Consider the following 72089-nt stretch of genomic DNA (forward strand, 5'->3'; position numbering starts at 1 on the left):
AATATATTTTAACATTTTTTTTCTTCAGTTAGCTACATAAATAATTCTTGCAGTCAATTTTATAAATGAATGTCTTAAGGATTCTTTTTAAAAGAAATATAAAGGAAGATAAAATGCTGACATTTCTATAGGATTAAAAACAAGTGGTCTATATTTATACCCATAGTTATGTATTTGTGTTATTGTGTGAAAGTATAACATATGCTATATATTTATGAGAGAGAAATAACAAATAGACAAGAAAAGATCATAAGCCTTAAAGAAAAATGGTGGAGCAGGTTTGCAAAACTAAAATAGAAATGAAATAAAAACTCCCTATGTTAACTTCCTCTGGGAGCTGCTGAAACACTAAAGCTCGACCGTGGTATTCTCCTTCAGAACAGAATCGGTCTCACAGTTAAACTTCGAAACGCACTGCTCTGGGGTCACAATAAAGACAAACTCACTCTTGAACACAACTGGCTGCTACAGCACAGCCTGACAAGACCTGCAGATGTATTATTCCCAAGTTTCTTCTTGCTTTATAACTTGGTAAATGCCACATTTGTTCCAGTTCCTTTAAAATCGTCAAACACCACTCCCCAGGCAAGTCGGGGGTCTTAGATGTGGGCTTCACACAATCATAATAAAGTTTCCCTTTGAGTTTTCATCTCAGACTCCAAGTTTTTGAAAGATGTGTATTGTATGCATGTGTTTGTGTGTGTGTGTGTACTCACTCACAGTTTTAAAACAATCAAAATTGAGAAATATTGGGTCTCCCTCACAAATGTAGTCTTTTTCACAAAAAATGCAAATGTCAAAAAGCAAACCAAACCTTAAGCTGAAATATAAAACTGAAAGAGCTGTTATAACCTATGAGATAAATTCTGCTCAAGTATATGAAGTCTTATAACAGTCTGTACAAACCTTCTTCATCCCCAACCTTAACCAAGCAGAGGAGCGGAGAAAGACATACAGTGAGAACAACGCTTCTTCCTTTTCTGCAATAGCAGTTTAATCCTCTTAACAACGAGTTTCCATCACATCTGCTGGATTAATATTGTCCTAAACAGACGGGACTGCCACCGAAGAAAGCTGATGTGCCAGAGCCATGCAATGCTTCAAGACGCAAAGTTGACAGATCTTTAAAAAACTGAAAAGTGTCCGTTGTAGTACTTTGTTTTCATGCTGTGATCAGCCCTCGTGATCTTTTTCTACAGATGACGCACTTTCACTCCTGGTAAATTGAATGGTTTTCTCAAAAAAACCAATTAAGTTTCAGTGCATTACAATTATCAGTAGCCAAACACAATGCTAGGAGGTCAGATTATACAGCTGCATCCAACAAGCTTCTCATTTAGCAGAGCAAGAGACAGGAGAAAACAGAAATGATAAGTAAGGGATAGTTACATAATGCAAAGAGCGAGGACACAAATAACTGGTTGTGTCAGCCAGTGAGTGGGCGCACTGGGAGGTGACAGCCTGAAGGTGGATAAGGATCCTCTCCCACACTCGGGCAGCCTGGTTGACAATAGCGGACTCTCCTTTCATTTGAGTAAACTTGGAGAAGTTCACTGTTTCTGTGGAGCCTGCATTCTAGCCAGGATTTACACAGAATCAAACAGTGAGTAATAAATAAGGAAATAATGAAGATTTCAGAAGAAAGAGATGTGGAATAAAGGGCAGGGAATGTCAAGGTTGAGAGGCTAGTTGCAAATATAAAGAAAGTACATGCCCTACTGAGGTCCCCAGTCACGCGGAACACATTGAATCAGCCCACTGCAGAGAGGCAGCCACCTGGTTCCACGTTACAAAGACGCAGGGGACACCAGACCACCAGACCAAGGTACTGAGTTGTGCTGCTCCTGGCCCAGAGGTAAGGGCTTCTAAGCTGCCCTCCCACTGCTCCTGGTCCAGAGGGAGGGGATTCCCGGTCACCATCCTTCCCACTGCTCCCAGCCCAGAGGAAAGGGCTTTTGGGCCACCATCCCTACTGCTGCTCCCACCCCCTGTCCCACCTCTCCCAGCGCAGAGGAGGTAATCTGTGCAGGTGCTAACAGCTGCCCACCCCAGTCAAAATGAGAAAACATGTAAATACATCTCAAAACCAGACTTCCAGATCACCTACAGCAACCCCAAAGGGAAATGAGATGGAACACTCTGATACTCAACCACCTGGACCCACTGAACTGGCAACAAAAGGGGATCTGGAAAAAATGAAATCAGAAATAATTTCTCAGATAACAGGAGAAATTGTGCCCCTAGTTCAAGACATGATTAATAAATCTAGAGAGGAGCTCAGGAAAATGATGAAATCCCCAAATAAGAAACAAATGGAATCCATAAAACAGATACAAATAGATTTCCAGGACATGAAAAACTCCACTGAAAGTCTACACAGCAGAATGAGCCAATGTGAGGACAGAATTTCAGATATAGAAGAAAAGATTGTAATTAGTGACCGGGAAAAGAAAAATTGTTTCAAAATTATAAGAGAACATGAGAAATCAATCCAGCAGCTGCTAGATGATACAAAGAAGAATAACATAAGACTGATTGGGCTCAATGAAGAAACAGGAGAGAGTGGAGATGACATAAAAAATCTCTTCACAGAAATAATGGCAGAAAACTTCCCAAGCAGGGGAAAAGAGCTTGACATACAGATACGTGAGGCATATAGGACTCCAAATAGCCTTGATCAAAAAAAATCTACACATAGGCATATGATTGTTAAGATTCTAGAAACACAACAGAAGAACAAAGTTCTACAAGCAGAAAGAGAAAAGAAACAAATCACATACAAAGGAAATCCTATCAGAATCACAGCAGACTTCTCAACACAAACCATCAAGGCAAGAAGAGCTTGGAGTGACATATTCCAAGCCCTAAAAGAAAACAGCCTCCAACCCAGATTGATGTACCCTGCAAAACTATCTTTCAAACTGGATGGAAAAATAAGATACTTTCATGACAAAGAGCACCTTAGGAACTTCATGAATACCAAACCAGCACTCCAAAGAATTTTACACAATATCTTAGGAACAAACATTGAGGATCACAACCCCAGGAAGCAAAGCAGAATGAACCCATCTGGCATGACAAGAAATTAAATGTAAAGGGGGAGAACCCAACAAAAAGAAAAAATCATGGCAATGACAAGTCAATACATTTCAGTTATAACCATCAATGTTAATGGTCTCAATTCACCAATCAAAAGAAATAGACTCTCAGAATGGGTCAAGAAGCAAAATCCAACAATATGCTGCATACAAGAAACACACTTAATTCAAAAGGAAACTCATAGACTGAAAGTTAAGGGTGGAAAACAATACTCCATGCGATGGAAACCTGAAAAAAAGCAGGAGTAGCTATGCTCTTGGCAGATCAAGTTGATTTCAAACCAACACTGATTAAGAGAGATGAAGAAGGACACTACATCCTTGTAAAGGGAAGAATCCAAGAGGAAGAAATGACAATCACAAATATCTATGCACCAAACACTAGTGCACCCAACTATATAAAACAAATACTAACGGACATGAAAAGTCATATATGCACTAATACAATTGTAGTGGGGGACCTCAACACCCCACTGTCACAAATAGATAGATCAACTAGACTGAAACTAAGTAATGAAATACTAGAACTCAATTGAACTCTTGAACAAATGAGCATAACAGATGTTTACAGAGTCTTCCACCCCACAAAAACAGAATACACATTCTTCTCAGCTGCACATGGGTCATTCTGTAAAATAGATCACATACTCACACATAGAACATGTTTAAGTAAGTGCAAAAGAATTGAAGTTATCCCCTGTATAATATCAGACCATAGTGTGATGAAATTGGAGATCCATAGCAAAAGAAACTCAAAAAATTTCATAAACACGTGGAAATTGAACAACACACTCCTGAATAACCAATGAGTCACAGAGGAAATTAAAGAAGAAATCAGACAATTCCTTCAATGAAATGACAATGACAATACAACATATCGGAAGCTATGGGACACAACGAAAGCAGTCTTATGAGGGAAATTCATAGCAGTGAATACACATATTAAGGAAAACAGAATGAGCCAAATTAAACAACCTGATGCTGAACCTCAAGGTTCTAGAAAAAGAAGAGCAGGACAACCCCAAATCTCATACAAGGGAGGAAATTATAAAGATCAGAGGAGAAATCAATGCAATGGAGACTAAGAGAACGATACAAAAAATCAATGAAGCCAAAAGTTGGTTCTTTGAAAGAATCAACAAAATTGGCAAACCTTTAGCCAACCTTGTCAGAAAAAGGAAAGAAAAGGTCCAAATCCATGCAATTAGGAATGAAAAGGGTGAAACGACAACAGACCCAGCAGAAATCCAGAGGATCATCAATACCTACTTTCAGAACCTATTCACCAATAAGATGGAAAACACAGAAGAAATGGACAGATTCCTAGATACACATGAATTACCAAAGTTGAACAAAGAAGACCTAAAAATTCTGAACAACCCAGTATCAACCAATGAAATTGAAAATGTAATTAAAAACTAATCAACTAAGAAAAGCCCAGGCCCTGATGGCTTCACTGCCAAATTCTACAAGACATTTAGAGAGGAACTGCTGCCACTACTGTTTAAACTCTTCAATGAAATTGAAAGGGAAGCAATACTCCCAAATTCATTCCTGGAAGCAAGCATCACCTTGATCCCCAAAGCAGAGAAAGACTCAACTGAAAAAGAGAACTATAGGCCAATCTCACTAATGAACATAGCTGCAAAAATCCTTAACAAGATAATGGCAAACAGAATGCAGAAGACCATCAACAAGATCATACACCTTGATCAAGTGGGATTCATTCCAGGGATGCAGGGATGGTTCAACATATGCAAATCAATCAATGTAATACACTATATCAATAGAGCCAAGGACAAAAACTATATGATTATCTCCATAGATGCAGAAAAAGCATTTGACAAAATCCAACATGCATTTATGATAAAAACCCTACAAAACATTGGAATAGATGGTCTCTACCTCAAACTGATAGAAGCCATCTATGAAAAACCAACAGCCAATATCATACTAAATGGTCAAAAACTGAAATCCTTCACACTAAAATCAGGAACAAGACAAGGATGTCCACTGTCACCACTCTTGTTCAATATAGTTCTGGAAACATTAGCCATGGCAATTAGATAAGAGAAAGAAATAAAAGGAATAAAAATAGGTAATGAAGAAGTCAAATTGTCCTTATTTGCAGATGACATGATACTGTATATAGAAGATCCCAAGAACTCCACCAAAAGTCTCCTAGACTTAATAACCAAATTCAGTCAAGTAGCTGGATACAAGGTCAACACACAAAAATCAATAGCTTTCCTCTACACCAATGACAGACTCACTGAGAGAGAAATAGGGCAAATAATTCCTTTCACAATAGCATCAAAAAAACTGAAATACCTAGGAATCAACCTAACAAAAGAAATCAAAGAACTCTTCTCTGAAAACTATGGCCCTCTGAAAAGAGAGATTGAAGATGATATCAGAAAATGGACAGACATCCCCTGCTCCTCGCTAGGAAGGATTAATATAGTGAAAATGGCCATACTTCCAAAACTGCTACATAGATTTAATGCAATTCCAATTGAGATCCCAGCAGCATACTTCATGCACCTTGAGAAAACAATCCAAAAATTCATTTGGAACATGAAGAGACCCAGAATAGCAAAAGCAATTCTAGGTAACAGAGACATGGCAACCTGCAACTATACTACAAAGCTACTGTGATAAAAACAGCATGGTACTGGCAAAGAAACAGACTTGATGACCAGTGGAACAGATTAAAAGATGCAGAAACAACACCAGACACACTCAGCCATCTCATCTTCAATAAAGGAGCCAAACACCCTCACTGGAGGAAAGATAGCCTCTTTAATAAATGGTGCTGGAAAAATTGGGCTTCAACTTGCCAAAGATTAAAACTAGACCTGTATCTGTCACCATGCACTAAACTAAAATCAAAATGGATTAAAGATCTAAATATTAAAATAGAAACTCTGAACCAGTTGGAACGGAGGTTAGGTAGAACCCTTGAAGACACTGGTGTAGGAAAAGATTTTATGAACAAAACCTCAGTTGCCTGAGAACTAGCACAAACAATCAACAAGTGGGATCTCTTCCTATTAAAAGTCTTCTGCACAGCAAGAGAAACCACCCCCAGTGTGAAGAGACAACCCATAATGTGGGAAAAAATCTTCACCTGCTCTTCCTCAGACAAAGGTCTATTATCTTGAATCTATAAAGAACTTAAAAAGTTCAGACCTCCCAAATTTAAAGACCCAATCCAAAAATGGGCATCTAAAAAGAACAGACATTTCTCAGACAAAGAAGTAGAAATAGCAAATAAATACATGAAAAAATGTTCAACATCACTGGTCATTCAAGAGATGCAAATGAAAACAATGCTGAGATTCCACTTCACTCCAGAAAGAATGGCTGCTATCATGAAATCAATCAATAACAAATGCTGGTGGGGCTGTGGGGAAAGAGGAACCCTGTTCCACTGCTAGTGGGAGTGTAGACTGGTGCAAGCACTGTGGAAATCAGTATGGAGATACCTCAAAGAACTAGGATTGGAAGTCTCCTTTGACCCTACTATTCCACTGCTGGCGATCTTCCCCGAAGAATTAAAAGAATCATACCACAGTGATATATGTGCACCCATGTTCATAGCAGCACAGTTTGTAATAGCTAAAATTTGGAAACAGCCCAAATGCCCATCAACTGGAGACTGGATAAAGAAAATGTGTTTTTTTAATAAAATGGAGTACTACTCAGCCATAAAAAATGAGAAATTAGAGACATTTATACCTAAGTGGATGCACATTGAGGCGATACTCTTAAGCGAAATAAATAGGACACACATGTATAAATACCAAATAGTTTCTCTGGTGTGAGAAACTGAAAGTGTAAATAAGGTCTAAATGTATAATAGGTAATGTGAAATAGGAAGAAAAGGGACAAAGGGGAAAGAAGCAGGAGGGCTAGGGGAAAGGATAGAAGGGAATGGGATTAATATGAAAAATGGAAAAATAGGAACAAAATCTTTGTAAATAGGGAGGAATGGAGGGGTTGAAGGGAGGGTTGGGCAAGGGTGAAAAATAAGAACTAAGAGAGGCTATGTAAAGGTGCAAATTTCCAATGATGAATGTCATTATATTGTATACCTAAAATGCACCAATGATTAGAATGAATAATTGATAATGTAAATTAGGAAGAAAAGGTCCAAAGGGGTAGGGGTAGTGAGAGGGGCAGGGGAAAGGAAAGAAGGGAAAGGAAAAATGATGAGAAATGGAAAAAATGAAAATAAAGTCTTTGTAAATAGGGAAGGGTGGAGGGCATGAAGGGAGGGCTAGGAATGGGGAAAAAATAAGAACCAAGATGCATTATGTAAAGGTACAATTCCTAATGAGAAATGTAATTGCATTGTATACCTACAATGTACCAGTAAAAGAATTTAATAAAAAAAATAAAAATAAAGAATATAGCCAGCATTCCTGGAGAAAATACTCATTGAAAAGCTGATATTTGCACATTGCAGTAAAGCATTTCTGATTGAGGAGACAGATAGTGAATAAGCAATTTTGGTGGGAATGGCATCTATTGTTTTTAAGGAGCAACCACAGCAAATTCAGAGTAGCTAAAAAAGCTTGGCAGGTGTATTGGGATTCTAAGGTCAAAGAGTCCATGGACACTGTTTTACATGACTGTTTCAAGCGTATAAGGTCATGGGCAGTCATTGTAGGGCTTTAACCAAAAAGACATGGAACCTTTGGAGCAAAGCTGGAAGGAACTCTAATTGAATTGTCCAATAATAAAGGAAAATATTCTGATAATTCTGATTGTGTATCACCCAAGATTTTTAACATGACATTTTAAAAGGACCTGAGCATTTAATAGCATTGCTTAACTTCATACATATTCTCAATTCAAAATCATTTACCTTTAACATTTTGAAAACATTATTTTCAATTGTTTTTATTTAATATGACCACTAACAAGTCATGAAATCAGTTTTCTTATAGATTATTTATTTATTCTGTCAGAAATTTCTTCCAGTTACATTTGTCATTGATATTTTCATATTTTACCATAACGTATCTAGGTACAATTTTTTATATGTTTACTTGATATCCAATGAGACTTCTGAAGCTGAAATTTGATATCTTCATTTTAACTCTACAGAATTCTTAATAATATGCTTTTCAATAACTTTACCTTGTTTCTGTCTGAGTTTCCTACATTTGGTTATTGATGGTGACTTTTTTATTCCACATATCACAGACCTTTCTCATGTACATTTTATCCCTTTAAGTAGGAAAAACTCAATCCTCTGCCCATGCTAGCTTTTTGTCTCGTTCGAATATTCCTGATTAAATTATTTTCATTTGACATTGTCTTTTATAGTCTTATTTCTGTCTTCTGACAGTGATGAGCTTTTCTTCACCCTCATGAAGACCAAGATGGCTTTAACCACACTGGCTTTCATTTTTTCACAGGCTCACAGACACCATTTTCATTTGTGTTTCAATCTGAATCGTTGAAAAATATGAACCATACAGGGATGGGACTAACCTCAATCCAATCAATGATGAAGCACAGAGTTCAGGAAATGGATGTGGGGTAAACTAGGAACTAATTGATCTTATCTGAAAATATGGCAGCGGGGGTCAGGTAGGAAATAATTGCATGTATTAATTCAGAACTGCTCCTATTGGTAAGGAACTTGAACATCCATAACTCAGTAGAAGTATTTATTATAGATCATGCTATAACTACAGTTACATATTAAAATATTGGAGACTAGAAGAAGAGACTGTTATTTCCTTTCTCCCTTTGAATGCATATTGACATGACTCAATTCATCTGATAGTTTAATCACCCAGTTTAATTAATCACCCGGTTTAATTAATCACCCAGTTTAATTAATAGTTTAATGCCTGATTTAGAAAATGTTTTACTTCTAAAATGCAGTGATTTTAATTTTTTTATTTCACTGATACAATCCATTTACAAAATACATGTTGGCTTACTTTAAATGTGGTAAAAAGTATTTTTGAATATGACTCCTCTAAAACACAAAACTACTTTTGGCATATTAATATTAAATCTAAATAAACACTACACAGTGTGAATTTGTTTTATTTCTTGCTCTTATAGAATATTGTCTTTAAAGCCCAAAACCTATTTTATGAACATGCACATTCTAGATTCAATACATTTGATTCTTTTTGAAAATGAAGCTGAAATTCGGAAACTGTACCTTAACAATGAGCTTTTTGTTAACTCTTTCCTTGTGACTTAATCTGCTACCTGATATCATTCTCATGCTGACAAGGTCTGAGCCATTATTAACAAGAACAACAAAAGCAAAATAAACCCATCAAAACATAGATTAAATCCTCAATCCCACATGCCATAAACCTAAATGTTGAAATCCCAAAATGACAAAATTCAGTCTTAAAATCCTGAAACATCAAAATCCAAAAATTTAAATTCTGGGTAAGAAGAATTTTAAAATTAAAAGAGACTGTGGTTTGTGTCTAGATGTGCCCCCAGAGAATCTCGCAGTCTGAGATGGAGCCTTTTTTTCAGAGGTGGCTGAATCTCGACTGTGTGACCTTGGAAGTGGTTCATGGTGCAGTGCTAGGCTCAAGGGGACTAGGATTAAGAGTGCGAGTGCTACCTGCCCTAAGTAGTCTGGGTAAGATAAAGAGGGCAGAAAGATCTTGTTTTGGTTTTCTTTTTGCCTTTGCTACCTTGTGTGTGCCACGTTGTCTCTCCTCTGCAATTCCTGTCTGCCATCCACCCTGCCTTGGAGCCAGCAGACTATGGACTGAAACCTCTACAAACTGTGAGCTAAATAAACCTTTGTCTTTTTAATTTGGGTTTCAGGTATTTTGTCCCAGCAATGAGAAACATAACTAACACAAAGGACATATATATATTTTTTAAATTTTTGAGAAACGTGAAAAAATAAGAGAATACATTATAGAACAATTAACATAATGAAGTAAGCAATAAAACTTTGACATTTTTTGCAAGCATATACATTCAGTTATACTAATGATGGCTACTCAGTAGCTTAATACCCAGTATTAAAATCGAACCCAGGGCCAGGGATTTAGCTTGGTGGCTCCTCTGCCTACCTTGCAAGCAGAAGGTCCCAAGTTCGATCCCTGGTACCAAAAAAAAAAATCAAACCCAGATGCCTCCTGCTAACATTGGCACTGTTACTGTCCTCCCATGACCCATGCCCACCATTGTTCCCAGCAAGGGGACACCATAGCCCTCGATGTGTTGCTGTTTAGAAAAATCCACCATATTCCATGTTCCTGGTTCTGCTACTCTCATTGGTGGCCACACAAGGGCTAAGCATCTTTATTCTTCTGTAGACCCTACACACTTGGGATACTAGAGTGCCCACTCCCCCATGTGGCACCCAGAAACTCAAGCCTCTCTAACCTGCTACCACATATAGCACACCCCAAACCATTGATTACAGCTGCAGAAATTGTGCAGGGCACCCCACGGTGGTCAACTGCAATCAAACCAACACAGCCTGCCAAAGGGACACCAGCCACAAGATACACCTTTACAGAAAAACATTTACTACAAAGGTGCTTCAAGCAATGAAATTACCATATGCTTACAGCTCAGTGTTGAGATACAACAAATATGGAAAAAAGGTAACATGATATCTTCAAAGGAAAACACTATCTCTAAGGAAAAAGAGACCACAAAGGAAAACATATTAACAAAATGACAAATAAAAAGTTCAAAAGAATGACTAAGGTAAATCAATGAAATTCAAAAGAATACAGATAGTTTAAAAATAAGATAAAAATGTATGACAATGCTTAGAAATTTAGGTAAAACAGAGATTATGGAAAAGGAATCAATTGTCATAGAAATAAAGAATAAAGAAATAAAGTTAATTCAAAATACAGTGCAAAGCTTCAAGAATAGACTATAGAAAAGAGACAAAAGTGTATTTGAACTTGACAGATTTTGAAATATCCAAGTTAGACTATAAAAAAAATAGAAAAGAAGAAAAAGGAAAAAAAGACAAAAAATAAAGAAAAAGAAACTGAATGCAGATAGCTTTTTAAAATTTACAGGAACTTGTTAAACAAATAAATGTTTGAAGTTTTAGAATTTCAGGATATGAACAAAAGGAAAAGTTGTAGAGAACATATTCAATAAAATAATACCTGAAAATTTCTCATGTCTTGGAAACTATACAGACAACCAGTGGTAGGAGGCCCACTGCACACAGAAATACACATAAACAGAAATGATTCAATGCTTCTTTTCATTAGTATATCATAGTTAATCTGATAAATTTTCAAGATAAAGAGAGAATTCTAAAAACAGCAATAGAAACTCAACAAGTTACATTTAAAGAAATCGCATTAAAATAACATTAGATTTTAGATTTCTCAGCAGAAACCTTATAAGTAGGGAAGGAATTTTTCTTAGACAAAAACTGTTCTTAAAAAACTCCCAATCAACTATACTCTATCAACCAAAGTTAAACTTTAAAAATATAGGAGAAACAAAAACATCTCAAAGAAAGTAAAAAATAGGAATTCTTCAGCACCAGATTTTCTTGCAAAATATGCACAACAGTCCTATATCTAAAAGGAAAAGAAGACCTTCAGATAAACGTTGAAAGTATAAAACCCATTAAAATAGCAATTAATCACAAGAGGAAAACAAAAGAATCAAATCAAAACTGTGAAACATTAAAGCACAAATGTAAACAAGAGGAAGAAAAGTAAAAAATATATTCAAATCAAAGAGAAGAAAATGAACAACGTGACAAGTCTAAGTTTTATCAGTAGTAACATTTAATATAGATTTGCATGGATTATATCTAGATGTTTCCCCAAAACCTGATGCACTTATAAGTAGGGCTTGTGGGAGTGACTGGATTATGGGTGTGTGATACTGGATCATGGGTATTCTACTGACTGAATTAGCATATTTCTAGGTATGGATGATGGATTACTAAAGAGGGAAGATCCACCCTGAATGTCGGTAGCACTGACCAATAGGCTTATAACTTGGATGGAATAAAAAGGGAAAGGAAGAGAAAGTCTTGCTGTTCCTGTGTGCCATACCATAGACTGTTTCTCCTCTGCCATACCCCTCTGCCATGCCAACCTGCCTTGGAGCCAGTTGCTAAGGGACTGAAACCTCTACAAAATGTGAGACAACATAAACCTTTCCTCCTTCAATTTGTGGGTGTCAGGTATTTTGTCCTAGCAATGGAAAAGTAACTAAGATAGAGAAGACAGAGGTGGACTAAATTCCCCAACTGAAAGATACAGAAGACCCATCAAGGAAAGTTGCCTACAAGAAAATAATTTCATACTGGCTAAGTGTAAAATGATTGAAAAATGTTGCCCACAAAAATGGAAACTAAAACTGAGAAGGAGTAATTAGATCAGACAAAATATCTTTAATGTCAAAAACTATGAAAAGAATCAAAGAACTTCAATACGTAGTGGTCAAGGATTGATTCCAAATATAAATATAAAGCAAAGAAGATTTTATATATATATATGTGTGTGTATATATATATGTATATATATGTGTATATATATATACATACATATATGGATAGAGTCTAGTACAATAACAGTGGGACACTTCAACACACTTTCATTGATATATGAATCACACGGACAATAAGCTATACTAAACTAAACTAAAATGAACATCATTGTTAACCTCTACTTTACCAGTAGTGGCAAATATATGGTACACTTTATATGTTTTTCTTTTAAGATAAAAGATGCTAACATATGAGTTGATTTTACTAAACTAAAATCTCAGTACTCACTTTTAATTGCAGTGTTTGCAGTTTGAGATAAATAAATTGATTTTGGGTTGTAGTTTGGGTACTTGTCTCTAAAAGGTTTGCCATCACTGCATGATACTCAATGGACCTAACAGATATTCAAAAAAAATTTCATACAATAACTACAGCTATACACTATTTTAATCAACACATCAACCGTATTCTGTTACATGTTAGGTCACAAAACAAATCTCAGCAAATTCAAAATAGTAAAATCATGTCACTTACCATTTTTGATCATAATGGAATAAAATTAAAATTCAATAGCGAAAGAAACTTAAAAGATTATAAAATTACACGAAAAAAAAGGGTAGGTGATTGAAGAAATAAAAATGTAAATTAAAGTTTCCTCACATACAGTGGAAACATAAAATACCGAAACTTTTAGGATATAGCAAAAGAGAAACTAAGAGTGAATTTTACAGCAATTAGGACCTAATAAAATAATGGGATTTTAATTAAACTTACAATGCATCTAATGGACCAAGAAAAGAAAATATAAGTCAGTTCCCAAAACTGTGAGGACACAAATAATCATACATTTGGCCTCGTTCCATTCTTTCCTCCTTAAGAGAGAATCACTGAGCAGCTCAGTCATGAATTGCTTTAATCCAGAACTTACCTCTTACTCTTGAACATTTCCTAAAGTCACCCAATACTTTGGGATAAAGCCCTATTTTATTCACATGACCAGTTGCCCATAGTGTGGATTTTCCCCGTAGGCAATGAGTAACAAACACAAACTTGTTCTTTACAGTGTGTTTTTGGTGCTCTTTGGTAGAAGGGCATTGACAACCTGAACCAGTGTTTCAGGCACTCCTTATTCTGCATACAGTGAACTTTCAGCCTTTTGAGCAAAGAAAAACTTCTGTGTCACTAATGTAAGTTTCTGAAAATCAGTTGCCAAAAGAATGGTCACATTTTCAATAGGTTCAGAGGATAAAGAGTAACAAGAACCTAATTATGTAGTTTTATTCTTAGGTTTTTATATTCTTCTCAGTTGATGCTCAAAAAAAAAAAAATCTTTGAAAAAATTTGAGTTTTCCTAGGTCATGGAATACTGTCTTAATCATTCTTTCTTTTGCCACATTATCTGACATATTGTCTATCATGTGATGTTAAATAAATTTCAGTGGGGAGAGATTATGGGACAAATATGTAGTGTGTTGGCAATCCTTCTTCTGAATCAAAATTCCAAGAGTTGGCTGTCATTCAGGATGGTTTTGTGGATGTTGCTTTTCTTATTTTAAGAATATTTTTGTTGCTTTTCTTCATCATGCTTCTTTCCATCCATTGCAATAGTGCCACTCACTCTCCCTGGTATTACCAGAGCTGCAGAGTGCTATGCAAGCTAAGTTATATATTGTAACAAGAGCAACAATACACATGCGTAAGCTCTTCCTTCAAATTGCAATATTCATTTTAACCTGGTTACTTTTATTCAGTGAATTGCTGAAGTCTAGCATGAATCCTGGCTGGTGTCTAATGGGTAAACTGATTGCCAGAGACAGTACGAAAAGGGAGTCCAAACAGTGATAGCACAAGATAGACCACCAAATGGAAAAAAAAGAGCAGTTTAATGAAAGAATACTTTAGTCTCATTTAGGATTTGAAATGAAAAAATATGTGATTAATCCAACAAGACAATGAATAGAAATACTAGAAACATCAAAGCATATACTCTAAACCACAGGTTGAAAGTGCAGCACGTAACATCTAGAGAAACACGAAGTATGGATAGGAAACTTTGGGAGCTGTTGCAGGTGAGAGAAAATAAAGTCTGTCAAGAAACACGGTTGTATTTTGTTGCTGTTAATAAAGCAAAAATGCAATGACTCGACAGCTCTCATTACTCTCAAATTCCATAGAACCCATACAAACGGAAGGAAGTGCAATCTTAAATCTGGTCTGAAAAACCCTCAAACGACATATTTAATACAATCTCCTGTGGAATTTGCTACAGTGTCTGATGGGTTTCAGTGCTCACAGTAGCCTATGCCCAAACCATTCTTTGGGCCAAGAAGTAGAATCACTGATTATTTGGAGTTGAGGCGACATCTACACGTGAAACTTAACAGTTGGTCCCATTCCCTTTAAACCACAAGAACTGGGAAAGAAAAGGTTTTTTTTCTTTCTTCCTTAAGGAGAATCATGTTTTATTTCTAGAAGAAAGATGAATACTTTGGTTAAAAATTTAAAACACTATCCACTGCGTGTGATCAAGAATCTAAGTCCAAAATGTGCATACACACACACACACACACACACACACATATATTTCATATAGTCATGTATATTTATTTTGATCATATATATCTTATATAACTCCAGTATTTACTTAATATTTATGAATGCTTTTATATCTCTATATGTGTATACATGTACATAAAGTAAGTGTATAACAGTTTTCAACTAGTTTAATGTTTAAAGAGAATCTTTTGTTAAGCATCTGATGAGTGGTTATGGTTCAGTTTTGTTTTAAGCCTTCAGCTTTGCTATCAGCATGGCCCACAAAGGCAAGTGTGAGAGAGCTGATTTGCTGGAGCAGTAGCTCTATCAATGTAATTTTACCCTTTTAGATTTTGGTCTGAGGCTTTGCAGTAAATTTCACACACACACACACACACACACACACACAAATAAATGAGTGATTTTATTTCTGGGTTTTATGGGAGAAAAACAGAAAACTGAAACAGTTGTACAAATTTTCCTAGGATGGGCTGAGGATTTAGCTCAGTGTCTCCGCACCTGTCTCACAAGTGCAGGGCCCTGTGTCCCATCTCCACTACCGCCAAAAAAAAAAAAAAAAAAATTCCCAGGAATGCAGAAATCAATGGTATGTATCAATATTCTTTTCACTGGAAGTCTAGCAATGTAGGTTTTTCCATTAAATCCTGAATTTAAATAAAAAACAAGAGAGTACTTTAAAGTGTTGGCAGTGTGGATATTAGGAATTTTCAAAATGAAGTTTTAACATTTTTCATTGCAAAAATTTAGGTTAGAAATTAGAAAGCTCAGAATGTAGCTTGTTTGTTTATAGTAAGTGTTATAGATCCATTATTTGGCACTTGCTGTGTTTGATAAACATTAATCTAATTAAGAATTATTAAAAGACTAGTTTCAAGCTCTGAATGTTTACTTGGATTAGAAAGTTCAGTGTTTTAAATCATCTGTACAGAATAAGATGCCAATTTATTGCTGGTAGAAAAGGGATATGCAGAACAAAAAAGGAAGAAGATTTACAAAGAAGTCAGCAAGTAATGGGAAGGCATAAAATGAAATTTTCTCATTCTGCCACTCAGCTTACACTGTTAATTGCTCTCAATTTTTCATCTCTTAAATAAAATTGTTGATTTGTTGAAGCCCTATCTTAACTACTTATCAGTTGTATGTAAAAGACACAACATAAAACATTTTTGCACCTCACTTTTTAAAATTCTGTAACCTTGAAATAAATATTTCTACTTCACAAGTTGTGGTGACAATTAAATAACACCTTCTATATGAAAAGCATTTTGGAACAAAAAATATCATATGGAGATCTAGCTCTCTTGTTAGAGAATATAATCAGGTATTTTCCATTCTGAAAAGTCTACTTTGACTTCAAGGTTGTTCAAAAACTCTGTGTATTTTCATATTTCCTTGACTGGGATAGATTGAAATAAACATTTGGAATCTTGCTGTACTTTTTTTTTTGTATCAGGGATTGAACTCGGGACCTTGTGCTTGCGAGGCAGGTGGCGGAACCACTGAGCTAAATCCCCGGCCCTACATTTGGAATCTTTTAGAAGAACTCTTGAAGAATAAAAACACAGGATATCATATGCTTGAGAAGTAGGAGCTCCATGCATCTTGTAGAATGTCAGAGTCCAAGCACTCAAGTTTACAGGTCTTAGGAGATGTGAGGAAGCAGTAGAAAAGAGGTATAATTCTCAGGGCTATAAATTGAGTAGCTTAGGAGTTCCAGAAAACACAGAAAAACAATCAGGCAGGGGAGGTCAAATGAATCAATGTGATTGTAAATTTCCTCTAGAAGTACTTGAAGAAGTCTGACAAAATTTTTTATATGTTTACTTTATGTATATTGTACACACACACACACATTCATATTGGCTGGTAGAAGTTAAAAACATGAAATGATGATAAAATCACACTTTAGTTAAAAAAAAACAAAAAAATCCAATTCAGGACATCAGGTTACATCAAACTTGAAAGAATAAAAGAAAGATAAAGCTGCTCTGTGACAGAGAGGCTAAGGAAACTGTCTTCTACTAGATTTCTTCAGTTGGAGGGTTGAAGATCAGCTCTCAACACCACTTCCATTTTAAGTAATGTGGCAGATGATCTGAATTCTTTCCACCAGTCTCTCCTCTGCCCAAGAGGACGTGTGCATATATATTATGACATATATATTACATACATATGATCTCTGTGAAGAGCACATGAGGCAATGAATGTAGTAGTGTGCTTACATAAGGGAACCTACAAATAAGAATGTATTTCCTCATATATGTATGTTTTTAGCATAAACTATTTGTATGTAAATTATAGAAGAGACATACCAAATAAGAAATTTTCAAAGTGAACTGAAAAGCAATTGTTAGAAAACTCTAAAGCCAATGACTCATTGTTGATTAATCTTAAAAGAAGCCTACTCTTTTATTCTTATGTCAACATTTCTTACCAAATTACGTTTAATTTGTACCAACTGACCATGCTTGCTTATGATTGTATCACTTTTCCTATGAATCAAGGCACAACTATCCAATTTGCATACATTCCTGGTCAGCTATTTTCATCTCATAGAGTTTTAAATACCTTATTTCGGCTCTGAATGGATATTTATTATTCTAATTCCATTAAAAGCAGGAAATGAAGAGTTAGCAAATGTCTTTTCTTTTTATACTAAACCTTTAGAGGATAGAGAAGGAGTCATATACCTTCTGATAAGGGAAATGTTCCGTAAGTTCCCTATGGAGGACGTGCCCCTGAGATGGAGAAGCTGGTGTGAACTGTGTTCCATCTTCCTACGCCAGGCCTCTGCCCTGTGTGTGCTCTTGTACTGAAGGCACTGTTTTCCTGAACTTCAAGTTTGTGGCAACAAGTAATTACAAGAGCAGGCCTCACTTAGGATTCAAGAAAGCCCAATCCTTCAGCTTTCAGAGGAAAATTAACAAGCCACAGCTGTCAATGAGGCTCAGTATAAAAGTCTGAAACACATTCTAGCAATTCTTCTTTCTCTAGATGTTTTGAGACTGTGAGACCCAATAAAATACTGCATGGATAGACGTTTCATAAATACAATTTAGCCAGGTGATTCTACAGTCATTTTAATATCTTAGGTGCTGAGCCCTCAGGGGAGGCCATTCCTAAAGATGGGCTCCTGGTCGCTGACCTCTCAACTTCTCTCTGTGAACAGGTCTTGTTTACTGCATTTGAGAATCTAGCAGAAGGAGGATGTAGAGCCAGTCAGAGACAAAAGAAAGACATGGAGACAGACATTGGAGCACAGGAAATCCATTCAACCAGCATAGACTGCTGCCTCTCCTGCTGCACCAGCATGCAGAGGAGCATGAGAGACCTGAGCCTGGAGACTCGGTGGGAGTGGGTCCAACTGCATGGGTCACCAGTGGTTCTTCAGCTCTTGGTATCTCTGGCCTAAGTTTCAGGGTCTCTACAGTTGCAAATCTGAAACACATCTGCAAAGCGCAGCTCATTTCTGATGATCTCAGCCCTTTGTCCTAGGTGCTCTCCTGCCTTCCTGTGAAGAGACTGTGACTATTAGGCTTAACTGTCCCTGACTGGCTCCAGACCTGTCTACCAGGTGTGTCTGGGTGGGTCGTGGCTGTGTGACAGTGGGTCCTTAGCTGGTCCCTGGCCGCTTGCTCTCTGGCGCTGGTCTCCTGCTCTGCTTTCTGGCCTTTTTGAACCAAGCATCTTGGCTCCACTTCACCCATTAGCTCCAGTGTCACTACCTCTGAGCCAGCCAGCCAGGGACTGGAGCCTGAGTCCCGTGTCCAAAGAGCCCCTTGCTTTTTAAGTTGTGGGTTTCAGCTACTTGGTTCCAGCAAAAGGACCAATGGCATTTTCTCCCCAAACTAGGTTTTCTTCAGGTAACAGAAATAAAAATGAGACAGAATTCAAAGCTAAGCGAAAAAAAACCTGGCACCCAGCCCAGTCCCGTTCTTACACCGGAGTGGCCTCACTGTCTGTCCACTTACCGTTGGGGAAGTGCTACAAGTGCCAGTTTCTGCTTAGAAGCAGGAAGCCAGAGAGAAGAGATTAGCCATTGAAATGTGGCTGCAACTGTAAAAGTCCTTGGACAACGCCACACACGCACACACAATGGCCTATTTTAACACTTTGAGCAGGCTACAGTCAACCTGCCTTATCTTGGTTTCAATTTATGCTGTTTCAGTTGCCCCAACTGCAAATCCAAACTATCAAATGGAAAATTCCAGAAAGAAACAATTTATAAATTTTCAAATTGTCAAATCCTGCCTTTGTTCAACATATCCAGCACTACCTTCCATTAGTCACTCAATGGCTATCTTTGTCATGGGAAGGCAAGGCAGGGCTTGTGTCTAACACCCTTATTTTGCTTTATACTGGCTCCAAAGCTCAAGAGTGGAGATTTTGGTAATGCAGATATGTCAAAGAGAAGCTCATAAATGCTTACTTTGAATGAAAACGTCAACATTTTGTTCTGTATGAGAAAAGAAGGAGAAATAAAAGTCTGATGAGTTTGCTAAGATCTGCAGTAAGAATAAATTCTCTCTCCTATTATGAAAAATGGAAAAGAAACTTGCTTAGCTGGTGTGCGTTAAACTGCATATTTTTGGCCACAGTGATTGGTGATAAGTGCATCATTAAGAACAGGGCATTAAGGGCCGGGGATTTAGCTCAGTGGTTCTGGTGCCTGCCTTACAAGCCCAAGGTCCTGAGGTCAATCCCCAATACCAAAAAAAGAAAAAGAACAGGGCATTAAATCTGCATGTGTATGTTGGGGAAAAGGTACATGTAAAGTTTGCAGCTATCCACCATTTCAGGGATTCATTGAGGGCCTTGGAAAATATCTCCCTCAGATAAGAGGACTACCATGGTTATTGAAGAAACATGCGCAGTTTGAGTAACCTGAGAATTGTGCTCGTTTAAGACAATGCTAGACAATTGGAAGCCCACTCTGAACGACCGACAGTGCAGATACCTATGCTCAAACACGGTTAACATGCACATCCTGCATTTTCACACTAGCTTCTCTTCTCTCTTCCTTCTTTTCCTTCTACTTGGTCTTTTATTCTATGTGCCAAAGTCTCAGACCACATTCCTCTTGTCTTCCTGCTCGCCCTCTCATCTATGGCCTCTGGGTCCAGTAGTTGACTATAGGCTTTTTATTTATTATTTATTTATTTTTAAATGGCTGGTGGTTTGCTGGGACATGGGATATGGCAAATGATACGTTTTATCAAGTATATTTTTCTACCTCATTCTGTCTCTTTCATCCTTTTAAATCTCTGTTAAATGTTAGAACTTGGATTGTTTACTTAGAGATCACAAAACCTATTTCCAATGTTTTTTACTCTTTCATTCTTTTTATGTTTTACTTTATATATTTTACAGATTCAGTTTTAAGTTACCTGATTTTTCCTCTAGTCTACCTAATCTGCTAATGAGTTCATCTTAGTCATCTAATTGTTTTTTATATATAATCTTTGATTATATATTTTATTTCACTATATAGCTTCATTTATTTTCTTGTTACTTCTTTGCTGATTGTACCTATCGGAAAATATGTTGTACACTTTTCCAGCTGGATCCTTTAGAAGTTTTATTATAATTTTATCATACCTCAGTATTCCAACATTTTGTTTAATTTTAGATCTAGTTTTTGAATCTATGAGGAACATTGCTATAAGAAAATAATAGATAAAGAAGTAAACCTATTTAACAGCTAAAAAAGACATCTCTTCTTTAATCATGTCCCTGCAGTTGAGCACAGAGTCAATTTGATTTGGACTTGAACTTGATTTGGTTTTGGGTATTGTTGCAGCCTTAAAAATAGGACTGGATATTTTTTTTAGGAAGGATTATAAACTGAGCCCTAGAAAACTTCTGTCAAAATGCACCTCAAAATGGAGAAATGGTGACTGAAACCCGTATGGGTCCTAGTTTAGGCTGGGGCACCCTGCCTAGTGAAGAATAATATTCTTTACTGGTACAAGGCACCAAAGTAAGACACAGAATCATTTGAGGAAATCACTTCATGGTTCACCTCCCTGCCATGTGGCCCTCACAAGTTTTCATGGGTCCAAGGCCTATACTCTTCTGGTTCAAAGACATATGAGGACTACCACTGCCCCATTTATGCAATATCCAATATCGATTGGTTTCATGGTTCATTTGTGTCAGTAATTTTTTCATAAGTGTGTCATGCAGTTTTGATTTTTTGGAAAACATATTTTTCCCCTATATAATTACAAAGACATGTGAGATTAAAAACGAAAGTCCTACAGACTCCTAATTTTGCTACTTCTGAAATATTCCAAACTCAATGTACTCCTAAGTTTTGTGCAAAATTTTTTCTCTAATTTTTCATAATTTTTCAAAGGTTTATATCAATCTAGCCCTATTCCATGAAAACCACTACCAGCACATTTTTTGCAAAATAAATGTTTTTATGTAAGTATTATAGAAAATCATAATATTGAAAGTTATGTCAGTAATATTTCTTGAATGATTTATATCCTTAGAACCAAAGTTTTGAATTAAAATATGTATTTTAAGTATTTTTTAAGTAGAACTTAAAGACTATGCAAAAAGTGACCTTGGAACAGGGTCGCAGTAAAAGAGAATAAGGATGCTGTTATTTATAAAGCTCAAGGTCAAGCTGAGTGACAAAAAGTATTAAAATTCTCTGGTAACAATAGTATCACCAGATTTAAAAGTAAAAAATATTGAAATGTCACTCTGAGTTCTGAGTAGACTAGAGCTAAAATCCTGTGATAAATTGCTCTAAAATTTAATTTTATTTCATTTAAACAAAAAAGAAACCTGTTCTTTAAAAATATAATTAAGAAGCTTGAAAAGACAATCTATAGACTGAGAGAAAATAGTTGAATATCATATTTGATATAGTAATTATTTGCAAAATATTTAATTTATCGACACTTGATAATAAGACAATACAGAAAACAAAAGAAAGAAAGGAGCAAAAGGGTCTTTAACTACACTTTACCAAGTATATTAGTCATTTTCCCATTCCTGGTAGACAATACTGACTCTGGTAACTTAAAGGAGAAGATGCTTAAATTGGCTAACAGGTTTGAAAGATTCAAGCCACTGTTCACTGGCCCCAAGGTAGAAACATGGGATCTGACAATTAGAGCCTAAGAGCATTTCCACAGAGAAGAGACCAGGTCCATACATTGTATGCAAGATCATCCCACCAGGACCCAAACCAGCATAACCAAAGCAGATTTTACTAATTCCATAAGTGACTCCTAAACCAATCATTTTAACACAATTAAACTTACCACAATTTTTTACCCCTTGTCAACTTGACATTCAAATATATATCCTTAAAAGACCCTTAATCTCCAAATAAACACAACAAGATGATAATCCCTACTAATAAGTTACCAATATCCTTCATACAACCCAGAATGCATCAGTGCCTTCTCCAAGCCTCAACAGTTCCAGAATTTTTCAAAAGCCCAAGCCTAAATCTCTTCTGAGACTGTAGGCAAACTCTTAGCTGTGAATAGATATAAAAATCACAAGTACATTGCATAATCCCAAGGTACAATGGGACAGAGTAAAAATTTTCATTCCAAAATGGAAGAATATGAGGACAGAAAAAGCAAGACCAACCTTGACAAGGAAAACATGAAATTCTGTAGCATTCATGGCAGAGGGAATGGGTGGTTCCACCCTTTCAGCCTTGCAGGTTGCGGCTCATCTGGCCTGTTCTTGGGCTGCCTCTGCTCTTAGCCTGTGGTATTCCTCAGAAGACTTTCCACATGCCTAGCTTCTTCAACTTTCTGATGCCTGGACTGCAGCTTTGGCTTAATTCACAAAGATTCACAAACTGTCCTATCAGGGGCTTCTTGCATGATTTCAATGCCTTCTTTTGAAATATTGGTAGAAGCCCCTTTGATCCCACAACTCTTGTAATGTGCATCCCAGTAAAAACAGCATCAAGATTTGCTATTACCAGAGGCTCTAACCAACAGGTTCTGAGTGCCTGGATGGCAGAACACAATGAAATGAATCCTGGGAAAACAAATTCCTAATTGCCCCTTCTAAATCAAGAGTCTCAGAGAATCTCTTCTCAAATGAAAGGTTGACACTTCTGTACCCTTGAGCGTGCTATTGCTAAGATCTTGTTAAATCTTGAGATGCTCTCAAGCCTTCTTTCATCTTGTTCTTCTACAAAGTACTAATTTTATTTTTAATGATGATAATCTCTTCAGCAAACACAACTTTTTGATCACAACTTTACAAATGATATCTTCTGGACAAAAATATAAGTGTTTTACATATTTATACTCTGTTTTTATCCTCAATTTTCTTTATAAGTTGGGCTAAGAACAGTCAGCAGTTCCCAGGGTCACAGCTTGAATGTAGGTCTTCCTTGAAATTCCCTCTGCCAAATTAGTCCACCATTCTAAATTTTAAGTTTCCAGAAAAGTTTCAATACATGGAGGAAATGTAAGCAAATATTTTTGTCCAAGTGTAAAACACATGGCCTCTAGTGCAATTGCAAATGAACTCCTCATTGTCAAATGAAACCTCCTGAACCTAGCCTCTACTTATCAGCATCTGATCTTCTGGCTCACACCAGAATCACCCACTAAACTCTGATTATGGCATGCTATGGACTTTCAAAACTGCATCTCTAAACCTTTCCAGACACCTCCCACAAGCCAGTTCCAAAGGTTTCTGAACCCCATGGTCAAGAATAGTCACAGTCATGACTCCACTCTTGGTACCAGTTTTAAGTATTGGACAGCTTTCTCAATGATTAGACATGAAACATGACAACTACAACTTAAAGGAGGTTAGCACAAGGGAAAAATGTAGGAATTTTTTTTTTTTTTTTTTTTTTTTTTGCCAAAATACAGCAAGCATGACTTCTAATCCAGTGGGCAATGAGGTGCTTATTTCCATCTGAAATGTACTGAGCCTGGCCTTTACTGTCTGCATTCTATAAGCATTCTGGTCTTCTGAGCTTTGACTAGAATTTCTCATAATGTTCTGCTTACAACATTCTAGGACTTCCCTATCCTTAACAAGACTTCCAAAGCATGTGGTAGGGTTCAGTCACAGGAATGACTCCGCCCCACTTTTCTTGGTACTTTCTCATCATTGGGACACAATATTTTAAATGTAAAAATTAAAACAAGAAAAGTTTTGTTTGTCCCATTATTTCAGTGATTTCAGTCCATAATTGGCTGGCTATAAGGCCAGAAGTAAGGTGGAAGGGCATGGTAGAGGAAAGTTAATCAGTTTCCAGTCCTGAGAAGCAGAGCAGAAGAACAATGTCAGAGCAAAAGACACCAGAAACAATATGTAGATGCAATGCCATGCCTCCTTGACCCACCCAGAGACATCAAGAACTGTGCTTTACTAATTCCCTAGGTGGCTACTGAGTGAATTGTGTTAAATACAAATGGGTTTAACTACCACACTAACAGTTTTTTGCTAGGTTGGCAAAGGTTTTGTAGGTGACAAAGTATCTCAGAGGCAAGTATTCAAAATATGATGTGAAGGAATGTTCAGAGCAGCTTAGAGTGTAATAGCCACCAACTGGTAACAAGTCAAATCCATATTTACACATGAATTTATAATTAGATTACTTTATATCTCTGAGGGAAAACCACTCAGAAAGAATAATTAAAATTGATGAAATATTGGTAGAGACAAGAACATCATTCAATATCTCTGAAGTGGAGACCAGATTAATAGGACATATAGTGAATAAATCTTTTATATACATATGTGTGTGTGTGTATGTGTGTGTGTGTTACAAGATGCAAGCTAATCTACTTCGAACATATACAAATCAGTGGTTGCCTAGAAAATAATGAGAGCAGATGATGTGTTAAGTTGTACCTGTTATGTTCAGTAAGTGATTCTAGCATTTGCTTTGAGAAAATAAATGGATGAATAAAGAACTACTGCAAAAGAAGTCCTTGGAAATTTTAGAAGGTCTATTAGAGACTTTTTGACTTCTTATCATTTTTCTTTTTTGGATGGTGCTTTTTGTCATGTATTTCAGAAATACCTAACAGAAGCTCATAACAAATTTTTCTATATTTCATTTTAGAAATTTCATAAATATGGTCCATTTTAATTCAACATTTTATGTTACATTAGAAATAGAGTCAAATCCTTTCACATATGGTGAAAGGATAATGATTTAGATCTAAATTGCCCCCTAAAAGTCTAATGTGTTCAGAGGTGGTGCTCTTGTAAAGTGATTGAGTGAGGATGCTATACTCTTCAGTTGATTAATAGATACATTGATGAATTCATAGCTGAATGTGCTGTTGAAAGGTGGAACATCATAGAAAGAAGAGTGACTATGAAGGGTATATTCCCCCTCCTTCCTACCTTCAATGAGCAGTATTCTTTCACCTATGCACTCCCACCTTCACATTTCCACCTTAGAGCCAGCTGAACATGCATAGACTGAACAATATTAAATAATAAGCCCAAACAAACCTGTCCTCTAAGTTTCTGGTGTCCAGAATTTTGTCCTAGTTATGGGAAACTGACTAATACATATGTATGGTGGTTAAGCTTTAGCTGTGTCAATGTGATTTGTTTGAGGGCCTCTTGAGTAATTAATAGAGCACACTTCTTGGTTTGTGGTAGGGCATTGAGGCTTGACCTTGAGGTCTATATCTAGTCTCTGACTTTTCCTTTCTGGCACTGTTCTCCTGCTCTGCTTCCCAGATACTGCGAACTGAGTACCTTTGCTCTATCACACCCTTCTACTGTCATGCTGCTGCCTTAGAACCAGCTACCCATTGACTGAATCCCCTGTAACCATGAGCCAAATTAAACCTCTTGTTTCTTAAGTTGTGAGTGTTGGATATTTTGTTTAGCTCTTACTATCAATGTTAGTACTGCATACTTCTCCTTTCAACCAGAGTAAATACTGTACAAATCTCCTCATAATAGTTGTTAATATTGTTCAACTAAAGACCATTAGGAGTCCATCTACTTGAATTAAATTTGACTTGCTGACTCACCATGATAAGAAAGACTATCTTTAGTGGGGACCATTAGCTGTCTTTCAAAGAGGGACAGAAAGTTTGTACATAAAACCTAGGTATGTTTTACTCACTTTTTATGATGATTTAAAGAAGAAGGGCATTGATTTGAAATGAATGCTGTCAGAAATGATTATTTTAGAAATTCTTATTAGATGATAAGAAAAATTGGAGTCAGGCTAAACCTGGGATTGGAAAAGGAGCAGAATTACATTATTGAGGACAGAATAACCATTTTTGGAGCTTCATATTAATACTTTTGTCCATATTCAGAACCACTTATAGAATGGCTTTGCTTGTATCTGATCCCAGAGGATCAGATCTTTGAGGCTGATATTCTGTGAATTGTGGCTGTTCGGCTGGAGTACATTGCTGACTGAGAATTTCAAGTCAGCCCCTGCCTGTGAGGGACCTCTTACTCCTCCTCCCCCTCACTAATATGGCCTTAAATTATTTGGAACTGTGTTTTCTTTTTTCTTTTTTTCTCTCTCTCATTACTTTTTCTTATACCTTCCTTTCTCTCACTGCCATGCTGGTCTTGCATAGTTCACATGTTTACAATAAATATTTTGGGGTTCATTAGACATTCTGAATAAGATGCTTTTCTCCAAGATCATCTCAAAATTTCCTCCTCAGTTTAAAGTTCTCAGGTTTGAAATAAGTTCCTGCAGAGGACCTAAGAGTCATTCTTACAACACAACTGCATTTCATCTTTTTAGAAGTATTTATATGCCATTGAAATTTCCTTGTGCATTAATTTATGGAATGCTGTTCTTTCCCCAATTTAGAGAGAAGGCAATCAGTTCTTAGCTTCATGTCTACAATAGCACTGTCACTCTGCATTCAGTCAAACACTGGTAAATACTTGTTGAACCATTGCTTGTAATTCCCTAGGGTAGATCCTGCATTATTCTGTTTAGAATGCACATTTGAACATACAAGTCAGACAGGTATGAATTTTTTTATTCATTAAGTTTATTGGTACATCTTAGGTATACAATACGGTGACATTCATCATTGGGAATTTGTACTTTTACATGATGTGTCTTAGTTCTTATTTTTTCCCCATCCCCCTGCCCTCCCTTCAACCACTCCACCCCTCCCTATTTACAAAGACTTAGTTTACATTTTTTCCTTCTCTTATATTTATTCCTTTCCCTTCTTTGCTTTTCCCTATGCCTCCCACTTCCCCTTTGGCATTTTCTTCCTATTTCACATTATTTATTATATGTTTTGATCTTTATTTACACTTTCAGTTTCTCAATCCAGAGAAACTATTCAGTACTTACATATGTGTGTCCTATTTATTTCATTTGAGTATGGCCTCAAAGTACATCAATTTAGCTATAGATGTCTCTAGTTTCTCATTCTTTATGGCTGAGTAGTACTTCATTTTATAAAAAAAACAGATCTTCTTTATCTAGTCTCCAGTTGATGGGCAATTGTGCTGTTTGTAAGTTTTAGCTATTACGAACTGTGCCACTATAAACATGGGTGCACATATATCGCTGTGGTATGATTCCTTTAATTTGTGGGGGAAGTTATCCAGCAGAGGAATAGCTGGGTCGAATGGGACCTCTAGCCCTAGATCTTTGAGGTATCTCCATACTGATTTCCACAGTGGTTGCACCAGTCTGCACTCCCACCAGCAATGGAGAAGGGCTCCTTTTACCTCACTGCCCACCAGCCTTTGTTATTGGTTGGTTTCTTTTATTAAGTATAAATGAAAACAAATAATTTATTTAAATGACTGATAAACTTTGTGTAGCTTAGGTGACACTGAAATCAGTAGTACTTTACTTTTGGTATTTATTGATTGTCAAGTGGATCTGTATTAGTTCACTTTTAATTACTATAAAATATTCAAAAGCAGGCTACTTTATTAGGTTTCGTTTGGCTCACAGTTCTAGATTTATAAAATCTTGGGGCTGGTATGGTGAGGGGCTTGTTGGCAGAGTCAAAGTAGGGCTTAGAGCATCACGTGGCAGGAGATAGGGAGATAGATTCGTGTGAGTTTGTCTGCTTTCTTACCCTTTCTTCATAAAGACATCAAAATTCAATCTGTCCTAATCTTACATAATCATTTCTCAAAGACCCTACCTTTAAAGGCTATTGTTCAGTTAAGTTTCCACCTTTTTAATACCTCATCATGGGGATTAAATTTCAATGTATGAAGCCTTGAGGTAAAACTAAAGAAGGACTGTTTGCTGGCTTTTATTAGATATCAGTCTGATACTTAGGAATACCGTAAATAGTTTCTATGCTTGTATGTTTATTCCAGCTTTCAAAGGTGATATTCAATGACTTTTACTTTTGTTTTCCTAAACCTTTGGATGTTGCCTACAGAGTCTTATGCACTCATTAAATTAAGTTAAATAATTGGAAAGCTAAGACCAATAGAGTGAATACCATAATATATTGATGCCAGATGTTTAGATTTATTCTATTATATAGTGTTATTTTTATACACAATCTTACCTCCAATCTGATAAATCACTTTCCTGTATTTGACTAATAATAGGAATCTTTTAATAGTAATATAGCAGCTGAGTTGCAAAACACATTTGTAGAAAACATCCTGAAAGTAATTTAGACAAAAGAATGTGTATTCTCTAAAAATATAATGAAGGTTATAGATCTGTTCACACTGTCATTCAGATGCTACATTTTCCCTCAGGAATATTAATTGAATAGTTAAACTGTTCTCATTAGCTGAAAGTTATATTTTATCGTGCTAAGCAAGAATTGAATTTCTACTTTAATACTAGAGTTATGCTAGTCCAGGACACTATTCACTACTAGTTACCCAACTAGTTAGTTCTCTTAGGAATAGTAAATAAACGCGATTGATAACTTCAGTGTCAATTCTCATACTGAATTTCTTCTTTAGTCTAAGAGGTGCTGTATGCAATGACTCCGCGCACTGATCACAGAACTACTTCGTTCTCTCAAGGTTAGTAGATAAATATGATCTATGTTTTAAATTATCCAGCAAAATAATAAGAGACTTCTTGGTCTAATCTCTCATGTTTCCAGAGTAATAAATGTAAATGTAAGAAAATCCTTATCTTTTTCATAAAGACACCCATTGTAGATAAATAATATAAAATGCCACCAAGTCATACTTCCAATATTTTGTTGCATATTTAATAAATTAAAGTGACAGCTCACTTTGTGATCCTTAATATCTGCTTATTTTTCTTGGAGGTCTTATGTTTCTTCTATGCTGTGCTTTCTTTCCACTTTTTCCTCTGATCTTTCTTTAGCTGGTGTATCGTGTGCTCGGAAAACACACACTCTGACCCAATAACACTAATAAGTTCCTCACCTTGCCTCAACTTTGAATAAGCTTCTTTTTGCTAATGGGCTCTGATTTTTCTTTTCTTAGATCATTTTTAAGAAAATTTGTAAGTTCTTTCTCTGCTTATTGAACCTATAAACATTTTGAAAAGCTTTCCAGTTGTGCAAATCACAACCGTCTTTCTCAAAGACCTGAGGGTTTTTCTTTGAAATGCAGTCTTGCAGAAAGAGAGTGCTTCTCTCTACCAGTCTGCAGGAAACAGGAACTGACTTCCATCGGTACCAATTAACAAACACAAACAGCTTAAAAACAAACAGAAGAATTTGCACTCAGGAATAACTCAGTGTCAAGACTGGTAATTACTGGATGTGCTTCACGCACCACTCTGATCATCCTCCCGAATGCCTTCTAGTTCTTTTTCTCCAGTTTGCCTCACTGCTTAAGTCCTGTCACAGGAGAGATGACAAGAAGCAAAACACTTTTTTCCTACTTTCATGCTCAAGATACCATAATAATACAGAACGATTTATCTCTGATGAATAAAATGTGTGTGATTTCCCCTTATACAACAAGCACTTCTCCAATGGACACAAATTGAGTATCCAATTATTCAGTTCACTTCCAATACCATCTACCTGCAGTTAGAGTCAGGTTCCAAGTGTGAGCAGCTCAGTCTCACAAGATACCCACCCTCCAATGCCAATCACATGTCCCAAGTTGTACCTTGTGCTTCCTCCTCTCCAGATGTAAATGGAGGTCCCCATAACCCACTCTGGGTTCTATTAATTTGCTAGTGTTCCTTGGTTTGTTCAAAGACCCCAGGGAGACATTTTATTTATGTTTAGGTGTTTATTACATTAATAAAGGATATACAAAGGACACAGGTGAATAGCCATATGGAAGTGATGCCTAGGACTATATCCCTGAGAAAAGACAGGAGCTTCCATATACAACCTTCAGGCAACTCTGTGTGTTCAGCAATCCAGAGCCTCCCCCTGACCTTTTATTGATTTATTTTTGCAGGTGGCCTCATTATTTAGACATAATATTTAATTAATTGGCCATTGTCAATCAACTCAAAGTTGAACTCCTCCAAGATTCTGGGGTGATGGGCTGAAGGTTCCAAACTTCAGATCACATGGTGGTTCCCATAACAATGCATTTACATCCAGGTGCCAGTAAGAGTTGCATCGGTGAGACAGAGGAGGCTCCTACCATGCAGGAAATTCAAAGGGATTTAGAATATTTGTGTCAGATACTCTTATCATTCAGGAAATTCCAAAGGTCCAACAAGCTCTCCATCAGGACCTGGGTTGAAAACCAAATATTAGAAAAAAAGATTCCCCCAGCACACCACTTGCAAAAGTTTAGGAACTCTATGTCACAATCCAGGAGCAGAGACCAAATATATATTTATTACTGTCTCACATCACTGCCCAAATCTAAAAGCTGAAATATTTCCTCATAAGGATTTGATTCCATCATTTATCTTTAAACATTTTCCAGGTTTAATTTACCTTTTAAAAATAAGGCCCCTAAAAAAGAAAAAAGAAAGAAAGAAAAAATCAGGTCCCTGAGGCAGGATATCTAAACTTGGGTTTCTAATGAGAAATTCTCTTCAGAAAAATAGAAAGAAAATCTGACTCCAGATAATTAAGTATTTAATTATAGTATTTCTTTCTAATTATACTTAGCTTTGGCTACTGTGACATGACTTATTAGTGTAGCATTTTTCCTCTCTCTCTTTTTAAAAGCTTGTCTTTAGCCTAATCATCCTTATTTTATATTTGCATATTGGCTTGCTCAATTGGGTTCCTTCTTTGTCTCTGTAATATGACTGAGTTCTTCTGGATTTTATATTATGAGCTTACTTAATTCATCACTTAGTCATATAAGATCAGCTTGACTTTGATTCCTGTGTTTATCAGTAAGGATTTGGGTAGGCACCTCTTTCAGGAAAGACACTTCTCTGACACATTCGAGTGGATTCAGCAGTTATCCTGAGCTGAGTGTTTTCTCTGTGCCTGGTGCTTTGGGCAGAGGCTCTCATTTAATTCTCACAAAAACTCTCTGCATTAATCACTATCATCTCTGTTATTAAAATTGGGAAAATGAGGTCAAAGAACACATTTATCACAAGCATGTTGGGAGCTTGGAGAAAAGTCCACACTTCGGGTACCCTGAGCACACTCTCTCTCTTCTTCCTCTCCTCTCTTTTAATTCCTTCTTTCTGCATTCATCATTCAGTTGATTTCCTCCTTTTTTTTCCTTTTTCTGTGTTGGAGACTGGAGAGGAAAGACGAAATAAGGCACATATTATGAATAAGCAACTCGTAGGTACATTCTTCCTTTAATCACAGTGCTATGCAAACATTTAACATTCACTAAATATTGTAAATATGTAAACACCTAGAAGATATAAACTTCCACTTAACCTAAGGAGGATTAGTCTCTCCAAATATTTTTTCTCATTATAATAAAATATCCTCATGTATTTTTATAATACATTCATATTTTAGAATGCTAACAAGTTGGTTCCCATTTGCAACTTTATTTTATAACCTAATGTCTTCATTTTGTATTATTAATATTATAAAGATATATTGTAGCTTTTAATGGGTGGCAGGTTGGAGAATTTTTAGAAGAAATCAATAGGGATAATATACACTTAAACAGTTCATGTCTGTTGAACAATTTTAAAAATTGATTTTTGGAAATAATTGGCAGCAGAGAAAATATAAATTGCAAAGTTCACAGATAGCAAGAAGTCAACTAAATAGACAAAGGAAAATATTTCTTTTTCTTGTGAGTCATAGATAATTTACTTCTTAAGTGAGTCTGGAAAACAATAAATGGTATGGTTGAAAGAAAAAGAGTGCGATAAATTGAATTAATCATGCAGTTAATTAAGTTATTTGAACAGAGGGAATTTTTGAAGTATTAAATATTAGCATTTTAATGAAATTTCTATTTTAAAGTTCCAATATTTCTTAGAAATGTAAATGAAAAGAATATGATTATGCAAAAGAAATTTAATTACAGATTAACTCAGGAGACATTAATATCTCTTTTGAGGAAAAGTCTAAAAATAAATCATATATAACTTTAAAAGGAAACTAAGGTTTAGTGTTTTGTGTTCTTATTGCCTCAGTTGAATGGATTTTACTTAAAAGACCTTTGCAAAAACCATAGCAGATTTTTTTGGGATTATTTTTAAATCATTGTTGACGTGAAACAATTAAACTATATAAATTCTCATCACATTGGCCTTTTTAAACCCTTGGTAGAAAAAAAACGCTAACTCTATTCATTTTTAAGGTATAGAATATCTAAGTGTACTCTATTTTTCTTCTACTAAAGGTTTTAATCATATAACTTTACAATATATTTCTATACTTTGAGGTGATTAAGAATGGCCTTCAGGACATTTATCAAGGTCATTATATTTAGAGCAATTTTAATTATAATTTATGATTCTCGATCAGTGCATTCATTGTGGCATTGGGAGACAAGTATCTCTGTATCAAAATAAAATAAAGTATATGGTTGCTGATATTTTCCCTAAAATATAACATAGAAAATAGAAAAGAGTCAGACTTAAATCTCAAAATAAAATGTAACATTAATAATTTTAACCTATTGAGTACAAATCCTCAGCCATGTCTACTGTGGAACACTTTAAACTACTTTCTCATTGAATGGTCTCACCACAATTGTTAAAAAAATCACTCCTGTCTATATCACAAATGAATCAGTATTCAGGAAAGAAAGTTAAAAATGTGCAAAAAGATTGTTCATTGTAGTAACTGTATCTACCAATAGTGATGTAATTAGCATGTTAGTAACTTCATTTAACTGGGATAACAAATATGAAAAATACTGAATTAAAACAGGGATATTTTTCCAGGCATAAATTATGTACTGTCACCAGGATGCTATACTTTTATATGTTCAATTATCTTTAGCATGTGTTTTTTGGTTTATCATGGAAAGACATATTCCAATTCAATCAGCTAGTTTTCATTGCAAAAAGGAAGAAGGGAAATTAGAAAAGTAAATATAATTTAGTTAGGTAACTCTTCACCTTCATTTTGAGAAGTGCTTCCCACAGACGTACATCTCTCACCATGCATTGGATAAAGATGTGTCACATGGTTACTTTCATTTGGAAGGAAGCTGGGAAATGTAGCTTTTGGCATGCAGTTTTGCTAACAATGGAATGGGAAATCGTAAAGACAGAGTACTAAAGGAAGAAGACAGAGTAAGGAAGAATGAGGAGTAAAGGAAAGAAAAACAGGGAAGACTTTTTAATGAAGCCAGAAGTATTAGCCATAGGTTTAAAAAGTCTGTTAGGACTTGAAGCCAAGATTTTATAATCTTAAACCTAAGACTACTTCTTGTTAAATATAGACTATCACTTGAATTTCTTGGGATTTAGAAACCTAAAAAAAAAACAAAAACAAAAAAACTCTTCAATATAATGTGGTAGGTTATGTTTTGTTTTGTTTTGTTTTGTTGTACCAGGGATTGAACTTGATCTGGCACTTGCAAGGCAGGTGTAGCACCACTGAGCTAAATCCCCAGCCCTGTAGTACTATTTAATAAACACTTAATGTCTCATTCTGCAAATCTTACAAAAGATATATGGAATTTCTTTGTCATCCCCCTACACACATTAAATTGTAAACCAGTAAAATATTTGTAATTTGGTAAACATATTTCCATTGAAAACAATATCCTGGTACTTTAAGGATATAAGAAATATTCTGTAGGCTTATGAGAAAATTGCCCTTACATGCTACATCAATACTTGTGTCCCATTTAGATGCATTAGTTTTTATGATCTCTATTTTGTCATTTTTGTAGAAATACAAACCTGTTTTCTGCAGAAATGGAAGGTCAGGGTAATTTTTAGAATATTCACATTTATTCTAAATTGACATATAAACTCATATACCTACTTTAACCTATAGACTCATATATGTACTTCAATCAAGCACTGAATTACAGTGGATTTGATGTCAATAAAAAGGCATTATGTTATTAGTTTATATTGATAGGAGTACTAAGTACATATGGCTTCTGGAAGTCACGTGAAAGTATGTTTGCTAACTCCTCCCCAAATTCTAACAGATAAACAGAGAGAAAAAGAAAAAATGCTTGCTTTTTTTCTAAAATGAAATCAACCATTTAGAAAATCCACTTTGAGGCATTTTTATGTTCTAAAAAAAAGAAGTAACTTTTGATAAGTATGAGGAGTTCAAAATGCATTTCAAATATATCAAGAATGTTAAAATTAATAGTGCATTTTCAATTATAATGATATGATAATAAACATAATAATACTAATATAAACATTATAATAATGTTTTTCAATTGTACTACAGGAATTGAGAAAGCTTATATTCTGGTCCAGGCAAAAATGTTTTATCTTGATAGTGATTCTAAGATATAATTGCAAGATTTTAACCTGCTGTGCTCACCTGTGAGATGATCAAACATCCCTTCAAAATAGACTACAATGGAGTTCATGCAAGATACATTTTCTTCTTTAAAGTCACTTGTGGCATTTACCATAGTTTTTGGTATATAATTAGAATTATAGAAATAAAAAATTAATAAATTGGTAACTTAAAACATTTATAAATCAATTGGTAGAAAGAATATGCATATAGCCAGTATGTATGATATTTAACAGAAGCAAGGGATAGCCTCATTGATATAATACTATTTTTGTTTAGTACAATTTGTTTCCTGAATCCATCATTGTTTAATTACATTTTAACATAATCTACATATATTTATATTTATTTGCTTAATTCTTTTTTTCTGGGGGAAACAAATCCATTTACTGAGAATAAATTCTTTTGGTTTAATTATACTTTGATTCCATTTAAGAACAACGGTGTTTACATCCTTTCTACATTTTTTTTAATTTGTAAGTCAGACAATTAGAAACAAGATAACTATCTGTTGTCTATTGTTATGGCTTATGTCTAGATGTCTCCACAAACCTCCATATCATAGATGAGGCTTTTCCACAGGTGGCTGGACCTAGAGTGATTGATTCATGGTGCAATGCTAGGATCAAGGGCACTAAGATTAAGGGTGTGAGTGCTACTCACCCTAAGGAACCTGGATAAGATATAAAGGACAGAAAGAGCTGTGGTCATCCCTTGCTTGCTTTGCTACCTTCTGCCCACCATGAACTGTTTCTCCTCTTTGATTCCTTTCTGCCATGCCACTCTGCCTTGGAGCCAGCTGATTATGGACTGAAACCTATACAAACTGTGAGCTAAGTAAACCTTTCCCCCTTTAAATTTGAGTGTCAGGTACTTGGTCTTAGCAACAAGAAAAGTAACTAAGACACCTCTAAGACTGAAAGATTCATTTTCTTCCTCATTAACTGTAGTATCAAATAAATAGCCTGAAAATTTGTCTATGATGAGTGTTTTTAACTGGTGTAGTGAGGTCTTTTAATATGGGCACAGAGCATAGTGTTAGCTGAAGTTCTTTATGCTAACTTAGGTAATAATCACTTCATATTTTTTTATTTTGTAATGTAAAACTTTATTGTTGGTAACATTTCTTTCTTTTCATCCAGCTCTTTCTGGAATTAGAAAAAATATTCCTGTTTTCTTTTTCTTTCTTTTTCACTAAGTTTATTGGTACATTTTAGGTATACAATACAGTTACATTCATCATTGGGAACTTGCACCTTTACATGATGTATCTTGGTTCTTATTTTTCCCCCTTCCCCTGCCCTCCCTTTACCCCTTCATCTTTCCCTATTTACAAAGTCTTTGTTTCCATTCTTTTGTTTTCTCATATTTTTCTTCCAACAATTGCCTCATATTAATAAAATTAAAATTAAACTTTTGGAGACTCAGTTGGAAAAATGTAATCTTGTCCTCAAATTAAAACAAACAAAAAGTAACAATAGTAAGTTGGAAGATAATGTGAAAAACAGCTAATGAATTATTTGACATTAGTCAATGTTTTGCAGATCTACAGTATTTAGAGTTTCCCACACTTGATTTGAACATGAAATTATATTTTATTGTATATATTTTTGAAAATTGATTGTTAGTAAAATGCTGAGTTTTGATAAATATGTAAAAAATTATCTATTCATGAATGGAAATTTAAAGAAAACTTCCAATAGGTACCTTGTCTCTTGAAGGAAAGACCTCTTGTACAGGAGTCACACTACAGAAATTGTTCTAGATTCCAGGGGAGTAGAAAAGGCTGCATAAGACTATGCTACATAGACACCATAGAATTGTGTGGGAAGAGGGGCAGAGAAGGGAGAATATCTGTAGAGGCCAAGTATCTGCAGACATTCTGCAGATTTGACCTAGGCAGGCAAAGAGGAATAACAAGACACAGAAGACTGAGGCTGCTTTCACGAAATCTTCTGCAGAGGTTGCTGAGCCATCCTGCACAGTTAACTTTTCTTTTCTGGCTGATGTCATGAAATGAAGCTTTGAGTTGACCTTGTGAAGACCCACAGGACAAAGTCAAAACAGGCGGATAACCAAGGGGAAGTGTTATGTCTCATCCAACTGCCCAGAACAACATCCACAATGTGGATGCTCAGCTGCTACTCTGTTCACAGGATTTGTTCCTCTTCCTCTGCCGTGTGGGTTTTATGAGAAGCAGGACATATTATTCAAGAGCCAGGGACAGATATCTTGGTAGAAATTGCACTCATGGTTCTGCTGTGCTATACTGATCAAGTTGTCTGTCCATTCACACTGGTTCCCTTATCTCTTAAGGAGGGATGGTGGTAAAACCAAGTCTCAGTGTATAAACAGCATAAAACATATTGCACTCATAAGATTCCATCAATTTCCCTCTTAGCCTCTGCTGTTTTGTTAAAGGGTCTTTGTCCCTGGATGCCTACTGGTCAACCTTATGCTTCATTCCTCTCACTGCTGCTTAATACCCCACTATTGAGAATGTTAAATGCACCAGGGCCCCTGCACTTCTATCCCACTTAGACACAGAGGAATAGAGGGACTTGTGCAAGAGTCAAAATCATAGGAAGTGATTGTTTGGATAGCAACATGTTAGATAATGCTTTTTCTTTCAGTCCATAGAAATGGGCCAACACTGATTTATTTTTTAATTTTTTAATCATCATGTATACCTTTGTCATATCTTAAGGTATCTTGTGATGCTATTATGCATATCACACTGTGATATGTTCAAATCAGGATGGCCATATATATCTCTTCACACATCTATTATTTCATAGTAGTGAAAGCTTTTAAAGTCTTTACATTCTAGCCTTCATTACCCTTCTAGGCTTTATTACTACTGTGCAGCAGAGTATCAGAACTTCTTGCTCTCAATCCAACCATAACTTACTACCCATTGTCCAAATGCTTCCCTCCTTCTGTCTGCCTTACTCTACCCTGTCTCTGGTAACCACTATTAGACACTCACCTTCTCTGAAGCGATTTTAGATTCCACATATGAATGGGTATTATTTGTCTTTCAGTGCCTGGTTAATTTAACTTTTGCTTAGTTATTATTAACTAAACTTCAATTAATAATGCTCTTTAGTTCCATCCATGTTGTTGCAAATGAAGAGAATTTATCCTTTTGGTCATTGAATAGTATTCCATTGTGTATATGTGCTGCATTTTCTTTATCCTTTCAGTATTTGATGGAAATTTAGTCTGTTTCTTTTTCTTGACTATTGTGAATAGTGCTGCGAGAAGCATGGATCTGGCTTTTCAATATACTGATATCATTTATTTAAGATGGATACTCCCAGTAGTTAGTAAGTAATCTTTCATCTCTTTCCAAAAGGGATAAATGACATGGGTACAATGAAGTAATCAAAACCTTATACCTCATGAGGGGCAAAGCCACACTTCAGGTTCCCATCAGCCCAGATTTAAGGTTCATGTTCATTCTATTTCTAGACACTGTTGGCTTTTGGGGCTTGAGAGATATAAATTGATGGTTTTGATACCAGATTCAATTATTTCTGCCTTTCTTAATACACAAAATCCTGATAGTCAAGCAGTAGTTACTGTTCTTGTGTAGTGTTTCTGACAAAGACAGACTGGTGAATAAAAAAAAATCTGCTTCCAGAAATGCAATATTAATAGTTAAAATTGAAATTTGGCTCAAATTCTGACTTTGTTTTTTAATTTGCTTCATAATCAAATGCAAGATTTGGAAGCACAAGGCCCTAAATTTTCTTATATGCAGACCTGGTGAATATTCCTGTAGAAATTGAGATTGGATTAGTTAAGAAAATCTGTATCCCTCTCCCTTGTCTGACCATCTGCTAAGTGCCTCCTACTGACCTCTTCTTTTTCGAAATAAATAGGTGACTCACAGTCCGGAAAGGAGCGGTGGCTTTGGTCCTCTTTTGTTATATTCTCAGACATCCACAGATTGCCAAGTTTTTTAATTTTGCTTTCTATAAAACTGTGACCATAACTGACAACTGCCCACAATCTAGTGATGTCAAATGCAGTAACGCCCAACAAGCAGGCTGCACTCACATGGGGTTACATGTAATAAAAAAGTAGTGCTTGAAAATTTTATTTTCAAGTATTCATTAAAGAGATTTGGGGGGCTGGGGATTTGGCTCAGTGCTTCTGCTGCCTGCCTCACAAGTGTAAGGTCCAGAGTTTGATCCCTCTTACCAAAAAAAAAAGAAAAAAGAGAGAGAGAGAGATTTGGACCAGGATCTATTGTCATGTGATAAAAAATAAACACTTACCCATGTTCATTAAAATCAACGTCACCAAAGAGGACTGTATTTCATTTAATATTTCTGTTCCAACTGTCTGTGTAGAGGACTTAGTAAATTGGATTGTGTGATAATGGTGTGAGAAGGAACTGAAGGGAACAAAACCAAACCAAAATAAGATGGCAGCAAATTTTCCTGTGAGTTTTATTGACTTCTAAGCAGATTTAAACTCCTCAATAGGGTGTGCTCCATGCTCTCTGATGTCCCTCTTTCTGACAATATGTGCTTTTCTTTTTTCTTTTTCATTGGTACATGTTTGTAGTGATTGACGTTTACAAGTGTTTCAGACACACCATGCTGTAACTGTCTGGGTGTTACAGGCCACACACTCTTTTTGCTGGGGTGGTAATGAGAAATGGTGCAACATCTTACACTTGATGTGAGATTTCTATCTTCAACATTCCTCTGGAGGAATACTTTGAGGAATGGAATGCTTTAAAATTGTGTATTCTAAATAGTGTATGCAAGAGCATGGGCATACAGATTAAGGACAACAATGAGTTTGATGATATTTCTTTAGCTCTAAAGCTCTCTAAGCTCTCCTTGCTGAATGTGACTGTCCACATTATAAATGTATCAGGAATTCTTTCTCCTTGCCTCCCTTATGGCCTCTGGCAGGTTCTTCTGAATGCAAATACATCTCTGAGATGCATTTGTAGCACAGCCTGCATAATCCAACAGAAGCAGAGAAAGTGTGTCTGGATAAGACTTTTGTCTGTCTGTCATTCTCTTGATTGGAAGGGTGTATAATAGAAATGACCTTCTAAATATGCTCCTGTTAGGGCCAAGGATTTAGCTCAGTATCTCCGCTGTCTACCTCCCAAGCTCAAGGTCCCGAGTTCGATCCTCAGTACAAAAAAAGAGAAAAAAAATGCAGACTAACTATTCTCCTATGAAAGGATTACCTACAATGACCAAAAGACCAGGAAGTAAAATGGTCTTTTAAAACCTTGAAACTACATAATAACAGAGGTAGAAAAAAGAGCCTAGAATTAGAGAGAAAATAGGCCAGTCTTTGTGTAGAATGCTTTGTTCCTCTCAGAATAGTGTCTTTTATCAACACCGATCAACCATTCACCCAAATCAAACAATATCCCATTATGAATGTCATACAGCCTCAAGGGACCTTGATTAGTTTTTCCCTTTGTGATTTGACATTGATTTCAAATATGTAAGTTTGTCTCCAGAGTCTGGTCTCTTGTGTAGAGAAGATAAATGAAAAGTTACATTGAGAGGTTACAGTAAAAGGACTACAATCCTGTTTATGAGGCCTGGCGTGTTCAGAGTACTAACAGACACCCCATTCTCGGAGTGTCATGGGGAGGCCATGATGAGGCTTTCCCAGGGAAACTCCCTTTTCATGTTTTCCATCCGTCCTTTGGAAAACTATGAGGATAAGCTTCCTATAGCACATATGACTTGCAATTATTTTTCAAAACACTGCATCTGAGGCCTCCCTGGAACCAAACTCCCAAATAGTTTATAGTGTCTTTCCAGTGAGCCCTGAAATTAACCTCAGTCTCCAGCCTAAATGATGGACCTACTCTTTCCTGTATTTTCCAAAGTCTGTCCTCCTCCGTTTACTACACTTTTTGTAATTATTTGCCTTCCCTTTACCATTTCTATTTGTCCGAACCTTATATTTAGTGTTGCTATCATTATTTATATCCTTCAAGCCAGAATTCATTGTTCTTTCTTCAGAACTCCTATTGTAATCTTTTTAAGATCCTTTATTTGCTTAGCTTGATGGTCCCATGTTTCATCCATTTTCTTGCAAACAACAAGATTTCTTTCTTCCTTATTAAAATAATATTGCACTGTGCACATATCCCACATTTCCTTTTTCTATTAATCTGTCAAAGGACATCTAAGCTATTCCAGGGCTTTCAAGGGTCGTCTGTTTTACTATAACGTGAAGCCTTCAATTCTTCCAGGAACGTACTCCAGACAGGTAAAAATGAGTCCAATGGAATTTCTATTTTTAGTTTTTTGAAGAATCTCTGTACTGGTTTCCATCGTGGTTATATAATATTAGTTTCCAATCCCACCAACGATGTATGAAGGTTCCTTTCTCCCCACATCTTGACCAGGCTTCGTCACTGCTTGTGTTCTTGATGACAGCCATTCTGATTGAGGTGGGGTGAAATCTCAGAGTACAAGGCTTAAACTACCTTCCTATGTCTGACCCAAATATCTCACTAGTAATCAAACAATTATTTTATATTGTTCATTGTGAAATCTCATTTTCTTTATCATTCTTCAAGGCATTTCCATCCCTGATAATATAAATCTTAAGTGCATTTTTCTTTAAAGTCCTTCAAGGAATTTCCATCCCAGGTAATGTAAGGCCTTTTCTTTCCAATAAGGCCACACCGATATGACTTCTCCTGTCTCACATTTCACCCTGTCACTATTTATCTCAATTCTGTCAGCCACCCTGATCTTTTTGCTGATTCTTAAACGCCATGCTTTTCCTCCTTACATTGCTGTACTCTCTTGACTGCTGAATGAAAAAAGAAACTATGGCCTCAGATTTTTCTGCCACTGGCTTCCTTTGTTTCACAATAGGTTTTCCCAATCATTTTATTTTTTTTAACTTCTGTTGCATGACTGCTAATCAATTACATAATTTTATCCTCTTTATTTTTCCAGATTGAAAATGAGCTTGCAGTTGTTTTTTTTTTCTTTAAGTTTTGATTCTTCAGATGCTGTATAAACTGTAAAGGTCAGAGAAGTTACGTGCACATTTCCATCACATGTAAACAGAAAAATGCAAGGTGCATGGTGATTCTCAGTAGCCATTCATAAATGAGTAATTGTGTGAAAGAAATTACAAGAGACTGACCTCTTGTATCTTTAAGAATCAAATTATACATTTTCCTCCTATTTCAAATTATCAATTATTCATTTTAATCCTTAGTTACACTTTCAGTTTCTGACACTGGAGAAACTATTCGTTATTTCCACATGTGTGTCCCATTTATTTCACTTAAGAGTATGGCCTCAAAGGTCCAAAGGGGCAGGGAAAGTGGGAGGGGAAGGGGAAAGGAAAGAAGGGAAAGGAAAAATGGTGAGAAAAGAAAAAAATGGAAATGAAGTCTATGCAAATAGGGAAGGGCACACAGGGAATGGGGATAAAATAAGAACCAAGATACACCATGTACAGGTACAAACACCCAATGATAAATGTAAACATACTGTATACCTAAAATGCACCAATCAAAGGATTTAAGAAAAAAAGAAAGAATCAAGTTGTACCACTTTATTAAGAAGAGATTTTGAGAACAAACCATCTTTGTATCACATCTAATTAAGGAATGGCTTAGTGAAATACTCGTGAATAATTCTATTTCCCATTCTTCCAAGTGGCAAATACCCTAAGGAAACTTGCTCTGATCCTTCAGAAAAAAAATTGCCTTTACTCACACTGAGCAGTCTTAGCTTTTACTTCTTTTTCCTAATTTTAATCATTTAATAATTTGAAGCAATGTTTTATACAAATGGGCCATGTTTCCCTCCTGAGATTATTGGCCCCTGAGGATGAAGAACTTGGTTTGCATATTTGCCAAACACCTGGTTCACTGTTTTGCTTGTAAAAGTTTTCACAAGAGATTTCTTATTGTGTACATTTTCTGATATTTTTGTCTCTATCAGAATCCCCTTGACCATATGATAAAAATATCCAAAGGTGTATAAAATGAAGAAGTTATTACATCTGTAATAATCTCACAAAGTTTGAGAGCAGATTTTTAAAGCAATCTTGGCTAAAAAAGTGAATCATTACTTTTTTTTGGTTTTAATTTGGAAAACATGCCATTGCCTTCTGTCTAGCCGAACTAATTTATGAATTCTAATTTAAAGTTTAACTGAATAGGCACACTTCAATAAGAGGATACAAAACCAAGTTTTAATCTCCTGTAATTCCAAGTAGTTTACTGAATAAAGTTTCTAGGATACAAAACTAGTTCCCTCATATAAATGTTTATAGAATTTGGGAGGCAATACTTCTAGTATTCTTAATTCCCTGCATTCAAGTTGGAAAATATCACCAACAAGAAAACTCTATGTCTTCCTCTATTTACTTGTAATTTTTATTTCAAGAGTATTTTTTAATTTATATTTATTTATATTTATTTCAAGACCATGATAGTATTTCCTTGTGTGGGTTCTGGTGTTATTGCATCTAGTGGAAGTTGACTTACTGAGAATTTTTTAAATGACTGAATTCCTTTGACATGAACCTCACTATTCTTCTGAATCCTGAGAATAAAAATGCTTTGAAACTGGAAATCTTGTTTATTTGGTATTGCCAAATCTGGTATTGCCTCATTTTAAATTGATGATACCATCTTTGTTGGTCCCAGAACCATCTTCATCTTGATCATCTTGATCAGTGAATTCTACATGGCTTGTTTAAACATTTGATCCAATTGCTTATTCCAGGGAGCACATTTTTGTTCTAGACTATTACATGTGCACATATACACACAAGCCCACACATAATATGACTCAGGATTGAGGAAGGTATTAGTGTATTATAAAGAGAGCTCAAAGTAAAAAAAAAAAATCAATTAAAGTAAGCACAACTTCATATACTAGTCATTTAACCTAATCCAGGGGTAAGGTTAAAGACATTGGTGGAACAGATATAGGAAGACTTATAGGGTTCTGTTTAAATTAAAAATAAGCAGTGCTCGAAATCCCTCACTATGCTTCGCTCCTCCTTCCAACCTGCTCTGCAATCACATTCCTAATAATCTGACCATTTGGTATTCAGTAAATATTTTGATTCTTAATTTTTCTTAACTCTGTATTTTGTAAAAGGATGAAAGAGAAAATGAGATATAGATTGTCAGCATGTTGCTTAATCTTTCTAGGGGAGAAATAGCAAAAAGATAAACTGTTGCCATGGACCTCTTCTTTCCATTTTAGGCTTCACATTTCTCATTAGGTAGCTCTCATATGTAGAGAGTTTTTATTGGACTAGTGCAAAAAATGCATTTACTTGGTGTATGTTTCTCTACTCTGCAATACTCTGGCAACTTCTCTTAGGAATTACTGTTATTTATCTTTGGCATCTAAAATGAAACGTCACACGGAAACCTTTATTTGTAAATAAAGTGACTGGTTGTTACTTATTTTTGTCTGCTATGTCTTTTCCCATTAAAACCTTTACCACTCTACATCATCATGCATTACTTAGTTATTACTTCCATGGTGTAGAGATTACATTCTTCATTTTTCAGGACCTGAACGTCAAATGAAGAAGTAAATAGCCTGAAGAGTTGATATTTGGTATAAAAAATATCCTGGGTTGAACAATATATAAATTTGATTTTGGCTAATTCTTCCTTAAGACAGAACAACATTAAGATTCAGAGAGAAATAACACTGACTGGCTGGAGATCACACAGCACAACTGTTTGGATTTGGTTGGAGATTTTATAACGTTAGAATCCTCATCCTGTAGTGACATCAGACTGTATTTGTAGCGAGAATAAATCTGTTCCTTTTCATTGAGCCTCCCCAGCCCATGAGCATTTATGGTCCATCGAGCAGACCCATTATTCTCTCAGTGGATTCTCTGCTGAGATTTGAGAATTTTAAAAACCACTTTCAAAGAAATTTATCCCATATCAGCCCTCGCAACCCAGATTTGATTTTGTACACAGCAATTTAATTCAAACCCCTCTGAGGTTTGGAATTTCCCATCTCATTAGTTAACTAGTTTCTTACTTTTGTATGGTTTATGCTCCAGCATTCTCTTTTCTTGGAACTTTTCTAGTTCTGAGATTTTTATTATTTGAAAACATTTTACATAACCCATTATTTGCACAGATGCATTTCACAGTGCTGTAGTATCTGCATTCCAATTCTTCTCCCTGTCTGCTCCTAACTTTCCACCGATTATAGAAGTTAACAAAAAATACAGTGGATCCTTGACTTACAAACTCGATCATTGCCTGAGGTCTCATTGTAATTAAGTCAATATAGCTGAGTTCTGGATGTTTACCTTGGTACACACTATAGACAACAAGGGGGAGATGAATCTTCCATTAACCTAATTCACACAAGTTGTTCATAAGTCAGGCTGGTTATAACTTGAAGGTCCACTGAAACTTGAGCTGGTATGGCTTGATATGTCTTTGCTTAAGGCCGTTTTCTCCTGCTCCTCTAAATAAGTTTTCTTTTTTTCTTTTTTTTAAAATAAGTTTTCTTCTTTAAATCCGTGTCTAGAGAATGGCTGGTATATCTTAGGAAGGTGGGTCTTCCAGCCTCATGTGTGGATAGCTGTACAGAGGTCTCATCTGTTCCAATCCAAACATACCACTTCTTAGAGTATATCTTGTTCAAATTACTCTTTTTTTTTTTTGGTACTGGGGATTGAACTCAAGACCTCGCGCTTGTGAGGCAGATATGGTGCCACTGAGCTAAATCCCTGTCCCTCAAATTACTTAATTTTTGAACATCAGTTTAGTTACATGGGAAGAAAAAATAAAAATAGTAAGTACTTTGTTTTCCAGTAGAGAGACGTATGTTTACTTGATTTAGTTGTAAGAAATTTTGATAAAATTACTTTAATATTTTTCAAACATATAATGTTCTAAAAGAGATTTCAGAGTAGGAATAAAAAAGATATAGGTAAATGTTTTCAAAATACTGAATAGTTTCTCTGGTGTAAGAAACTAAAAGTGTAAATAATGTTCAAAATATATAATTGATAATGTGAAATAGGAAGAAAAGATCTAAAGAGGTAGGGGAAATGGAAGGGGTAGGGGAAAGGAAAGAAGGAAAAGGAAAAAATATGAGAAAAGGAAAAAATGGAAACAAAGTCTTTGTAAATAGGGAGGGTAGGGGAATGGGGAAAAATAAGAACCAAGATACATCATGTAAAGGTACAAGATTCCTATGATGAATGTAACCGTATTGTATACCTAAAATGCACCAATAAACTTAATGGAAAAGAAGTCTGTAGTATTAATAAATTCTATTTTTGTCATTTATCATTTTATATTTTAATACCGTGGGATTATTACAAGGAATTCTCAGCATTTCACTATTTATGTGTCTAACAAAGCAGAAAACCAGCTGGGTTTGATGGCGAACACTTGTAACCACAAGCACTCTGGGAATCAGGCAGGAGGACCACAAGTTTGAGCCCAGCCCAGGCAACTTAGCAACTGAACAATGTCTTCTCTCAATCAATCAGGCAGTAAGCAAGTTAACTGGGAATATAGCTTAATGGAAAGGGCCTGAGTTCAATCCCCAGTATGAGAGAAAAGTGGACCCGCTATACAAAATAACTATCAAAACTCAACCAAAAGCATTTCCAGTAATTCAAAAGGGTTACTAAAGTTTAACTTAGTCAAAGTGGCTACTAAAAGTAGCCGCATTGTTAAACCAATGGCAGCTGCTTTCTAGTTCCAGATTTAACATTATGTTAAAAAATAATTAGCCCCTATGTGATTAGGCCACTAATAGAAATATTTTGGTTTTTTAGACAAATTTATTTCCAAAAGCTGTATATATATGCATTTAGTTGCAAATAAAAAGTAATATGTAAAGACATAGGTAAAAAGACATATATATATATATATATATATTCTATATACATATGAGAATGCAGATGGGCCTATGTCCTGAGGCTTGCAACACTAAACACACTGGAGAGATAAACCTTGAAGCCGATGGAGAGCATGTTTGCTACTCAGTTAAGAAGGACATTGAGCATGTATATGGTTCAAATAAGCAAATGGGAATTGGGGGAGGTAACATGCTGAGGCATCTTTTACCTGAAAACCTAACTTTTCTTCATAAAATAAGTGGATGACTATCCTCTACGGGCTCAAGCCAGCACCTGCAGACCCATTTCCTCACTCCAGTATGTCACTTATGGGCATTGGGTGGTTGTCTTTACTTTCCTGAGACTCGGCTAGTACAATGGAAAACATTCTATTCTAATGCATAATTAAGTTTTATACAATGGTAAATGTCATTAATGACTTCTCTTAGCATTATTACTAGGATCATGAATGGAAAGTGGTAATTTAAAAGAGCTAATAAACTAAAACGTCATGAGAATGTAAATATCAATGAGGCAATGGAGAAGAAGATTTAAATGTAAGTAATGCATAACAATGGCTGACACTGGAGAAAGTGAAATATCAGAGTTCAACATTTCATTTGTGAAGTGTCTAGGGGTAATGACAAAATCTAGTTGCCTCCGTAATGATGGGTTTTTGGAGGGAGTGAGAATCACCTTGGAGAACTCATTAAGAGAGATTAACATCAAAACACCTTGTTATCAGGAAAACTGAAGATCATCTGAGTCCAAGGTCAAAGCCATGGTATGTGTGAAGATTAACTAATGGATGAGCAATGAACAGCTGAATAGAATAGCAAAATTGTAGGAGGTTCAGAGAGTAAACTTATACATGAACATAGAGTTGTTGGTAAGGAATAATTAATAATTATTTAATAATTAATTAACAATTAATTTCAGCATCCCCTCTGGCCTGAGGGAATGGGGAGAGTTGAAACAACAGTTGTGAAACATCACAGTCTGGCTGGGGGCAGCCCAGGGGAACAGCATGTGCAGATCACCTAAATTCTCCACTCTCAGATGTTTCAACAATAAAATGGCAATTGTGGCACCAACCTCTAAAAGTTACTTTTCAGTTTAGTATTTGAGGTAATATCTCCTACAGGATGAATAGAAGATCATATATATGCAGCAAGTTTCGTTATCCTCCATAGGGGAAATCTGAACAATGCATATGATCCAGAGGAAAATTAAGTTTATGTTAAAATGAGGAGTTTGTGCTAGGGCCTTCTCCTCTCTCAATTGTGCCATCAGAACCCCTGGAAGGACATTTAGGCTCTGTCATTGCATCTTCCTCTGGCAATCAACTGGCTTTAAAATACTGGCTTGCATGCAGCAAAACACCAATGAAACTATCTCTCAACTGTGAAGTATCAAACCGGTTCCCAATTAGAATTTCACAATGAATTGCAATTGCATTTTTCACCTTTAGACATTTCATCAATACCTTCTATCGCCTTGCTACCTACAAGACTTCCATCAATGATAAGATAACATTTCCTCTCCTTATAAAGGGGAATCAGGAGAACTGCAATCAATGAATTGCACAGGCTTTGTAAATGACACGCCAGCTTCGTAGTCCCTAACCTTTACTGTAGAATATTTGTTAGGAAAAGAAAATAAAAGGAAATAAAACCATTGTGAGACTACTCCACTGTCAACAGTGATACGATAACACTAACGTCCCTAGAAAGAAAGCCACAAAGTTTGCTGCCTCTAATTGACATTAAAATAATTTAAATTTTTATTGAAGGTGGTTCAAGATTCGAGTCTCAGCGAATCCTAGATTGTGACCAAAAAATCCAAAGGAATTATGAAACATGTTATGTGAAATAACAGGAGCTAAATTGCTGCATCATATATGAAAGCCTTGAGAGATATTAAATTATATTAATTTTAGTGCTCTACTAGGACTGGAATTTCTTTTCCCACTCAAACAATTAATAGATCAACATCTATTTCATGAATATCAAGATAATAATTTTCAATTTCTACTTACTATTACTGTAAAAGGGACCTTTAATTTACCTAACTTGGTTTTTTACTGTTTTGTAGAAGACTAAATACTTTTAGTTTCAATATGGTCAGCTAATGTTATAACTACTTTGTGTCAATTAAGTTTCCCTAAGCACACTTACCTCTAAAAAGATACACATTTTATGTGGTTAAAAATCATAAAAGTCGTAAAAGACAAAACCTTGGAAAATACTGAATCTCATGGGCCCGAATTAAGTAGAATCTGAAGATTTTGGGACTTTCATTATTTAATTACTCTAAGGAAAAATTTTTGACACTGTGAAAGAAAATAATATTTCTTGACCCTTGCTGAAGATGGTGAGGAAACTTCTATCCAGGGGGTCTATCAGGATAGGGTAGGGACCATTACCCTTGGGTGATGCAGGGAGGGTGTGTCAGACTCTACCACTCAGGATGGCTACTGTGGAATTTATCACCTGGAATCAGGCTGGGGCTCAGCAGATGGCAAAGTGGGAAGAGAAAGTCTCAGTGATAAGGCGAATTCTATTTCGACTAATGACATGCATCTACCAGTACATTATCACGTTCTAAAACTCTTTTATGCTTTACCTATTCATCCCTCTCCACACACTCACACCCTTGGCAACCACTAATTTTTTAATAGCTTCATAGTTGTGTACTTTGTGGAAATAAAATAACTGGAGTTATATACCATATAGGCTTCTTCATTCATTGAGTAATCTGTACTTAAGGTTCCTCGGTGACTTCACAGTTTGACAGCTCACTTTTCATTACCAGTGCATAATATTCCATTTTACGTATGTACCATCATTTCTCAACACTTTCACCTACTGAAGGTCATCTTGATCGCTTCCGAGTTTTGATGACTAGAAATAAATTGGCTACAAACAAATGTGTGCATGTTTCTGTACAGATGGAAGTTTTCATCTCCTTTGAATAAATACCTTGGAGCACGATGGCTGGATAATATGGTAAAAGAATGTTTAGATTTGTCAAAATCTGTCAAACTCCCCTTGAAAAAGCTGCACCATTGTGTGTTTTCATCTGCAAGAGATGAGAGCTCCAGTCTTGTCAGCATATGCTATATTCAGTGTTCTGAACTTCTGTCACTGAAACGGGGATACACTTGTGTAGGTGTGAACGATGTATCACTTAGTTTAATGTCATTTCCTCAGTGGCATTTGATGTTGAGCATTTTTCTTGTACTTGTATGTCACCTATATACTGTCTTGAATTAGGAGTATGTTGGAATATTTTCCTAGTTTTAATTGGGAAACTTACTTTTTAAAATATTATTTAAAATCTCAGGGAAGACAGTCAAACGCAAGTTTGATGGTATGCAAGCAGCATGATTTGATCAGAAGTAGATTTCTAAATATTAGAAATTTGTCTCAATGAAAAGAATTTTTTCAGCCATGGGATGTTATAAATTAGAACCTTCTGGGTGCAGTGTCCATTAGAGCACTGTTAGGTGTCAGAAGGCAGGCTCTAATGGGGAATGACTAATCCATTTATGTTGGTGCAATCAAACACTAAAATGCTTCATAATTATATAATTCGTCTTGCTCTAATCACATGCTGACCAAGAGCTCTATGGTAAGATTTCTTTTTATGTTCTTTCTGAGGAATGGGTGAGAGAGGAGAGCACTGGAGAGGGAAGGGAAAGAGAGGAGATGGGAGGAGAAAGACGGGGGAATGAAAAAGAGGAGAGAAATGAGTAGGAGGAAAAAGAGAAGAGGAAGGAAGAGGAGAGAGCGTGAGAGAAATGAGGAAGGGGGAGAGAAGAGAAAAAATTCCCTCACTTAACAAATATATACTAAGTGATTTTGTTTTTAGCACTATTTTAGATTCAAACATTTAAATAATGAATCATAAATAACTCGAAGGACTTATATTAAATTTGGAAGCGTCAGATAATAAACTAGTATGTATTTATAGTTAGAAAGCTTCACAAGAAGAAAAATTTTAAGAAAAATGAACAAAGTAAAAAAGTCAGTAAGCTGGGAGACTCTTGGAGGCCACATCTGGTTGAGAAGCTGCCCTGAGGAAGGAATATCGACCTGACCTAGAAGGGGAAATAGCTTGGGAAGACAACTTAAGGGTCTCCGTGACCGCTGTGGGTCTTGGCTCACAGAGATTCCTGAAACAGAAGTGTGTAAGTCATGAGATGTGGTTGGGCTGAGCATGGCTGAGAAAATTAAGGAAAGGCAACATGCAGCTAGAGTGAAATGAGTGACTTCAGTAACTGGGGACAATTTTTCTAATGGAGATTTTTTTTCCCAACTACTTTCTGTTTTCAAGATAAACAAAACAAAAGCACATAAAAGCATTTCAGGTGCAAAATAAAATCTCCTCAGATGAGCACTACATTAAAACTTCAGAGAAAGTGAGCAATGAAAAGTTTGTAGTACCATTCTCCTGTAGGCAATTCAATATTAAAACAATAAATAGTAAACCATAAGACGAGTATGTGGAAGTCTATGCGAATTATAATGTTTCCCTTAATGACTATTACGGCTGGCACAAAAATATTACCCACACTCTATTTCCTACCTTCTTTCCTGTTAAGATATCCTTGAATTTATTGGAGACAGCACGTTCTCACTTGCTATTTTAATATGACTTATAGCTGGGAATTGCCATATGACACAAACCATACCCAAGAATCATGACAAAATTCCAATGGGAATCAGTAGGAAATCTAGTGATTTATTGTTGAAAAGACAGGATCAGAAGGATCCCGGCCCCCAATACACACATCCTCTACCTTCAACTTTTCCAAGATGGGTACCTGTTTTAGAATTGAAGCTACCTGAGTTGAAACCACATTGTCTGATAACAGCGCTGTGCGATTAGACTAACAGCAGAGCAGCCAAATTAGAATGAGGAGAGATCAGCAGGTCTATGTTTTTAAGCTCAGTTGTTTTTTCTGTTACTGACAAGCATATTCCTGATTGCTACAATTATTTGCCTTCTTAAATATCAAATAACCTCTTTCGTTTTTTTAGTACAGCAGTACTTTGGTTCACGAAGGCTTCTGTTTGCAAGAAAATTGGTTCGCAAACAGAAATGTTTAGGGAAAGCTTGGTTTTTATTTGCGAACTCTTCATTGAGTGACAAACATGTGGCCATCTTTCCCACACAAATACAGATGTCCCCAGGTTTTCCAAAATCGTAGAACGAATTAAGTTTGTGAGACAAGGTACCACTGTGTTTGGGTACAACTGCTTGTTCTCAGTACAGTTGCTCCCAGGTCAGTAAACATAAACATGAGGAGACAAAAATTATCTAGCTCTTACAAGGAGCCCAGCAAAGCCCATAAAGCTGTGTTTGTTTAACCATCTCAGCAACATAATGAAGCAGGAGCTGTTAACATTCACATTTATAGATGAGGACTCTGAGATTCAGAAAATTTAAGTAACCAGGCACTAGCCACATGTACAATAAATGGCAGAACTAGGATTTGACCTATGTCGTAGGACACCTGGTTTTAATCATGGTGTGACTGTCTTCTAGAATTAATGAGCCATTTGATTATACAAGGTTGAATCAATCAACCTAATTAGACTTTGTGGATAACTCTGATTCCTCCAGGGTCGATGGATAAATGGATTAATGTGGAATGATTCTCAAGTCCTTCCTCCTACTGCTTATTTGATATGTAGATATAGATGTACACGATATAGAGATAGAGATAGATATATCTGAGCTTGTATGGTTATATGATTATGTATATATTCAAGGATTTATGCATACATTTCTAACATTGTCCATTTAATGATTAGTCAACATTAGTCAATAACTTGTCAAAGCAAATTTACAATAGTAGCCTCGATGAAATGTTTGTTAGCCTCAGTGGAACTGAAAATGGCTAGCGAATCCAATTTTTACTCTTCTAGAAAGCTCTCCTAATGGGAACATTGATGGATTGTGAAGAGTCTAAATTAGGGAACAACCTGCTAATTAAATTTACAGAACACAGTGGGTTTCTGTTTGTTTTGGAAATAGAAATTGGTGAAAACATTTGGAAACAGGCACTGCAGCAGTCTAATACTTTTTGAGATGGAGGTTTTTCCTCTGTGAGGCATAATTTCAGTGTCCTGTGTACCCACAACCTCCTGACAATTGGCATTTCAAAGGGAATTAAGGGACTGCATTGTGCCAGTGCAAGCCCTTATGCCATGTAAAGAATATATTTGAGGGCCAGGGATTTAGTTCAGTGGTTCTGCCACCTGCCTTACAAGCACAAGGTGCAGAGTTCAATCCCCGGTACCAAAAAACCCCCCAAAAAACCCCACATTTGATAGCCAGAGATTTTTGTGAGTTATAATCAGTTTAAGAAAGTTATCTCACATGTTATATGGTATACTATTCTGAAACATTAGTTTTTATAATATGGGCATTTCCTTAACCGCTAACACTGCTTATACACCTTATGAGAATGACGATGTGTTTAATAACAACATTAGCATGAGCTGGTGCTCTTAGAATTTTCTCTCATTGGTGTTACATTGATAACAGTTCCAATACATTTTCACAATATTGTTGATAGTGTATTAATAATAAATAAAAATTCAAATACATAGAAATGTTCTGCTATTATATATAAATGTACTATTTCCGTGGAGAATATAAAAACTGCTATATAGATACACTGAACAGATTTCACAGAGTCTGAGCATTCAAACTCATTCATCAAGTATGATAGGTGTAGATCCTATCCCATTTAGTTGCCTACTTAATTTTATTTTTGCACTCCGTATAAAATAATTCCTTCAAACAACTACCATCTCCTTATCTCTTGCCTCATTTATCCTCAAAGAATTTAAAACTGTTGTGAAAATGTTTCTACATTTATTGTTTATCACACCTCTACAATGTAAGTCTTTCCCTTTTTTCTGGTCTATAATTAAGACCTTGAACAAGGCTTTGATTTTGGCATGTACTCCCTGAATGCTCAGTGAAATAACTAATAAATGTTTATTCAAGATTTTTTTCTCTGAACTACATTATTCACTAATCAGTGATACCAACTGCTTACACATAATGGCTGGTTCATCTTATATTCATAGAAAGTGTTGATGTCATAGGATTTGATGAGCATTCTTCCCAAAAGTGGTTACTTCTTTTGAATCTATGATATCATGGCATAATTTGGACAATGCTATACATACATTTGATTATCAGATTAAATGATTTTCCGTAATTATTTTGATAACACAAATTTATTGACTATTCTGAATGAAACGAGCATTATGGTCATTATGCTTTATTTTAATATAATGTGACTTATTAAGGACCACATAATTATTATACAGGATTACATTTTAAAAATTCATCTTGAGTTGGGTAATATTTACTGGCATAACAGGTAAATACAGGTGAAGAATAGTTATATATTTTCTCCCTCATCTTTTTGTAACTATAATCCAACAAATTACTTTCATTATACAGACTACCAAGGGAAAGGAGAAATTGTTTAACAAGATGGCTTGCTGACTGAAGCACACACTCACATTCCTGAGGCTGACATTTGGTATGGGATGCCAACTACAAGAGTGCCTCACCATACGGGGACGCTCAAACCACATTTGGTTCTGAACAAGTCACAGCTAATAGAATAAAAGACCAGAGGGAAAATCAGAACTTATTCAGTAGGAGAGACCGCAAGTAGCCATAACTGAGTTCTTCCTCTCATTTATTGAATCCCAACGCAAAAGAAGGTGCCTTCAAGTTCCAGTTCAAAGGCAGACAGGCTTTCAGTCAAGCCTGATCGCATATGTGCCTCATTCTTTTACACTCCTCATCGCCATTTTCAAAGTTTACAGCAACTGTTCTTTGCTAATCAATGGCTAGTTGTGACCTTTCTCTAGTTTTGTGTAAAATGAATAGTGTTTTTAGATTCTTGCCTGTATTTAAAATTATATATACTTGGTTTACTTTTGATTATTTCAGACATGATGAAGGACAGTAAATGTCCTTTGCTCTTGATATAGAAGGGTTGATCAGAAATACAGTATATATTTAAATAAAAATATTTATTACTGTAAAAGATGCATTGCCATCAATCTCCAAATCCCTCCCACTTCAGATTTATCCCATTGTTCTTGCCACTCTCTGAGCATTGACAGAAGTCTTCTTTGATGAGTTTGTTTAGGGAGGGTAATCAGAAATATTATGAATGCTACTACTGAGTGCCATCCAGTGGAATGACAGGCTCATAAAAATGCTGCAGTGGTCTTCACTGGGTCTGGCACCATCTGAAGTCTGGCTGGTTCTTTACCAAAGCAAAAAGGACCATGAAAGGTAAACACTTTGTACCAGTTCAGGACATTGACAGTGAAATTTAAGATATCATGTATTTAACCTGCGGAACATATTTAAATTCAAATTAACACCAAAAATATAATGTTTCAACAAATATATTGAAAATGATGTGGTTTGTTGTAAAAAATTTTGCACCTATATTTTCATTTATTCTCAATATAGATTAAAAATTGTGTATTATGGCATTTAAACAAACACACATGAAAGTGTTTTTAGGTATTTTATAACTCAAATTTTCTTTTTATTATAATTCAGCTTTCATATTATACAACAAAATAATAAGATGAGAGCAAGTTTGTTGTATGTATTTTGCCAAAAATAATGCATTGCAGGTATTCATTTCATTCTCAAAAATAAAATATGCAAGTAGATATAATTACCACTTCATATTGTATTTTTGAAAATGCTTTTGAAAAGATAAGAAGCATGTATATTTTAAGTTTAAATCCACTAAACTGAGTATCAATATTTAGATGTATTTATCTAATTTTTCCCAAATATTATCCTCTAAGTAATGCTCACGTTATTAGATAAAAAAGTAAAAGCACTCAATTACTGAACTGCAAAGGAAGAAAAATACATTATTTCACTTAATTATTAATAGAAACAACAATGCAAACACACATCACAAACACATTTAGTGCAAAGCTCAGCACATGCTGTCCAGACCCCATACAGCCCTTTGAATACCTCTCATTCTGTAACCGAGCATTTCTATAACAAATACCTGCAAAGGCCAGGAAAATAATGCAAATGAATAAAGAAGTGCAGATAGAGATTATATGTCATTGAGTTCATATCTTATTTCTTATTTGTTTATGGAGTTTTGTACACAGAAAAAATGGTTACTGTAGAAAAGTAATAGTGTATCTACTATGAAAATAACAATTCTTATGTGGATCTAGTTATCAGGAAAACAATAGGGAGCACTAAGAACTATGGGAATCAGGAAAGTAAATATCACAATGCAAGATAAAACACTTCAGTCAGCTTCATGATTTTGGTGATGGTAGAATGGCATATTGATGATGTAAAATCTTCAGTTATTTCTCAATTTGTATGAAATCTCTTGATATTTAAACTGTTACAAAACTTTTTAAAAATAATGTATGCTGATTTATATCTGAGAGCTTTAAATACATGAGCCTTGATATCAAATACCAACCACTTCTTTATCCCTTTTGCCATAAACTTAAAAAAAGAATATCATTAAGTAATTTTGCCTAAAACTATCTAAAGAGAGAGAAAATTATCTAAGATAGACATTAAGTTTTATAAAGGAAAGAGCAATACTAAGTGAGAAGACCTAGAAGGATAATTCTATGGATAAGCCCTGATAGATTTATAACACATGCAGAGAGAAGCAATAAAACTAAGCAAAAGATCAAAGGTAAAAACTGTGAGAAATATTCACAACATTATACATATACATTCATAACAAAGTTAAAAGTCAATAAAGCGAATATACTCCAAAGAAAAATAAATTTAGAGGACTTCAAATGATAGTGTTCTAGCTGGGTGAAAACTTGCACTTAAATTGAGATTATGTTTACAAGTTACATTAATTGATATTGCTCATACATCTTCAAAGCAAAATATCACTAGGAAATATTTTAATTGGTGTTTTTTGCAGTTTATCTGACAATTTCTCTGCCTGCTAACTTTCTTGACAAGTAGCAAATAATCTATGTTCAGGTAAAAAGTAGTTCAAACCATTTGACATTAAAAGAGAAAAATTATTTAAATTTTATTGTAAATAAAAGTTAAGCTGATTTATGCTATAATAGTTGCATGTATTTATTATGAAAATTGGTGATTTGATGAAAGATAAAGTCCAGAAGAAAAGTCAACTATATGGAGCTGTGAAGAATAGATGATAATTTGTAGAAAACTAAAAAATTTAGTTTTAACTCCAGGATAAACCACTGAAGATTTTTTTAAAAAAAATTTTCAAAAGACAGATAAGATATATTTGAAATTCCAAATGAATCATCTCGGCTGCTGAGAATATGCCCAAGAGAACAGATTCACAAAATGCAAAGAAAAACTTCTGGAGATTGGCTGTGAGGTTGTAATAATAGTCTAGGTATGAAGACTTGATAGCAGCTTGGACCAGGATACAGCAGTGGAGGTTAATGATTCAATTCTATGCACATAAAAGTAGGCCTCATGTGGTGAAACATCAAGTTGAATACAGGTTGAAAAAATGTTCACATGCAACTCCATATACCTGTATATGTGAGCTGTGAAAGAGGATGACAGATCTTGGAGGGAGGAAATCAAAACCATTTGGTGCAAGAGTTTGAAATGGCTATGACATCCAAGTCAAAGAGGATTTCTGGGAAAAGGATCCCAGGTGATTGGTCTGAAATGCATTAATTTCAGGTTTCAGCATAGATACAATTTTCAAACCATAAACGAGGTCACCTAAGACACTGAGCAATCTGATAATCACTGATCATACCTAGCTTTGGAATAGTCGGTATGTGACTAGTATGAATTGAGACATACTATAAGACAAATTTATTTGAAAGATAGCATTATAAAGAATGTAAAATACCTGATTTATAATTGTATATTTATTACTGATTTGAATGATTTAAAAATATACTGTGTTAAACAAAGTGCAGTTGAAATCACCTGCTCTTTTTACAAAAAAACAATTTAACATTTTATACCTTGGGCTGGGGATTTATCTTAGTGGTGCCGCCACCTGCCTCACAAGCACAAGGTCCTGAGTTCGATACCTGATACAAAAATATAAAATTATATACCTGGCCTCTATTCAGATAATTTTTGAATATTACTCATTTGAAATGTGAGGTTAAACAGAGAAAAGTACCTGATGAATGAAACACTCCTTTTTTAGAAAGAGAATATAAATTTTCAAAACCAAGTAAGTTATTTTAGGGAGAGACTGATGAAGTATATAATTATGCTGATGAGTCTAGTCAAGATTCAAATGTGAAGCGGCCATTGGTTTTAGTGATTAGGAGGTCACTGTAGACTTTGACAAGAGTCAAATCAAAAACTCTATTATACTTAAATCTAAATTGGACTGAGCACAAGAGAAGCAAGGAGGAAGAAACTGGAATGTAGACAACTTTGAAAAAGATCAGAAAAATCTAATTGTAACTAAATGGCCATGTAGAACTAAGACAACTGTTAGACATTTCAAGTCAAATATTAATAACAAAACTGACTATGATGAATATGATCATTATGTATACTTGAAATATACCAATAAAATTAATTAATTAAAAAATTAAAATTGATAGGGAGAAGAGACTGCTCCTACAATGAAGAGCAAGAAATTGAGTCTTAACAGTTTATCCACTTAATTTTGATATTTACTAGTTTTTATTTGAGTAAATCATGAGAACAAAATGCTTCTAAAATTTTTTCAAGTTTTAAAAATATTTGCATTAGAGAAACAAGTATGAGCTTGGGATACAAAAAATTCACTGTTGCCTTCTGACCTCCACAGCTCCTTTTCTATGGCTGGCAAAAAGGGGTCAGGAGCCCAGCCAAGAGGAAGGGGCTTCTGAGCTGCTGTCCCACTGCTGCTGGACCAGATGAAGGGGATTCCAGGATGCCTTCTATCCTGCCATTGCCAGCCCAGAGGAAAGGGCTTTTGGGCTGCTGCCCATCCTGCTGCTCCCAGCCTAGAGGAAGGGGCTTCTGAGCCACTGTCCCACCTCTCCCAGCTCTCCCAGCTCAGAGGAGGTGAGCCGTGCAGGTGCCAACAACACTCCCTTCCCCAGTTGAAATGAGAAGACACATAAAAAAGTCTCAAAACCAGACTTCCAGATCACCTACAGCAATCACAAAGGTAAAGGAGATGGAACACTCTGATACTGAACAACCTGGACCCACTGAAATGGCAACAAGAGAAGATGTGGAAAAAATGAAATCAGAAATAATTTCTCAGATATCAGCAGAGATTGTGCATGTAGTGCAAGACATGATTAATAAATCTAGAGAGGAGCTCAGGAACATGATGGAATCCCATCATAGGAAACAAATGGAATCCATAAAACAGATGCAAATACATTTCCAGGACATGAAAAACTCCACTGAAAGTCTACACAGCAGAATGAGCCAATGTGAGGACAGAATTTCAGATATAGAAAATAAGATTGCAATTAATGATCAGGAAAAGAAAAATTGCTTCATAATTGTAAGAGAACATGAGAAATCAATCCAGCACCTGTTAGACAATGCAAAGAAGAATAACATAAGACTGATGAAAGTCAAAGAAGAAACAGGAGAGAGTGCAGACAATATAAAAAAAACTGTTCACAGAGGTAATGGCAGAAAACTTCTCAAGCAGGGGAAAAGAGCTTGACATACAGATAAGTGAGGCATATAGGACTCCAAATAGCCTTGATCAAAAAATATCTACACATAGGCATATAATTGTTAAGATCGCAGAAACTCAACAGAAGAACAAAGTTCTACAAGGAGTTAGAGAAGAGAAATAAATCACATACAAAGGAAAGCCCATCAGAATCACAGTAGACTTCTCAACACAAACAATCAAGGCAAGAAGAGCTTGGAGTGACATAGTCCAAGCCCTGAAAGAAACCAGCCTCCAACCCAGATTGATGTACCCTGCAAACCTATCTTTCAAAATTGATCAAGAAATAAGATACTTTCATGACAAAGAGCACCTTAGGAAATTCATGAATACCAAACCAGCACTCCAAAGAATTTTACACAATATCCTAGGAGCAGACACTGAGGATCACCACCCCAGGAAGCAAAGCAGAATGAACCCATTAGGCATGACAAGAAATTAAATGTAAAGGGGGAGAACCCAACAAAAAGAAAAAGTTATGGCAATGACAAGTCAATACATTTCAGTTATAACCATCAATGTTAATGGTCTCAATTCACCAATCAAAAGAAATAGACTGGCAGAATGGGTCAACAAGCACAATCCAACAATATGCTGCATACAAGAAACACACTTAATTCATAAAGAAATTCATAGACTGAAAGTTAAAGGGTGGAAAACAATACTCCATGCAATGGAAACCTGAAAAAAAGCAGGAGTAGCTATCCTCTTGGCAGATCAAGTAGATTTCAAACCAACACTGATTAAGAGACATGAAGAAGAACACTACATCCTTGTAAAGGGAACAATCCAAGAGGAAGAGATGACAATCACAAATATCTATGCACCAAACACTAGTGCACACAACTATATAAAACAAATACTAATGGACATGAGAAGTCATATACGCACTAATACAATTGTAGTGGGGGACTTCAACACCCCACTGTCACTAATAGATAGATCAACTAGACTAAAAATAAGTAACGAAATACTAGAACTCAATCGAACTCTTGAACAAGTGAACTTAACAGATGTTTACAGAGTCTTCCACCCCACAAAATCAGAATACACATTCTTCTCATCTGGACAAGGGTCGTTCTTGAAAATAGACCACATACTCACACACAGAACATGTTTAAGTAAGTGCAAAGGGATTGAAGTTATCCCCTGTATATTATCAGACCACAGTGTGTTGAAATTGGAGATTCATGGCAAAAGAAATTCAAAAAAATTCATAAACACGTGGAAATTGAACAACACACTTCTGAATAACCAATGGGTTACAGAGGGAATTAAAGAAGAAATCAGACAGTTCCTTCAATTAAATGACAATGACAATACAAGATATCAGAATCTATGGGACACAATGAAAGTAGTCTTGAGATGGAAATTCATAGCAGTGAATACTCATATTAGGAAAACAGAATGAGCCCAATTAAACAACCTGATACTGAACTACAAGCTTCTAGAAAAAGAGCAGGACAAACTCAAAGCTCATACAAGGGGGGAAATTATAAAGATCAGAGGAGAAATCAGTGCAAGTGAGGCTAAGAGAACGATACAAAAAATCAATGAAGCCAAGAGTTGCTTCCTCAAAAGAATCCGCAAAATTGACAAACCCTTAGCCAACCTTGTCAGAAAAAGGAAAGAAAAGGCCCAAATCCATGCAATTAGGAATGAAAAGGGTGAAATTACAACAGACCCGGCAGAAAGCCAGAGGATCATCAACACCTACTTCCAGAAACTATATGCCTATAAGTTGGAGAACACATAAGAAATGGACAGATTTGTAGATACATATGAATTACCAAAGTTGAACGAAGAAGACCTAAAAATTCTAAACAACCCAATATCAACCAATGAACTGAAAATGTAATTAAAAACTTACCAACTAAGAAAAGCCCGGGTCCTGATGGCTTCACTGCTGAATTCTACAAGACATTTAGAGAGGAACTACTGTCATTACTGTTTAAATTCTTCAGTGAAATTGAAAGGGAGGCAATACTTCCAAAATCATTCCTATAAGTAATCATCACCTTGATCCCCAAAGCAGAGAAAGACCCAACTGAAAAAGAGAACTATAGGACAATCTCACTAATGAACATAGATGCAATATTCCCTAATAAGATACTGGCAAATAGAATGCAGAAGATCATCAAGAAGATCATACACCCTGATTAAGTGGGATTCATCCCAGGGATGTAGGGATGGTTCAACCTATGCAAATCAATCAATGTAATACACTATAGCAATAGAGCCAAGGATAAAAACCATAGGATTATCTCCATAGATGCAGTAAAAGCATTTGAAAAAAATCCAACATGCATTTATGATAAAAACCCAACAAAAAATTGGAATAGAGGGTCTGTACTTCAAACTAATAAAAGCCATCTATGAAAAACCAATGGCCACTATCATATTAAATGGTCAAACACTGAAATCTTTCACACTAATATCAGGCACATGACACGGATGTCCACTATCACCACTCTTGTTCAATATAGTTTTGGAAACATTAACCATAGCAATTAGACAAGAGAAATAAATAAAAGGAAATGAAGAAGTCAAATTGTCATTATTTGCAGATGACACGATACTCTATATAGAAGGCCCCAAGAAGTCCACTGAAAGTCTTCTACACTTAATAACCAAATTCAGTAATGTAGCTGGTTACAAGGTCAACACAGAAAAATCAATGACTTTCCTCTACATGAATAGCAGACTCACTGAGACAGAAATAGGGCAAATAATTCCTTTCACACAAAAAACTGAAATACCTAGGAATCAACCTAATGAAAGAAATCAAAGACCTCTTCTCTGAAAACTATGGCACTCTGAAAAGAGAGATTGAAGATGATATCAGAAAATGGACAGACATCCCCTGCTCCTGGGTAGGAAGGATTAATATAGCGAAAATGACTATACTTCCAAAACTGCTATAGAGATTCAATGCAATTCCAATTGAGATCTCAGCAGCATACTTCACGAACCTTGAGAAAACAATCCAAAAATTCATTTGGAATGAGAAGAGACCCAGAATACCAAAAGCAATTCTAGGTAACAGAGACATGGCAGGGGGTATCACAATCCAAAACTTGCAACTATGCTACAAAGTTACTGTGATAAAAACAGCATGGTACTGGCAAAGAAACAGACCTGAGGACCAGTGGAACAGACTAGAAGATGCAGAAACAATGCCAGACACACTGAGCCATCTCATCTTTGATAAAGGAGCCAAACACCCTCACTGGAGGAAAGATAGCCTCTTTAATAAATGGTGCTGGAAAAATTGGGTTTCAACTTGCCAAAGATTAAAACTAGACCCATATCTCTTGCCATGCACTAAACTAAAATCCAAATGGATTAATGATCTAAATATTAAAATAGAAACTCTGAACCAGTTGGAACAGAGGTTAGGTAGAACTCTTAAATACATCGGTATAGGAAAATATTTTATGAACAAAACCTCAGTTGCCCATGAACTAGCCCACCAATCAACAAGTGGGATCTCTTCTTATTATAAACCTTCTGCACAGCAAGAGAAACCACCCCCAGTGTGAAGAGACAACCCACAGTGTGGGAAAAAATCTTCACCTGCTTTTCCTCAGGCAAAGGTCTACTATCTCGAATCTATAAGAACTTAAAAAGATCAGACCTCACAAATTTAAAGACCCAATCTGAAAATGGGCATCTGAAATGAACAGACATTTCTCAAACAAAGAAGTAGAAATATCAAATAAATACATGAAAAAATGTTCAACATCACTGGTCATTCCAGAGATGCAAATGAAAACAATGCTGAGATTCTACCTCACCCCAGAAAGAACGACTGCTATCAAGAAATCAACCAATAACAAATGCTGGCAGGGCTGTGGGGAAAGAGGAACCCTGCTCCACTGTTGGTGGGAGTGCAGACTGGTGCAACCACTGTGGAAATCAGTATGGAGATACCTCAAAGAACTAGGACTGGAAGTCCCATTTGACTCAGCTATTCCACTGCTGGCGATCTTCCCTGAAGAATTAAAAGAATCATACCACAGTGATATATGTGCACCCATGTTCATAGCAGCACAGTTTGTGATAGCTAAAACTTGGAAATGGCCCAAATGCCTATCAACTGGAGACTGGATAAAGAAAATGTGGGGTTTTTTTTTTATAAAATGGAGTACTACTCAGCCATAAAAAATGAGAAATTAGAGACACTTAGAGCTAAGTGGATGCACATTGAGGCGATACTCTTAAGTGAAATAAATAGGACACACATGTATAAATACTGAATAGTTTCTCTGGTGTGAGAAACTGAAAGTGTAAATAAGGACTAAAACGTACAATAGGTAATGTGAAATAGGAAGAAAAGGGGCAAAGGCGAAGGGGAAGTGGGAGGGGTAGGGGAAAGGAAAGAAAGGAATGGAATTAATATGAGAAAATGGAAAAATGGAAACAAAATCTTTGTAAATAAGGAGGGATGGAGGTATTGAAGGGAGAGCTGGGCAAGGGTGAAAAATAAGAACCAAGAGAGATTATGTAAAGGTGCAAATTTCCAATGATGAATGTCATTATATTGTATGCCTAAAATGTACCAATGATTAGAATGAATAATCGATAATGCAAAATAGGAAGAAAAGGTCCAAAGGGGTAGGGGTAGTGGGAGGGGCAAGAGAAAGGAAAGAAGGGAAAGGAAAAATGCTGAGAAATGGAAAAAATGGAAATAAAGTCTTTGTAAATCGGGAAGGGTGGAGGGGGTGAAGGGAGCGCAGAGAATGGGGAAAAAATAAGAACCAAGATGCATTATGTAAAGGTACAATTCCCAGTGAGAAATGTATTTGTGTTGTTTACCTACAATGTACCAATAAAAGAATTTATGTAATAAAAAAGGGAGGTCAGGAAACTAAAAAATTGAACAGAATACACAGGGAGACATGAGAATGGTCCATCCACAGGAGCTGGGAAAGATACACCCTAACCTGTAGCAAAGAAAACTGCCTCCTAGTTATTTAGGTAAAAGACGCAATTTTCTTTATTTTCAGTTCCTCCCTGGTATTTCATTTTGTGCCTGTTTTTTTAAACAAATTTCTTGCTTTTTACTATGAGAAGAGTGCTATTTGTGATAGCCCTCTAAATTTCTACCTGCATCTTTAATAATTTTATTAGTACCAACTAGAAATTATGAGGGTGATAAATTATACACATTTATATAGCTTCTAATAAAATACCAGGGTCTAAGAATAGATTGAACTAGATTTTATCTTCTTTAACCCTGAATGAAAGTGTCTCTTCTGATATTCCTTACAGCTCATGTTTATCATGACTAAAGACCTATTTCTGCAGAACTCTAACAACTTTAAAATATTTGGGATTCTTTCTGAATTGAGAATTTGACTAAATTTCTGAAACTTCTTCTCAGAAAAATAAGAATGCATCCAAAACTCCACTGAATCTCAAAAGATGCTGTGATCATGACCTTAATCCACGTTTTCCATTGTTAGCTTGTTTGTTTATTGACACAGGATCTCACTATGTTGACCAGGCTGGTCTTGAACTCATGGGTTCAAGTAATCCTCCTTCAGTCTCTCAAGTTTCTGGTTCTGCAGGCATGTATTCCGAGGTTCTAATCTTTCCTTAGCTCTATATATGGAGAAATTATGATGAAAGATGAAATTACTCGATATTTTTATAATTACTCCAATATCATCACATTAATTGTAGTACATGTGAAAATTAAAGACAGACAGAAATACAAATATACTTTTAAATTCATTCAACTATCCTTTACCTCATAAAAACTGATGGCAATAAACAATGGCAAAAGTGTGCTGTTGGACTCCTCTGCTTCAGGTTCATGGTGGTATAATAATATAATATATAATATTTTATTTTACAGTTTTCTGCAGAACTAGAGGCACAAAGACTTCTCTGGAAGTGGAGGTGATAAACTGCTGTGGAGTGTTGAGTATCCGGTACCTAGTGATCATCATTTCTTTTGATCAGGGTTCCTAAGAGGGACTTACCAAAGGTCACAGCATAAAAATAGGTAAAGTAGAAGTTAAAATATTGCACTTTCAAAGACATAAATCACCAGGAACTGTATGCCAAGTAAGGTGATACACTGGCAAACTTGTACGCAGTGTGGGGAATCTCAAAAGGAAACGTTTGCATATTCTGAAATGCTAATGGGTATAAATTCAGCGTTTAGAATATAATCCCTGGCACCTGTCAACAAGTTGGCTGCATCTAAAAAATTGTTTTACTTGCAGCATTTTAAGGGCATTTTTCTATGCTTTCTTATAAATCTTTGAGGAAGGGATGGGAAAATTGTGTTTTCTGAGTGACTCTTCATTGTCAGGCACCTTTTAGTTTAATTTTGTGTATGATCACTTGTAATTTTTTAATGCTTCCACTGGTTGGAATTGAATTTCATTTTGAAAATGAATATTTTGAAGTTTTGGAAGACTGAATAATTTTACAAACTGGCCAGTACAAATGGTCATTGCTGATATTTGAGCAAAAGTTTGTCAAAATCCTATGACAAACTCCCGTGTTCATATTTTAAAGCAATAAAGGTGCATATCCAGAGACTACTTTGATTCTATTTAGTCTTCACATTAATCTAGGCAAGTTTTCCATTTGAATGTGATACCCCAAAGTATTTCCAGATGTTCTAAGTCATTGATATTTAAACCTCTCATTAGATACTTCCATATACGAAGATGTAGTTCAGTCCTGCTATGGAAATGAAGTGCTAGTACTACTGTTGTCTTAATTTTTCTTTAGTCAGGTCTTTGTGGAGGCTTAGGTCTAGATCTGCTCAATTGCTTCAGTTCACCAGGGATCTCATGAACATGTTCTGTTCTGAAGGCTGGAAGCAGTTCCGCTTTCCCACATTAAACACATTTTCCAGCTGGCTGCCACTTCCGCTTCCTTCTTAGCAACTTTCTGGGCAGAGTGAGTAGGTGATTTTCAAAACCAGAATGAAGTTAATAAACCAAACAAATACCTAAAATGCTCTGTAATGCTTGTCAGTGAAGAGCATTGACCTCGCATTTTATTCTACAATGTTCTAGATTTATACTTTTGTACCTTTGAATATCCTGTATTTTAATTGTCTGCTTGCCTCTCGGCTTTTCTCATGTGCATAGACCAAATATATTTAACTACTAGAAAAAGAAAGAACCTTCTCTCTTACAATTTCTCCAATATAAAGTCCTAAGCCAACAGATTTAATAAAAAATCACTTCTATTTATCTACTAACAATAAATTTAGTGTTCCTAAAGTAGCTTTAAAATATATCCATCTCATTGTCATGGACAATTTCTCTATCTAACCTTTTTTTTCCTCAGAAAGTGTCTATATTATTATTAATTTTTTAGCTGGATTCCTCTCCTCATCACAGGTTTTTCTCTGTCCTAATCAAGTCCAAATATTTCACCCAAAAGAATTTATTTCTGATATTGTTATCACATAGCAACATATACATGAAGACAAATAGAATAAAATACTAATTTGAAAAATACACAATTTCGGTGTTCCAAACACTGGAATTTTTAAGTGCAAATGTCTAATTTTTACAGGCAGATAGTACACTCATCTACTCTAGATCTCAATTCCATTTTATAAAGATCCCTGTAGAAATGTAGAAACCAAGTTAATGAGTTTTCCTTTGAGATAGAGTAGGTGATTTTCAAAACCAGAATGGAATTAATAAACCAAACAAATATCTAAAAGAATCTTTTAAAAGGTTGGACCTAGATAGAGATCCATTTTCAAGATCTTGAGACAGAAAAGAGTTGAGAAAATTTATGACACGTAAAGGCTAAAAGGCATTTGTAACAAAGCAGGAAGAGTGAAATTCAGTCAGACAAGGTCGGGTTAAAAGGAAGGCTTTTTAGGAAATGGTAAGAAATACTGAGAATTCACTGGAGAATTTTATTCAAGAATGAGACCTAACTTCAGATAAAAATACTTAAAAAGTAACTGTAATCATTCGGCGTAGAAATGTTACAAAGTGATGGAACGGATGAAGGAGGCCAGGGGTTAGGCCATCCCACTAGGTTGTTTGGCGTAATGGTGCCTTGACCTAGAGAATAACAGTGTAGGTGATAAGAAATAATTGAATTTGATGTTTGCTAGAGGTAGAACAGACAGAACATGGTAAGTGCAGAGTTTGAGGGAAATGACAATCAAGGTAACCTCAGTGTTTCATACTGAGCAGCTAAAACCACGAGAAATTTTTAGGGTAGGTTTGTTTCTTTTTTTTGGTACCAGGGATCGAACTCGGTACCTTGCACTTGCAAGGCAGGCACTAGAACCACTGAGCTAAATCCCCAGCCCTAGGGTCAGTTTTTATAATCTTCATTTTGGGCTATAGATTTTTTTCTCTCTGATAAATTCTATAGTCCTTTCTCAGAGTATTTTTGGATGAATAAAAGGTGTATACTAATGATTAATTGCATGGATTAATCCAAATAAATATTTTAAAAATAGAATTTTGATGTTGTAATATTTCTATGTCTCAGTATGTTAAATAACAATGTCCAGTACTAGGTCTAGTAAGTTTTGTAATTTCAGAGTGCCATGTGTAAAAGATTTTAAAATGTTTTCAACAAATGTGATATGTTTTTGTTTGGAAGTGTCAGAGATAATTCTAATACACTGTGAATTTTATGTATATTCATAAGGAAAATAATAAATTTGTGTTAAACTCTAAGAAAAATAAAAGTAAAAAGGTTGTCATTTAAATTCATAGACTGTATGGCTTTTATTTATGAGTATTAGGTGAAAAAGAAGCCTAGTGTAGAACATTCTGTTTAAGTAAGATAACACAATACAAATTGTAGGGGGAAATTCATATCAACCTAATTAAATTTTTCGTTCTTGTTATTACTGTTCTTAGCTCATGTTTATGACATACAATGCTTACATTCATGGAGGTTCCTAGGTTCTTGTGCATGGCACATCTTAATTCTGCTTATTTCCCCTCCTCTTCCCTCCTTCTTCTGTTCTCAGCCTCCAGAGAGCTAAAGACATCATGCCACAACTATTGATGAACACCAAAGTTCATAGCAGCACAACTTACAATAGCTAAATCCCAGCAGCAGCCAGTATACCCATCAACAAACATGGATAAAGCCAAGGTGCTATCTATATATAACTCAATACTGTTCAGCTATAAAGAAGGATAAATTCAAAGCATCCATTAGAAAATACAATGTTGAGTGAAATTAATGAATCACAGAAGTTTACATATGGTATAGTATCTTTGATTTCAGTAAGGAAAAGTCCTTTTATTTATTTTATGATAAAAATTTAGAAAACAAATGATCTTGCTATATATATTTTAACAAAAATTTTTTCCATTTATTTATTCACATTCATCTTTAAAACTTATGAACATTATCAAATAATGTCTAGTACTGAGAGCTACCAATGTCCTTTTATCCAGGATGGTGGAGAATTGGCCATACTTTATAATTCACATTTTTGTCAAACTGTAGATTTAACATGGGACAGTTCATGTTATGACAATTCATGTTATGTATCAACAGAGCTGGCTAAGGGTGACCAAAGAATTGGCAAAACATTACATCTGGGTGTTTCTGGAGATGATTAGTACCTGAAGCTGTCAGGTCACATGGATAGTCACCCTCACCATTGTGAGTGAACATCTCACAATTTGGTGAGAAAGTGAATAGAAAAGTTGGAGGCAAACTTGGTCTTTTCTTGAATCAAGACATTCATCTTCTTCTGCTTTCTCATCCCTAGGTTCTCAGGCCTTGGAACTCAGAGTGGAACAAAGGTTATCAGCTCTGCTGTTTCTAATACACAATTCCATCACCAGCTTTCTTGATCCTCCAGCTCGCAGTATATCTCTGGAACTTCCTCCCCATCATCCCATCATTGTGTGAGCCAATTCCTATTATACACACATTGACGCATGCATGTATACAGGTAAGAGGTATATATATTTATACACTATTTGTACAATTATATCTATGTCTCCAGAGAATTCTGAATGACATCGTGGGATCTTCTGTATTAGGCACTGTATTATTCAGTTTTTCATTGTTGGAGCCAAATACCCAGTACACACAATTTAAAGAAGGAAGGGTTTATTTTTTGCTTCTGATTTCAGAGAGTTCAGTCCATGGTTGCCTAGCTCCAGGACAGAAGCATCATGGTGTAAGGACGTGATGTAGCACAGCTGTTTATCTCATGGTGGCCAGAAAGCAGAGTAGGGGAACTGCACCAGAGAGGAAGAGGTCGGAGCTCATCTGTAACATCCCAGGTCATGCTTCCATGACCCACCAAGACACACCCAGATGTATGCTTTATGAATCCTCCATGTGGCTCAAAAGCCAACTAAGGTGACAATCTACCTTTCTTATCAAAGGCATGAAGCCACAAATCAACTTTAAGTCTATGAGACTGGATTTTGAAAACTGAAATATAAATAAATTTCTCCAAAATACTTCACTTCTCTGGATTTTAAACTAATGTTTTATTCATTTACTATTAAAGTCCAAATATTAAAATCCTAGGAGTGGCTGTAATAAAAGAAATGATATCAATCTAATAAACATAGTGTTGCAGCTACAGATAATTCTCATATCTCAAAGGAAGCTTATCCTACTCATGCAAAATGAGTTTTTAAAAACCTAGAGAATACAGACATACCTTAAATAGACATCTGTCCCCAGAGAGAAAGAAGATGCTTATGCTGGAGTGAAACTAAATTAATTTTCTTCCTCTAATCCAGCAATAATTTCAGCACCTTACCCACTGTAAGAAAAAGTATTTATTATGACCAGAAAGGGCATCTACAGAGAAGCAACTGGCAACTAAAAGTACAAAAATATGCAGAGCCAAGAATGACCAGAAATGTGTGGCCATGAATGAGAAAGACTAAAATCAATGAACAAACCATAAATATTGGTGTTAATAAGGCAGACAAGGATCTTTAAAATATATTCAACTAATTGATTTAGGTCTCTTACAAAGCAGCTAAATTGTGAGTACAAAAACACAAAGCAAAATAAATTTCATGAAGGAAACGGAAAGTGCTACTGCAAGGAACGCTAGAGAGATAAGCAAGTGCAACAGCCATGCTGGTTGACACAGAGCAAAGTCCAGTGGTCTGGATGAAACATCAAATGAGCCCCAATATTTCCATAAGCCAAAACTTAATCCTGAGCATGGACCAAACTTTCCTCAAGGCTTGGAAAACTGAGAGAGGAAGAGAGCTCTACAAAATCAAAGTCAAGGTGAAGGAACAAGAGCTGACAGAGAAGCTGGAGGGAAATATCCAGAAGGTTTAGTTCAGGCAAGCAATGAAGTTGGAGACACTAAACAACAGATGTTCAATGCTAACAGAATGGCGATATGTGGGAAGAAGAAGCAATGTAGGAAAGATTTTCAAAACTAGAGAGAAGGCAATGCCTAGTCTCAAAGCTTTAAAGAAAATTCTGGTCCTCTTTTTGAAGCCTGATGATATAAAGTTGAAGTCCATACTCATTTATCATGGCTTTAATCTTAAAATATTAAAAATTGTACTAAATATACTCTGCCTCTGCACTATTACAGAACAGACAAAGCATTTGTTCACCATATGGTTTACTGAATATTTTGTATTCACTATTGAGACTTAATGCTTAGAAAAGATTTTTTTCAAAATATCATTGCTCATGGACAATGCACCTGTTTACTGAGGAGCTATGATGGAGAAGTAAAATGAAAATAACATCAAGTTTGTGTTGGCTCACACAGTATTTTATCTGAAGCCCATGGAGCCAAGGGTTATTTTGACTATGAATTCTTGTTATTTAAGAAACACATTTTATAAGGCTATGGGCACCATAAGTAGTGGGGGTTTTTTAGGGATCTGGGTGAAATAAATTCAAAATTTCCTGAAATGATGCACCATCTTAGATGCAAATGAGAACATTAGTGATTTACAGGTAGAAAGAAAAAAAGCACAATAACAGGAATTTGGAAGAAGGCCATTCCAACCTTCATGGGTGACTTCAAGGGGTTCAAGACTTCAGTGGAGGAAGTAACTGCAGATATGGTATAAACAGTAAGAAAATTAAAACTGAAAGTAGAGCCTGTGGATGTGACTGAATTTCTGCAGTCTCATGTTAAAACTTTAAGGCATGAAGATTGGCTGCATTGTCCCTTCAAAAGAAGCAAAGAAAACATTTTATAGAAATAGAATCAACTGGTGGAGATGCTGTGAACATTGTTGAAAGAACTAAGATATAGGATATTACATAAATTTAGCTTATAAGTCAGTATTGGAGTTTCAGTCCAATGTTGAGAGAAGTTCTACTGTGGGTAAAATGCTGTGGGTATTAAACAGCATAGCATGCTACAGAGAAACCTTTTATGAAAGGAAGAATGAATCAATACAGAAAATTTTATTTTTATTTTTAGGAATTTCCATAGCTACATCAAATTTCAGTTACCACCATCCTGATTAATCAGCAGTTATCGACACTGAGGCAAGACCCTCCTCTTGAAAAGTTTATAACTTGCTGCGAGCTCAAATTATTGGTAGCATTATTTTGCA

The sequence above is a fragment of the Heterocephalus glaber genome, unplaced genomic scaffold (genome assembly GCF_053883595.1).
Source record: "Heterocephalus glaber isolate CG9 unplaced genomic scaffold, H.glaber_assembly_v1.0 deba00001428, whole genome shotgun sequence".
Classification (NCBI taxonomy): domain Eukaryota; kingdom Metazoa; phylum Chordata; class Mammalia; order Rodentia; family Bathyergidae; genus Heterocephalus; species Heterocephalus glaber.